This window comes from Marmota monax, unplaced genomic scaffold, assembly GCF_021218885.2.
Source record: "Marmota monax isolate L192 unplaced genomic scaffold, Marmota_monax_Labrador192_F-V1.1 WCK01_AAM20220418_F8-fsc00168, whole genome shotgun sequence".
In the NCBI taxonomy this organism is placed as follows: Eukaryota; Metazoa; Chordata; class Mammalia; order Rodentia; family Sciuridae; genus Marmota; species Marmota monax.
In genome coordinates, this window is record NW_026692492.1 from 2,765,250 (window position 1) to 2,823,561 (window position 58,312).

General features: G+C 42.4%; 1 protein-coding gene across 5 annotated transcripts; it reads left to right on the forward strand.

The window, feature by feature from the left end:
- The first annotated feature begins 23,275 nt into the window (after window positions 1-23,275).
- Window positions 23,276-56,702, forward strand: LOC124092080 (zinc finger protein 709-like). 5 transcript variants are annotated; one of them, XM_058579053.1, is made up of 6 exons: window positions 23,338-23,868; window positions 39,043-39,169; window positions 39,350-39,410; window positions 39,979-41,810; window positions 42,648-42,721; window positions 53,312-56,702. In XM_058579053.1, exons 1-5 carry the CDS (start codon window positions 23,587-23,589, stop codon window positions 42,716-42,718), a joined length of 2,373 nt encoding a protein of 790 aa, XP_058435036.1. In that variant the 5' UTR covers window positions 23,338-23,586; the 3' UTR covers window positions 42,719-42,721; window positions 53,312-56,702. The 5 variants fall into 5 exon arrangements, with proteins under 5 accessions (XP_046299343.2, XP_058435036.1, XP_058435035.1 ...); XM_058579052.1 differs by having other exon boundaries at window positions 45,860-55,087; XM_046443387.2 differs by lacking the exon at window positions 39,979-41,810 and having other exon boundaries at window positions 23,276-23,868.
- The last annotated feature ends 1,610 nt before the right edge of the window (window positions 56,703-58,312 follow it).

Consider the following 58,312-nt stretch of genomic DNA (forward strand, 5'->3'; position numbering starts at 1 on the left):
TCTCAGGAATTAAAGGCATACACCACCACTTCCAACTGAGTAACTCTTTAAATGTATAAAATTTTCACAAATCATTCCATTTTTCCCTATTGCCTTCAAAGCCATTTCATTCCAATTGAAAAACAAACCCTCTGAATGTAAGCAGTGTGGCAACACCTTTGCTACATCCCATCAGCTTCATAAACATGGAAGAATACATACCAGAGAAAAGCCCTGGAGGGCTGGGGATGTGGCTCAAACGGTAGCACGCTCACCTGGCATGTGTGCGGCCCAGGTTCGATCCTCAGCACCACATACAAACAAAGATGTTGTGTCCGCCGAAAACTAAAAAAAATAGAAAGAAAGAAAGAAAAAAAGAAAAGCCCTGGAATACATACCAGAATACATACCAGAGAAAAGCTACATCCTGCCAGCTTCCCATCCAGCCCTGTTTTCCTTCTCATATATGAAAACACAGAGAGAAGCCCTGTGAGTGTGAGAAATGTGGGGAATCTAGTTTTCACAGTATTTTTCTAAGGACTGGGAAGATTCTTTTGGAATAAAAAGAATAAATCCTATGCAAGTAAGAAATATAAAGGGTTCAGCTCTTCTAGTTTTGTTCCATTGTATGAAAGGACTCACACTGTAGAAAATGGTGACTAGAAGCCATGTGAGCTAGTATTCAGCTTTCAGAGATTTCTTCAAACCCGTAAAGAACTCACATCTGGAAAGATCTTTTTTGTCTCTTTAAAAATTGTAGTAAGACTTTCAACTTTCCAGGTCCCTTTGAACAACATTTAAGAAATCACACTAGAGAAAAGCCCTGTATATAGAAATGTGGTAGGACCTTTGCTTGTTTCAGATCCATTTGAACTTGTTCAGACTTGAGGAAATTTTTATTTTATTTCATTTTATTTATTTATTTTGAGAAATCCACTGTAGGTGTGAGAAAAAGTGTGTGCCTTCATTTCTTTTTTTACCTATTCAGACGTAACAAAAATGCACCCTGGGTTGGAGTGGAGCATTGCATCAGCATGAAGATTTGAAAGCAATATGTTTTTCTGGGTTAAATCTCTCTTATTGTCAGATTCCATTTTCTTGTATTTTAAGTCTTTTGTGTCTAATGTTTCATTACATATTGTGTATGTTAGTTTAAGCCTCTCCACTCCAGCCTTTGGTTCAGATTGGTGAAATGTCTCTTCTGAACTACCTTCTTCTCTTTCTTTGTTCAGATTTCACCCAGGAGTGCTCTACCACTGAGTTTCTCCACAGTCTTTTTAATTGTTATTTGTTGAGATGGGGTGAGGCTGGGAGCTGGGACCATAGAGATGTGTCTGTGTACCCTGCAGCTGGCCTCTTTTCCCTGATTGCTTATTGATCTGTTGATGACTCTGGGACCCCACTCTTGTCACTTATGCTTGTTCTAAGTCTCATGTGTTGTATTGTATATAGGCCCATTAAAAACCATTATAATAGCATGTCATTTGTGTATATTATTTGGAGAGGCACTTTCTCTAAATATATTTTGCCCTATGCTTGGGTTGCTTTCTCTTTTCTTTTCCAAGTTCTGGAGACCCAATCCTGCCTCGTGCATGCTAGGCAGGCATTCTAGCACCTAGCACTCCCATAGCTCAGGTGGTGAGTTTGCTGATGCTGTGTGTGTGGACCCCACTAATGACCACATCAGCAGATGCAGCTCTGCAGGTGTTTCCTCCACAATTGCAGATGATCTCTTCCTTCTTAAAGGTCTTTTATACCAGTGAATTTTTTTTATTGGTTGTTCAAAACATTACAAAGCTCTTGACATATCATGTTTCATACATTAGATTCAAGTGGGTTATGAACTCCAATTTTTCCCTAAATATAGATTGCAGAATCACATCAGCTACACACCCTCAGTTTTACATAATGCCCTATTATTAACTGTTGTATTCTGCTACCTTTCCTATCCTCTACTATCCCCCCTCCCCTCCCCTCCCCTCCCATCTTCTCTCTCTACCCCATCTACTGTAATTCATTTCTCTCCTTCTTTATTTTCCCATTCCCCTCACAACCTCTTATATGTAATTTTGTATAGCAATGAGGGTCTCCCTCCATTTCCATGCAATTTCCCTTTTCTCTCCCTTTCCCTCCCATCTCATGTCTCTGTTTAATGTTAATCTTTTCTTCCTGCTCTTCCTCCCTGCTCTGTTCTTAGTTGCTCTCATTATATCAAAGAAGACATTTGGTATTTGTTTTTTAGGGATTGGCTAGCTTCACTAAGCATAATCTGCTCTAGTGCCATCCATTTCCCTGCAAATTCCATGAATTTGTCATTTTTAAGTGCTGCGTAATACTCCATGGTGTATAAATGCCACATTTTTTTATACATTTATCTATTGAAGGGCATCTGGGTTGGTTCCACAGTCTAGCTATTCTGAATTGTGCTGCTATGAACATCGATGTGGCAGTATCCCTGTAGTATGCTCTTTTAAGGTCTTCAGGGAATAGTCCGAGAAGGGCAATAGCAGGGTCAAATGGTGGTTCCATTCCCAGCTTTCCCAGGAATCTCCATACTGCTTTCCTAATTGGCCTCACCAATTTGCAGTCCCACCAGCAATGTACAAGAGTACCCTTTTCCCCACATCCTCGCCAGCACTTGTTGTTTGACTTCATAATGCCTGCCAATCTTAGTGGAGTGAGATGGTATCTTAGGGTGGTTTTGATTTGCATTTCTCTGACTGCTAGAGATGGTGAGCATTTTTTCATGTACTTGTTGATTGATTGTATGTCCTCCTCTGAGAAGTGTCTGTTCAGGTCCTTGGCCCATTTGTTGATTGGGTTATTTGTTATCTTATTGTCTAATTTTTTGAGTTCTTTGTATACTCTGGATATTAGGGCTCTATCTGAAGTGTGAGGAGTAAAAATTTGTTCCCATGATGTAGGCTCCCTATTTACCTCTCTTATTGTTTCTCTTGCTGAGAAAAAAACTTTTTAGTTTAAGTAAGTCCCATTTGTTAATTCTTGTTATTAACTCTTGTGCTATGGGTGTCCTATTAAGGAATTTGGAGCCTGACCCCACAATATGTAGATCAGAGCCAACTTTTTCTTCTATCAGACGCAGAGTCTCTGATTTGATATCAAGCTCCTTGATCCATTTTGAGTTAACTTTTGTGCATGGCGAGAGGAGGGGATTCAGTTTCATTTTGTTGCATATGGATTTCCAGTTTTCCCAACACCATTTGTTGAAGATGCTATCCTTCCTCCATTGCATGATTTTAGCCCCTTTATCAAATATAAGATAGTTGTAACTTTGTGGATTAGTCTCTGTGTCCTCTATTCTGTACCATTGGTCCACCCGCCTGTTTTGGTACCAGTACCATGCTGTTTTTGTTACTATTGCTCTGTAATATAGTTTGACATCTGGTATCGCTATACTGCCTGATTCACACTTCCTGCTTAGAATTGCTTTTGCTATTCTGGGTCTTTTATTTTTCCATATGAATTTCATGATTGCTTTATGTATTTCTACAAGAAATGCCGTTGGTATTTTGATTGGCATTGCATTTCTATAGAGAACCTTTGGTAATATCGCCATTTTGATGATGTTAGTTCTGCCTATCCATGAACAGGGTATATTTTTCCATCTTCTAAGATCTTCTTCTACTTCTCTCTTTAGGGTTCTGTAGTTTTCATTGTATAAATCTTTCACATCTTTTGTTAGTTTGATTCCCAAGTATTTTATTTTATTTTTTTTTTGAGGATATTGTGAATGGAGTGTTTTTCCTCATTTCCGTTTCACAAGTTTTGTCGCTGATATACAGAAATGCCTTTGATTTATGCATGTTGATTTTATATCCTGCCACTTTGCTGAATTCATTTATTAGTTCTAGTAGTTTTTTTGTAGACCCTTTTGGGTCTTCTATGTATAGAATCATGTCATATGCAAATAGTGATAAGTTAAGTTCTTCTTTTCCTATTTTTATGCCTTTAATTTCTTTCATCTGTCTAATTGCTCTGGCCAGTGTTTCGAGAACTATATTGAATAGAAGTGGTGATAGAGGGCATCCCTGTCTTGTTCCAGATTTTAGAGGGAATGCCTTCAATTTTTCTCCATTCAGAATGATGCTAGCCTGAGGCTTAGCATAGATAGCTTTTACAATGTCGAGGTAAGTTCCTGTTATCCCTAGTTTTTCTAATGTTTTGAACATAAAGGGATGCTGTACTTTGTCCAATGCTTTTTCTGCATCTATCGAGATGATCATATGGTTCTTATCTTTAAGTCTATTGATGTGGTGAATAACATTTATTGATTTCCGTATATTGAACCATCCTTGCATCCCAGGGATGAATCCCACTTGATCATGGTGCACAATTTTTTTGATGTGCCTTTGTATCCGATTCACCAGAATTTTATTGAGGATTTTTGCATCTAGGTTCATCAGAGATATTGGTCTGTAGTTTTCTTTCTTTGAGGTGTCTTTGTCTGGTTTCGGAATCAGGGTGATGTTGGCCTCATAGAATGAATTTGGAAGAGCTCCCTCTTTTTCAATTTCCTGAAATAACTTGAAAAGTATTGGTTAATTCTTCTTTAAAGGTTTTGTAAAACTCCGCTGTATACCCATCCGGTCCTGGGCTTTTCTTGGTTGGTAGTCTTTTGATTGCTTCTTCTATTTCATCCATTGATATTGGTCTGTTCAAATTGTGTGTATCCTCCTGACTCAGTCTGGGCAAATCATATGACTTAAGAAATTTATCGATGCCTTCACTATCTTCTATTTTATTGGAATATAGGTTTTCAAAATAATTTCTAATTGTCTTCTGTATTTCTGTAGCATCTGTTGTGATATTGCCTTTTTCATCCCGTATGTTAGTAATTTGAGTTCTCTCTCTTCTTCTCTTCGTTAGCATGGCTAAGTGTCTGTCGATCTTATTTATTTTTTTGAAGAACCAACTTTTAGTTTTGTTAATTTTTTCAGTAGTTTCTTTTGTTTCAATTTCGTTGATTTCTGCTCTGATTTTAATTATTTCTTACCTTGTGCTACATTTGCTGTTGTTTTGCTCTTCCTTTTTTAGGGCTTTGAGATGAAGTGTGAGCTCATTTATTTGTTGGTTTTTCCTTTTTTTGAAGAATGACCTCCAGGCGATGAATTTTCCTCTTAAAACTGCTTTCATTGTGTCCCATAGATTCCGATATGTTGTGTCTGTATTTTCATTTATCTCTAAGATTTTTTTGATTTCCTCCTTTATGTCTTCTGTAACCCATTGATCATTCAGTAACATATTGTTCATTTTCCATGTGATGTAGGATTTTTCCTTTCTTCTTTTATCATTGATTTCCAGTTTCATTCCATTATGATCAGATAAAATGCATGGTATTATCTCCACACCTTTATATTTACTGAGGGTTGCCCTATGGCATAATATATGGTCTATTTTTGAGAAGGATCCATGTGCTTCTGACAAAAAAGTATATCCACTTGATGATGGTTGATATATTCTATATATGTCAGTTAAGTCTAGGTTATTGATTGTGATATTGAGTTCTATAGTTTCTTTATTCAACTTTTGTTTGGAGGATCTGTCCAATGGTGAGAGAGGTGTGTTGAAGTCACCCATAATTATTGTGTTGTGGTCTATTTGATTCTTAAACTTGAGGAGAATTTGTTTTATGAATGTCGCAGCACCATTATTTGGTGCATAAATATTGATAATTGTTATGTCTTGTTGGTGAATGGTTCCTTTTAACAGTATATAATGTCCTTCCTATCCCTTTTGATTAACTTAGTCTTGAAGTCGATTTTATTCGATATGAGGATGGCCACCCCTGCTTGCTTACGAGGACCGTGTGCATGGTATATTTTTTCCCAACCTTTCACCTTCAGCCTGTGTATGTCTTTTCCAATCAGATGTGTCTCCTGGAGGCAGCATATTGTTGGATTTGTTTTTTTAATCCATGTTACCAGCCTATGTCGCTTTATTGGAGAGTTTAAGCCATTAACGTTTAGAGTTACTATTGATATATGGTTTGTACTTCCTGCCATGTTTGATTATTTATCTTTTTTTTTTCTAATTTAGTTTGTTTCTCCATGATTAGCTTTCCCCCCACCCTCTGTCTTTACTGAGGCACGTCCCACTTATGGTTTTGGTTATTGTTTTTCATTTCTTCCTCGTGTAGTGTTTTGCTCAAGACGCTTTGCAATGCTGGTTTTCTGGCTGCAAATTCTTTTAGCTTTTGTTTATCATGAAAGATTTTTATTTTGTTGTCATACCTGAAGCTTAATTTTGCTGGATACAGAATTCTTGGTTGACATCCATTGTCTTTCAGTGTTTGAAATACGTTGTTCCAGGATCTTCTCGCTTTCAGCGTCTGTGATGAAAAATCCATTGTTAACCTTATTGGCTTACCCCTGAATGTAATCTGCCTCCTTTCTCTTGTGGCTTTTAATATTTTCTCTTTGTTTTGTATATTGGATATCTTCATAACAATGTGTCTTGGCGTTGGTCTACTGTGATTTTGTGTGCTCGGTGTCCTGTATGCATCTACAATTTGTACATCCATTTCCTTTTTTATTTCTGGAAAGTTTTCATTCAGCAGGTTACTCATTCCCTTGGTTTGAATCTCTATACCTTCCTCTATCCTGATGACTCTTAAATTTGTTTTTTTTATGTTATCCCATATCTCTTGGATGCTTTTTCTTGTGATTTTTTACCAGCCTTTCTGAGTTGGCTAGGCTCTTTTCAAGATGATATATTTTGTCTTCATAATCTGACGTTCTGGCTTCTACTTGCTCCACTCTGTTAGTGATACTCTCATTTGAGTTTTCAATTTGGTTTATGGTTTCTTTCATTTCTAGAATTATTGTTTGATTTTTTTATAATCTCTATCTCCTGATAAAGATGCTTAATTTCTTCTTTTATCTGTTTATGTAATTCATTTTCAATGTATTTTTTCACTGTTTGAATTTGGTGTCTCGTATCCTCTTTAAGGTTCCATTCCATCTGTCTAAGGTGTTCCTTGAGTTCTTTATATGACCATTTTTCTGCTGACTCTAGGTCCTCCTGAATATTTAGGCTGTCCTGCATTGTTTGTACTCCTTTTCTTCCTTGCTTTTTCATGCTGCTCATGTTACTTCTTGTTCTGTTTGACTGCTGAGTTACTGTTTACTCCTATAAATTTATTTGATGCTTGGGAGGAAAGGTATTAGAAGGGAAGGGAAGAAGTCACTAAAGAGAATGAGAGTAAGCAGGTAGAATTCAAGGAAGGGGGAATAAGAGAATTGAAAATAAATGGAAAGACAAAGGGGAAAAAATAGAAAAGAAAAAAAGAAAAAAATTTTTTTTAAATAATAATAATAAAAAAATGAAAATTAAAATTTAAAAAGCAACAACAAAAAATGAAAATGAAAACAACAACAAAAAAAACACCCAAATTAAGAAAAAAAATTAATAAATGCAGTCTTAGAGTTTGATTAACTTCTCTTCCAGTAGGCGGAGCTGTGCCCACTGGGCCAAGCTTCTCCTCTCAATAGGCGGGAACCAATCACTGTGCAGCAGCTCTTCCTCCCAGACTGGGCGAGTCTCCAATCCTGAGTGCCTGGGCCTTCTCTTGAGTCTAGTCTCTTCCCCACTTTTCCTCAAGCCAGGCCCCGCTCACCGGTGACGCTCACCACAATACTGGCTACACGCCTGGTCTGCTGCTCCTGGGAGCTCTGTTTTCATGAACGCCTGGGCACACTCTCTCTGTTTGCCTCCCTCAGACCCTAAGTTTGTAGAGATTCAGCTGAGAACCCCCAGTGAATTTGCTTGCCCTCCGGTAGCCACGCCCCCGGTAGCTGGTGCAAGGGACCTCAGTTGTCAGCGGTGCAGTGTGTAAAGGCCACTTCTTTGTCCAGTGCCTGCTAGAAATATCTGCCTTATCTGCTCCCAAGCCAAGCACAGCTCTGAAATCTTTATGTTGATTTTCAGGCCCAGTAGAGGGCGCTCCTGGCTAAGCAACTGAGCCCCATGCGCCCCTTCTGGGGCCCGGCAAGTTGGGATTGCACCCTGGCTGTCCATGGAGTGACAAGGCAAGAATATTGACTGTGCTACACATCTCCTGGGGACAGCTGAACAGCGCAATGTGTTTGAACTGTAATCTTCGTCTCTCCTTCAAATTTGGATCAACAGCCCCTGGCAGCACTTGAATTGCTCTCTGAGTTCAATGGCTTGTCCCAACACTAGATCTATGGTATTTGGCAGCAGCTGGCTGCGCCATGAACCCAGGAGGGACAAGCTGTGGCCCATTTCAGGAGTTCAAATTAGTCCCATGGCTCCTCGGAGTCCCAAGCTCCAGGATGCTGGGTCACCTCTCCAATGGTGGCACGTGAACCAGGCGTGTCCTGGCTGGCTGCACAGTGGCCCGCAGTCCCTAGCCACAGTTTCACCACAGTCAAACCCTGCCTCTGTCCCTCCCTCCCCGTCGGCCACCTGCTGTCTTTCCAGCCCATCCAAGTTGCTCAGAATTTTCTAAGTGTGCTTAATCAAAGTCCACCCTCCAAATGCACAGGGAGTGCCCCCCAAAGAATAACATTATTTGGGTGCCAATCTGCTGCCTCCGCCCAGCGTGGGCAACTGAACTAAAGTCACTTGTGTGAATTTGGGGTGATGCAAAATACCTGCAGACATGGAATATCTTTTCGTAAGCTTCAGGACGGCTTTGCCAGACTGGGGGCCTCAGGCTCCCACAAAAGGGGGGAAGAGAAAGTCACAAAGGCTGATAAGAGAGAGAGAGGGAGGGATCACAGGCTTTGAAGTGGCCTTTTATTGGGGGATGCTGTTTCTTACAACATTCTATCCAAAAAAGGGCAAAGGAGGTAGGATTACAAAGAAACCAGTGAGTGTAACTCAATCCCACGGGTGTCACCTACTCCTGGAGCCACGCCTTATTATCTGAGTAGAGGTAAAGCCAAGTTACTGGGGAGCCCAATAATCATTCAGAACCTCCTGCTTCAGGACTTAAGTGTGTTCATTCAGGGTGGCTCCCCACACTGTGGTACATTCATTATTTATAGCTCACATGTACACATTAATCCTATTCATATTTAATTATTAAGTAATGTAATGTAAAACAAAAATCATGTTAATTGTTCAGAGTAAATAAATCACAGCAACATGAAAATGAGGGTGGTTTTTTTTTCCTAGATAATATATTTCTTCCTTTCCACTCCAGGCCTTCACTTGGGAATTTTATCTTCGCGTCTCTTACAGTCTCTTTTCTCTTTATGACAGCTCAGTTGGGCACTTGAATATTTTGCTTTCATGCATTCTCCAAAATACATATAAAATGTGATGGTGACATTTCTCCTGGGTCTGACTCCTTTCCATATCTAGTCTTGGCATGAGATTTTCTGCTTTATATGTTTGTATTTTTTTCATCTGAAAGGTAGTCCCTCTGAATTATTAAGTCAGAAAGAATAGCAATTAGAAGCTTGTTGCAAATTTTCACATTTAGTAACTTAAATTAGTGCCTCATATTTCATCGGTAAACATACTAAAATTGTGGAAGACAGCTTGTGATGAAAGGTGGGGTTTCATTTTGAGAGCTGCTTTATGGACCAGCACTGAGAGTGACAAGTGCCTGGTCAGGAACACACGGGAGCAGAGTCATTGCCCAGGAAGGAGATGCACGGCCACAGGCCCCTCTGCTTCCAACAGCTTGTAGAAACAGAGCTCATGTCCCCACAGAAAAGGGAAAACACAAGCCCTGTCATCAGGGTACGTTCACCCTGCAAATGTGCTGGCTATTCCTGTTTGATGGATAGCAGCTTGGTATTCACATGCTTTAGGCATTACAATATGCTCTTAAAACAACAAGTCGCTCTAGTTACTAATTAAAGAGGCTCAAATGTATGCTAGGAGGTTATGTAGGCCATAGTAGCAGAAAGGAATGAAAATAGAGCAGGGAGGAAGGACAGAGGGACCGCTGGGCAGAAGCACTGTGGAGGCCACTCCAAGGAGGTGCTACCGCAGCCCTGAGGCTCTGAAACATTCTGCACAGTCTGAGGAGCAGGGTCAGCCCTGGAGGGAGCCTGCCCGGGTCATCAGGGCAGCAGCAGAGACAAGAGGGCTCTGGAAGCTCAGGCCCCCTGGCAAGTGTGTAGGGAGGAGTGAGGACTCAGACTCTGTCTGGACCAGGGGAGAGGCCAGTGGGTGTGGCATGAGGCCAGGTCCCCTTCTGGAGCTCCCACAGTGGGCTCAGGTTGAGCAGAGAGCTGAGAGGAGGAGCCCAGGGTGGAGAGTGGACAATGAGTGGGGAGTGGGCAATGAGGACATCTGAGGCTACCATGTCTTTAGCAAAATAAGCCAAGCATGCTAGGGACCTTTCACGACCGGGCACATCAGCACAGCTGGGTGCTGTTTAGGGACAAGCTGGGACCTACTGAATCATCTGTCTTTGTAACGCCTGGCTCAGGGGCTGTGGCACAGTAGGCTCTCAGCAGATCTGCTGAGTAACTGGACCAAGCACTAGCCTCTGAAGGAAATGAGCACCATGGATGTTGGGGGCAGCAGGCACCATGACCCTAAGTGCTAGATCTGCCCTCTGTACCAGCACCCTCCCTGCCACCACCTCCCTAAACTCCTAAATCACTCGGAGACGGATTTCTAGGAAAAGCTGAATGTTGTGGCACACAACTAAACTAGTCACGGTCACTCCAGGTGAACTGGGCCCACATGAAATAATTGCACAGAGACAGAGAAATACCATTTTCTTTGGGTTCTGTGATGGCTTCTCTGAACCAGCTCCCAAGAAGGAGGCAAGGCAGGCAAGAGAGAGAGAGAGAGAGAGAGAGAGAGAGCAGGCCTGGGGCCTGGCTGTATGGAGGAGAAGCCATTCAAATGAGGCAGTGGAACGTGATGGCCCTCATTATAGGAAGTACATGTGTGAAGACTTGAATTGGGTGTCAACATCCCTTATACACAAACACAGATATGAAAACTTGTGGTATATATGTGTATTAAGAATTGTAATGCAAAAAAAAAAACTACATGTATAATGGCATAAATTGATGTGAACTACTTTATATACAGAGATATGAAAAATTGTGCTCTACATGTGTAATAAGGATTGTAATGCATTCCACTGTTGTCATGTATTTAAAAAAATAATAAAATCAATAAAATAAAATGAGGCAAGGGGTCACATTTCAGGGGATTGAGTCTAGCTTTCTGGATGTCTCCCTGTCAGCAGATTGATTGACATCTTGGAAGGCCACACCCATCTCATGTGCTGTGTGGGGACCGAGGGCAGAGCAAGGGAAAGGGACACACAAGGGGAGGTTCCATGGAACATTCTATCCCAAAAAGGGCAATGGGTAAAATGACAAACAAACAGGTGGTGTTCTTCAACCACACCATGTGACGCCTACTCCTGGAGCCACACCTCATTATCCAAGTGGGGGTGAGGCCCAATGTGTTCTGGGGCACAGCAGCTGTTCCATACTCCCCTACTCAGGACTTAAAGTGACTCCCGACAGCAGAATTCACAGCTCAGGGTGGACTCGGAGGCCAGCTGCCCAGCATGTGGTGGTCGGAGCACCACAGGAGTCTGTCTCCTGAGCAGTCAGCACAAATGCAATCGCTTCTCTTGGGTAAAGCTGTTGGATGAACACAAGGAAGTCAGTGTCCGGATCCAAAAGTGCTCACCGGGTCCCACTGTCCCATGGTCTACAGAAGCAAAAATTGCTTCTTCCCCCCTGTCCAAGCTCTGGGGTGGGCACATCACAGGCTTTAAGTGGGTGTTATTTGAAGTTGTCCCCCTCAGACTCAGAGTCTGAGCCATGACCTAATGGAGCACAGCTCCACGACCATGGTTTACATCATGAGTTGGAAATTGTGACGTTTTGGCAAAAATAATGGTGAATGTGTTGTCACAGAAATTGTCTCATTTCTGTGTTCTTTTTAGCTTGATTTCATGGGAGGTTTTTAGCATATTTCATCTGACAAGGGAGCAATCTGGATGCTGGGTGAAGAGGGTGAGGGGCTCCCTAGGGTTGAGGACCCAGGATGCTCCTCTGGGCACATCCCTGCATCCTCCAGGTGAAGTTTGATGCACAGGGTGCCTTTTGTCTGGGGTGTCTCTGGGTCACGTCCTCTCCACTGTGAGGAGAGGGTCCCGGGGTCAGGACTGTTGGGGGTCCCAGGAGCCTGGGTTTCCTATTGGGAGTCAGAAGCCTGAGCAGTAACCTCCACACAGGGGCCAGGGGCCTAGGATCCTGTCCCCATTGCTCAAGTGAGGAGAAGGACACGTTTCCCGCCACAGGGGTGCCTGAGGTCACGGCACAGCGCCAGGCTCCCCGAGTTCCTCTCCTGCAGGGACGCTGCTGCTGCAGGTTTGCTTTGCTTTTTATTTCTCTCCTTTGCAAGTGGCACCTTGTATGGTCTCTGTTTGTGGAAATGTTGAAATTTTTAACTTTTTATATAAGATTTGGGTATATTTTATAAGAGTAAATAATAAAATGTCACAATACAGGCATGGATGTCATGCATTCATGACATCCTATTTTTTGTTAAAGATTTTCATATTTAGTCACATGTTTTGTCTTTGAGTTTATCAAATTCTTGCAAATATCCAAACATGTTTCATTTACTGAACCAGATTTCTGTATGAGTTGCCCTTGTACTTCAACCCCGTGATGTTCAAGGATCAGCTGCATATGGAGTTTCCTAAATCCTATCAGGTGGTTGTTTGGGATGTTCTTTGTGCCTCTGAGGTTTTGACAGGAGCTCAGGAATTTCTGACCCTGGAAGAAGCAAAGATGGAGCTTGGCAGGTGTGTGCCTTGCCTCTCTGGAATGACAGAGCCACAGGGCTGGATAAGGATGAAGATGTCAGCTATGTTCCCTGGGTGCAGACCAGCTCTGCCCCTCTACATGGGACATTGACTTAACGCAAAAGTGTCTCAGTTTTTTTCTATAAATTGGTGATAATAATAATAATCCCAGCAGAGCCTGCACACCACTGTTTCCAGGTTAGGTGAGTGTATAAACAAGTCCTCACTGTGCTGCTTTAAGCCTGGCTAGGAGCCCATACTCCAGACAGCCCTTGCCGCTTCTGCCATTGACACCTCTCCTCAGGTGCCATAGAGATCGATGGGACCCATGACAGCACCCAGGGCCTTGTTATCCTCCTGGATTTCTCCAATTGCCCCAACATGAAGAGGGTCCTCTTTGTGGTCCTCCTGGTAGCCCACCTGCTGACCCTGCTGGGCCACACACCATCATCCTGGTGTTGCAGCTGGACCCCACCTCCACACGCCCGTGTACTTCTCACCCCCTTCATCCTTCCTGGACCTCAGCTTCACCCCCAGCTCCATCCCCAGCTGCTCGACAACCTGAGTGGCCATGACAAGACCATCAGCTCTGCAGGGGCACAGTCCAGCTCTTCCTGTTCCTGGGCCTGGGTGGAGTGGAGGGACTGCTGCTGGCTGTCACGGCCTACAACAGGTTAGTGGCTATCTGGAATCCCCTGCCCTACACACTGATCATGATTTCTGGGCTGTAGGATAGACAATTCCTTGTTCATGTGCCAGTGACCCTATGATCACACTGCTGTGAGCACAGGAAGGAACACTTTCTATGTGAGGTGCCAGCCCTGATCTGTGTGGCCTGTGTCAGCATGGTGGCCCTTGAAGGCACTGCCTGCCTGTGGGCATTATGCTGTTTCCCATGGTCTTATTCTTGGTCTCCTATGGCCACATCATCTGGGCTGTGTTCAAAATGCAGTCATACTCAGGAAGATACAGAATCAGAATCATCAACACCTTGATAAACCCAGCCTAATTTCCCCTTAAGATTGGGAGCCACCTCATCACAAAGGTATGAAAAGCTAATTTCAGCTTTACTATAAATTACTGTGATTTCTAAACCTGCTTGGAAATGTCTGCCCATGCCTTGAACTAACCCATGCCTGGCTTTCCCTGGCCAGACAATGTCCCTCTCTGAAACTCTAGTGGCACCTCATAAATTCTGATGTTGGGATCTAAATTTACTCCCTAAGTGATGGACCATTAACCTACTACCTGCCTTTGTGTTATGCTTGTCAAATCCTGTTATCTGTAAGATCTCAAGACATGCCCCCCCCCCTTTGAAACATTCTGTGCTATAAAGCTGCACTCCTAGAAAGCTGCGGGGCTGTCTTCTGTTCCTACGGGTTTTGGGAGAGGCAGCCCTGGCTGGTGGGTATTACCAGCTTGCTTTAATTTGATTTAAATAAGAGTCAGTGGTCTTTTCTTTGCATCATGATTTAACACACCTGTGGCCCACCTCACCCTGGGCTCCCTGTCCTACGGGAACATCATCTTCAAGTACATGCAGCCAGGAGCCGCTCCTCCCGGGTCCAGGGCAAGGTCCTCATGCTCTTCTACAACCCCGTCACCCCCTCCTGAACCCCTCATCTACACCCCCAGAAACAAGGAGGTGAGAAGGCTGATGCTGGGGAACAGAAAAGGGGACAAGGAGTGAGGGCCCAGGGAGTGACCGGCACACAGCCTCAGGGTCAGCTCCATAAGGGCCACTGCTGTCCTCTGAGCCATGGGGCAGATGAGGTGTCCGCCTGCAGCTCTCAGCACCCTTGCAGGGTTGGTCTTCTGGGTGCCTGACTAAGGCCAGTGCTGTGGGTTTTATAGCAGCACAGGGCCTGTCCCCCACACCCGGATGTGCAGACCTGACCCTGCAGGCTGGTACCAGGGCCACACTGGCAGCAGCCCCCGGGTCCTGCTTCTGTAATTTGCTGAGTTCACAGTGGTGCTCTCGGCGTTTTAGCTGGAACCTCCCAGCTCTCTCAGGGCTCTTGGTGTGAACCACTGTGTCTTCCTGGGTGGCGTCAAAGCTGAGTTCAGCATGGCTGGGCATTTCCCTCCCGTAGGCTTGCAAGGAAGCATGTTGTCTTTTTCTGCCCTTTGTTGGGAGACAGATAAATGATGATAGTAGGAAAACTAGGTTAAGTGAATACTTATATAATAGTGGCCCACTGTGCTGACCCCACATGCTTCATTTGCCCAAAAGCAATTTCGCTTCAGCCCTGCCTGGAGGAAGTGGACAGGGTCTGTTATTCCCCAGCAAGCCACCTGTTATCTGCATGGAAATGCAGGTAGGGATTAGCATGGATGACAGGAACCCAAGAGAGTTTAAAGAGACTAACTTTTTGAGCCTTGTCCAAGACCAGATTCTGAAACATATGGTAATTCCTAACCGTAAAACCTGGAAGAATGCACAGTTAAGAATCCAATTAGCACTGGTCAGCAAGCACCAAGTTAACATAGTGCTGCCATGTCAGTGGGGACTTGAAAATCTGATGTCACCCTTTTCTCAGTCAAAAGCAAAGAGGTGGGCTGGGGATGTGGCTCAAGTGGTAGCGCGCTCGCCTGGCATGTGTGTGGCCCGGGGTTCGATCCTCAGCACCACATACAAACAAAGATGTTGTGTCCGCCGAAAACTAAGAAATATATATTAAAAAAAAAAAGCCAAGAGATGGACATGGATGGTTCTAACTGGAAACTTCTATAGACCCCAATAAACCTAGAGTGCAGGAAAGGAACACTGTGCCTCTTTTCACCAAGTAAAACCACTCTCTCCCTTGAGAGTGTCCCCTTTCCCTTTTTTCTATCACCTGAGTAAACTCATCCCTATTACTCTGAGTGATGTGTCTGAAACCTCTCTGATGTGATCACAGAATCAGGATGTAGAGGGGTCTTTGCTGGGCCTCAGTTTCCATGAAGGATCCACACACGTCACACCCTCATTATTCCTGATGTCTGGTTTAAGATTCTGGTTCATCAACATTTTCACATATGACATTGATTTGGGGGGTCATTTAGCCTTGAAGCATGCTGACTCTGCAGTTGTGTTTTAATTTTGTTGGTGAGAAACACCTGGTGTTTGACAGGTTTCCACCTGGCGCTTCCAGTTTATGTCACCTGCGTGCTTGTGAGAGGCCAGTGTGCCTGGCACCCTTCCCACTGTGTCTGCTTGGTGCCTGAGAACTTATGGTTACATCCTTCGCTCAGGAGAAGAGAACCAGGAGTTAGCCAGGGCACCTCTGACTCCAATTCCTGAGGTTTCCATATGAAAAAGTCCCCCAGCCTTTGACAGGCAGAGACTGCCCAGGGCTCCTCCACCTCCTGTGCACACAGATGCCCTGAGAGCTGGGAGGCACACTCTGATCCAGGGGTCCTGGGAGGGCCCAGGGTCTGCATTCCCTCCTCCCCCAGGTATGGCCACCCCTGGGACTCAGGTCACATTTGGAGGACCTGGGGGCTGTCCCCTTTGTCCTGAGGGCAGACACCTTTGGGGAAAAGCCAAGAAAGCCTCACAGACCAGGGAAAGGAGGAGTGGGAAGGTGGCACAGGCTGCTCTGCCACCACAGCCCTTCCCAGCCCTGTGCTGTCCCCACCTCTCATTTCCTCCTCTCCACACCTCAGGTCCCAAGGCACCAGGCCCAGGACGGGGTTAAGTGGAAGCAAACCAGAGCAAGTCCCCTGTGTAAAGGATAAGGGTGTGGCCAGGCTGGGGGGGGGGAATGAGGGACAGAGGCTCCCTCTGAGGCTCCCCAGAGTGAAACCCAGGAGACCTGGTGGAGCTGAGCCTGCCCAGGGAGAGGTTCCTGGGAGTGGGCAGAGCTCCTGGACCCCTGGGACCCTCGTCTTGTTGGAAGAAGCTCACTGGTGCTCTGAGTGGACCCCATGCCCCCTTGTCCCCAAGCTGCTTGGAAGGTGCCGAACTTCCAGCCACTGGAAAATGTCCCAGAGAGAACAAAGTGTTGCCAATTTTGGACCCAAAGGCTGGGTCCTCTTTTCGTCTCTGAATTGTAGAAGCAGCAACAGCGCAACAGAGGGCCACTGCGCCTTTAGAAAGAGCTCTGAGGCTTATGTTGAAAGGGCACACGGTTTGCTTTTCCTCTTCTCCCTCTCTCCCTCCCTATCTTTGCAGCAGGGGACAGGATGACCTTGAGTTATCTGTGTCTCACAAAAGGAAGAAGTCTGCCAGCAGATCTAGGAAGTGAATAGCTCCCAAATTAAGAAGTGAATCCCCACACAGCCACAGGGTGCCCAGGGACCCCAGTCAGGGTCTCCTGGAATCAGCCTTTGAGTAGCTCCTTTAAAACCTCCCTGTTGCACCTCCTGATGAGCAGAATCCCAGCCTCTGGGACAGGAGTTCCTTGTGTTTCTCCTTTGCTAGCAAAGCAAGAAAACTTTCCCCCCCTTTTCTGCTCTCTGGATGTCACACTGTCAGGTCTCATTGAGGTGAATGTGTCTGGGGGATCTAATTGGAGGCCGCCTTCTCTCTGCTCTGGAGAGGACAGAACAGCTTATGCCCACCCACACACGGGCCGCCACCCCTGGTGACGTTCACCTCCTGATGACATGTGGCTGTGTCCTGCTGTTGTCCTCAGTCATCTCTCCATGATCCTTGTCCCTCCACAGAGGCAACTCTGTGGAATGGGCACTTCCTGACCCTGATCTTCCAGCCAGAGGGGGCCTGAGCCTGCCAAGGGGGAGGGGTCTTCCGTGCTTTGGGGACAAGTGATCCAGCTTGACCCGCCTTTGCTCCTTGACCTTTGTAGAGACCCCTGGGAGACCCCTGTCCTTACAACCAACTCAGAGCCCTGATTCCACGAGGTGGTGGGCAGAGTCCAGCAGTCCATGGAGGAGCATCAGCGGTCCCTGAGCCCTTTCCCCAGCAGCTGGGCACCCTGCACAACCTGTGGAGGCTGTGGCTGCAGCCCTGCTGTGGCCCCTTTCCCCTGTGCTGGTGAGACACAGATGAACAAGGGCAGTGACCTTCTGTGTGGGTGTTATGCCAGATTCCTGGGACCCCAATAGACCTCCAGGAGCCGAATCTGATGCAATCACAAAAGAGTCTTTATTGCAAGCTCGAGCCTGGGCTCACAACTGTTTCCAAGGCTGCGGTCCCAGGGAGTGAGTCCCAGTCCTTTGTTCAGTGAGATTTTATAGGTTTTGGGGAGATACTCTATGCGTCACAACATCACACAGCAAATCATTCCATACCACGGGAAAATCAAACAACAACTCTTAACATTGATTAGCACATTCACTGGCGGGAACAAGTTGGGTAGGGGTGATTGGTTAGTGCAAGAGGGGGATGCATTTGAACGGATTGGTTTAGGCCCTGAGGGGTGTACATGCTAAACTTCATGGTTTCCCAACTTGTTATCAACCACCATAAACTACTTGGGGGTCATCTGGCATCCCAGGTATTTTCCCTGTCTCATTGGAGGTTGCTAGGGGGATTGCTATGGGTCCTCACCTGGCCTAACTGAGTCAGGGACCCCTGGCGCCTCAGACCTCTCCTGTTATTTACAGACAAACAACTCAGCAGAGTGGTATATGCTTAGGAGTGCTCTGTGGGTTTTTCCAAGGATGCCCCCTTCCTTGGACAGGCTTTGCTCTGAGGTAGAGATTGGTTTCTCAAAAATGAAGTCACATTAGTTTCTCATGGGAAGAGCTAGAGCCCAGTCCAAACAGCTCCAGCTCCTCACTGTGACCTCAGGCATCCATTCCGTGGTCACAATTTCCCACATCAACACATGAAGTCACAATGCACAATCCAACTGAATGAAATGCACCCTCAGGGGCCACTCTGGGCACCCAGCAAAGAGCCCAGGACCTCCTGCAATTAGAAGCTGAGACAGAGGACCCAATCTAGCCCAGAGGTGCTTCCAAATTGCCCAGATTTGCAGGTGCAGAGGGGGGAAGCCTGATGGGACAAACCTGACTCAATAAGACATGTCATGTGCCAAGGGATCAAGTCTCAGCTTGTGGCTTTCACTAGCAATGAAGGCCCCACCCTCAGGACCCCCTCTCCTCCCCAAAGCCCTTACATCCTAACACCATCACCTTGGGGGGTAAAGATTTCTATATAAGACTTTTGGAGACATCCACACTCAGGTCATTGCACTGGTCAGAGGGCTGGTGGTCACTGTATTAGTCTCCCTGGGCTTTTGTTACAAAACATCCCAGCCCGGGGGGCTTACAGACCACAGACCCTGAGTACTCATTGATGACCTCAGGCTACCACCTGAAGCCAACTCCACCTCTGCCTGATGGCCAAAGCCATCTCCAGCCCAGTGGATCTTGGGATAAGGAAAGAGATGGCAGCTGGTCAACCCTAGGAGCCCTACTTCCTCCCTATCTCCCATGCTGTGTAGAACAGAAACCCAGCACATTGAAACAGCTGTGTCCCTTGTCCTCTGAGACCTTCAGCATCCTCTAGGCTGGGTCATCCCCTCCAGGTCCAACCACATCCTAGACTCTGTTGTCTTTGTAGCCCAGGTTCCCACAGAGACTCCAAGTTCTTAACCCATAAGTGTCAAGCATTCAATTCTGTAAATGTATCAACAAAATTACATTTACTATTATTATTATTATTCTACTACCACCAGGGATTGAACCTGGGGTGCTTTAGCACTGAGCTGCATACCCAGCCTTTTTTTTTTTACATTTTATTTTGAGACAGACTCTAAGTTGTTTAGGGCCTTGCTAAATTGCTGAGGGTGGTGCCCAAGTTGCAATCCTCAGCCTCCCGAGTCACTAGAATTATCAGTGTGCACCACTACACCTGACTTCAACATGATTTTTGACATTGTGCATTAAATAGGCTGGAAATCATAATGTAGATCTTATGTTTTATTACATTATGATTTTATTATATATAAACTTATTATACAACAATAATCTCTGTTTGCTGTATTGAACTTTCTCACCTTCTCCTATCTGAGCAACCTCCTTAAAATACCTCTCCAGCTCCCTCTGGCCCTAGAGCACTGTAACCCAAGATTATGCTCAGTACATTTGATATCTGTCTAACAGCACCCAACATACTTACTTTCTGTGGTTCTTAGAGATCTCTGCTCTCAGAACCCAAGGTCTCCTCAATGAACATAGTCTTTTCTGCCCTGGTGGTGCACACCTGTAATCCCAGCTGCTTGGGAGGCTGAGGAAGGAGGGTTGCAATTTGGAGGCCAGTCTCAGAAACTTAGTGAGGCCCTGAGCAACTCAGCAAGATCTTTGTCTCTCTGTGAAATATAAAAAAGGGCTGGGGATGGGCTCAGTGGTTAAGTACACTAGGTTTAATCTCCAGTACCAAAAAACAAAAATAAAAATTAAGAGGAAAGAATCCATACAACCTTCTGGGCTGCTAATCTAGGATGTTCACAGGTGAGATTTGGCAAATGCATTCCTAATGTACTGTATTTGGGGTTTCTGGATGTAACCCAATCTGTAAGTCTGGGTGCACATGGAAATGCAAATAATTCAAATTTGCAAATTAAAAACAAAGACCTTGGGCTGGGGTTGTGGCTCAGTGGTAGAGCACTCTCCTCATCACCACATAAACATAAAATAAAGATACTGTGTCCGACTACAACTAAAACAAATAAATTAAAAAAGAAAAAAAAAAGACCTTTTCTCCACCTCCAGCACCCTCTGGGGATTTCATTTCTGAATTGAGGGTGGGGGGGTGAGCCTCCTGCCTCATTTTCAACAAACATCCCACGCACCCCAAGGATTTGGGGCAGCCCAGATCTTTCAGAGGCTCTGATTTGGTCTGGTAAAAATACAGAACCGATTTGGAAAAGTGAAAAAAGATCATCTGTCGGAGCGGAAGAAGCAGGGTCCGGCCAAGAGCACCATCAAGGAGGTACCCAGTAAGAAGACCCCTTGGTCAAGGTCCTGAGTGCAACCATGGAGCAGGGAGTCCGCACCCTACAGATCCCAAACGCCAAACCTGGTGGAGCTGAACTCGCACGGATCGTGTGAGGGGGGTGGGGCTGTCCCAAGACGCTTGCTGAGAATAAGAAATGGGGTCCCTGCGCCGCCCTGGCTGCCTGGGGGCTCACCGCGCTCAGGCCCCAACCGGATTAAACAGCTCCAGAAGCCCCAGCTTCCCCGGGCGGCGGGGACCCAGGAGAACGAATTTCCCGTCCCCACCTCCCAGGCCCAGAGTTCGGAAATTAATGGGATTAAGACCCGGGGCCCAGGCGCGCGCCCAGGAGCCCGGGGGTGGGGTGGGGGCGGAGACGCCAGCGCGGCCGGGTCTGCGTCACGGTCCCGCCCCGGCGCAGGCGCGCAGGCTCGGGATCCACCACGCAGAAAGGCGCTGCCGGCCCCTAGGGACGTGCCTCCGCCTCCGCTACCGCCAGGTGCGGGACTCCGTGGTGTGGAGCCACTCAGGTCCGGGGAGGGGACGAGACCCTGGGCAGGAGGAGGCGGTGCCGGGAGACGGCGAGTCGCCGAAACCCAGCCCCCGGCTCAGAGAGCAGCGCTGGGGTGGGGCGCAGAGGGAGGTGGGGGGCCGAGCAGGAGGAGGGGCGCAGGCCGAGCAGGAGGGGGGCCCGGGTCGAGCCGCGGAAACTGCGCCCGTGACGCCTGCGGGGGCCGCTCCCGGATCGAGTGGGGTGACACGCCCCACCCCAGGGCCTCGGAGACTCGCCTCCCCACGCTGAGACCCTCGGGCCTCCGACCCACTCCAAGACCCGCTCCCTGCCCCCTCACGGCCTGTGTCCCCCCCACACCAGGTCGACACAAATGCGCTGGAGTGTCCCCCCACTAAGACCCGCTCTGCCCCTCCCATTCTGAGCCGGGACCCTTCCCCATGGCCAAGTCCCACAATCTCTATAAGGAAAGCCACCCTAACACGGCCGTGACCCCCCACACGCACATTTTTTAACACATGCAGCCCAATGCCCCTGTCTGCCCTATGCAATTGAACCCCTCAGTGTCTCCCCAACCATGGGCTTGAGTCCCCTCCCTAAACTATGGCCTGTCACACTCAGTAATGTCACACACAACACTGCCCCTCCCCCAACATGGCCCTAACCCCCCCCCCCCCCCCAGCCAGACTACTGTCTTGTCCCCTCTGCAGACAGCCTTCATGCCCACTCACTCCCTGAAAACCACCCTGTCCCCACCAGGGCCCTGCTTAAGCGCCCCAGGCATGCCCTGTGCCCCCTCTCTGATGTTGCTGGTGAGTCCCCAGGAACAGTCTAAGCCACTGCTGTCTGACTGCAGGGCCCTCCCCCCCCTCCCCCCCTCCCCCCCCACACTCTCTGTTCCTCCAACATTAGGGCCTTGGCGCCGCCCCTTAGCTGCCTAAGTCAAGCCACAGTCCATTGCTGGGCCCATCTATCTAACCGGTGCCAGCTCCGTGGTGCCCAATACTGTTACCTTCCTGTGGGTAATTTAGGTTTACCTAGCTCTTCTTTCTCTGTTTTTTTTTTTTTTTTTGAAGCAGCAGTTTCAATGATTGCTTTTAGCTCCTTTTCAGAAATGTGCATTGGATGACTTAGATACCAATACTGCACCACTTCTAGTGTTCTCTATGAATTTCCCATGATGCTTCCTAGGCAGGATGCAGATGGGCTTGTGGCTTTTCTTGAAAATGTTGGTGCATCTGAAACCTTGACATGGAAAGAATACACTGGAGGGAGACTTCCTCCTGAGAGACAAAATGAGGTCAGTCTGTGCAGTAGAGGGACATGTGTCAATGAGGCAAGTGAGTGTGAGCTCACAGTCATTAGACCCACAGGTGTCTGAAGCCTAAGTCCTACAGATAATACTGAATCCTACATACACTTTTCCCTTTATTTACATACCTATGATTATCCTTCTATAAAACCTGAAAGTGCTTGTCAGCACCTGAAGACAGCATAAGGGCAGGGTTTCCTTGTCTTCCTGGTGTAGCTGCACTGGTCAAAGTTTCTTTCCTGTTTTGCATCATGACCTTTTCTGTTTGATATTGGGGCATACACCTGACCAGACCTGGATCCCCAGAGTCAGGTCTCTACATAAGACTTCCTAACAGTCAAAGTAGAACATCTACACTAAGCACAAGGCACCCATTTTATTTCCACCACACATTGCTGCCCTAGAGGATTGCCTTCCTTCCTCCCTGAGGACCCTCTCTGCTGGGGATGGAACCCTGAGCATCAGAGCCAACCCCAATTGCTTCCTTTCATAGCTCAGGCTGCCTCCTCAAAGCAACAGAGGCCAGGAGGTGATGAGAATTACTAAAATAGTTTTCAAATTGTTCTCATTTTTAGATATTATGTATGGGTCATACATATGATATCTTTAAATAGTGTTTCAAAAATTTGGAGACTGTGTCTTTCTAAGTTGCTTGAGGTCGCATCAGCTGAAAAAAACTATATATATATATATATATATATATATATATATATATATATATATATATATAATCACATAGTTTTTACTTTTTCTTTGAGGTACTGGGGAATAAACCCAGTGGGGCTTGACCTGGACCTCTGAGCTACATCCCCATCCTTTTCATTTTATTTTAAGAGAGGGTCTCACTGACCTTGGGCTCCTCCAGCCTCAGCCTCCCCAAGTAGCTATGGTTTGTTTTTGTGTTGAGGTTAAACCCAGGGCCTCGCAATGCTTGGAAAGCACTCTATGACTGTTGCACACATATAGCAGAGCCACATGGCACCTCTGTACCAGAGGCTAAGCCAAGGCTTCCCACCTGGATTAGTTCCCAGCACAGCCGGAAAGCTCCTCCTGAAAAGGGCTGGGGCCAAGAATCTGTCACTAACCCAATTTCAGCCAGTGATTGGATGATGTTAGCTGTCAGTCACGATGCAGAGGCGGGCCTGGAGGCCATCCATCAGGGTCGCTGGGGGGAACTGTCCAATCAGTGCGCAGAGGATGGGGAAGGCCGGGCTTCCGCAATCTCGCGGGCTTTTCTTCCTCAGCTACTGGGCTACTCCTTCTCCAGGCCCCGAGTTCTCTGCTCCAGGGATCCAGGCCAGCGACTCTGCGCAGCCTGTGTCCTCGGAGATCTCGGGTGCCCGGAGGTTCCTCGAGAGGACGCCGGGTCACCACAGAAGACAAAAATGGTGAGTTTGCGACCAGGGCTGAAGGTGCAGCGGTCAGCACCTGCCTTGGGGCCCTGTGCGCGGGTGAGCTGCTGAGGCAGTGGAGTCCCCGCTGGGGGGTGGCCCTGGGCTCTGTCCCCTGATATCGCGGGGTGAGCTGGGTTTTGGGTTTTTGAGGTCAGCTGCTGAGCGCCGAGGAATCCCCGCTGTCAGGTGGCCCTGGGCCCTGACCCCTGGTTTCCTGAGTTTGGAAGGGTGACTCAGGTCCCTGGTGTCCCCTACACTCTACTGGTGGCCCGACCCACTCTTCCCAACGTGTAGGAAACAGGGCCACAAATGCACCCTCCTTCTCCCAGGGGAGCTCCTCCGGAGGCTGCTGTAGGTCCCCCAAATTGCAGGCGCCTCCTGCCTTCTAAACCCCACCTTCCCTCCACCTCACAGCTCGGCCAGATGTTCGTTCTTCCCACTCGGTTCAAATGGACACCGTCCGCTAATTGTCACTTTTCATCTAGTGAAATATTGGAGAGAACATTTCTTTTCTTTTTAATTGGGGATCCAAACTCAGGGAGCTTTATCAGCCACATCCCCAGCCTCCCCTTTTATTTAATTTTGAGGTGTCCTCCCAGTTGTTGTGGAAGCTGGCATCCACCTTGTGATCCTCCTTCTTCAACTTCCCAAGACCCCTTCCCACTGCCCCTGGCAAGAATACCTCTTTTGAAAGAAGTGGATTAAAAAAATCTAGTTACATTTCCGTTGTTAAAAATCCTAATTTACAGTCAGGTGCAGTGGTGCACACCTGTGATCCTCGCAGCTCCAGAGGATGAGACAGGAAGATTGCAAATTTCAGGACAGCATTAGCAACTTAGCTGGGCCTTATGCAACTTGATGAGACTGTGTCTCAAAATGCAATATAAAAATGGCTGGAAAGTGGCTCAGTGATAAAATGACTCTGGGTTTATCCCCTGGTACCATAACAGCAACAACAACAACGAAAAAACTAATTTACCTTTTGCTACCCCTGTAGTTTTCCTTAAGTTCAACTTTGTGAGATTCAATTTTGTCTGAAATCCAGGTCCTAGATTCCATAATGCCACTTAGGATAGAGAGAAACTCTGTTTTGCATTATTGCTGCAGAATATGAACCGATTTCTACAAAAAATAGTGGTGGATAAATTTATGAATGTTATTTCTTGAAAACATTAGTTTCTGTCCTTTACAAGGTGGAGAATTTGACAGGGGATGACAGTTTGTTGCTCTTGTTGTCTGGACTTGACAAGTTCCTGTTAACTGTGTGTTTTTTTGGTATCAGGAATGCAATCCAGAGGTGCTTAACCACTGAGCCACATTCCCAGCCCCTTTCAGATTATTTGTTTTAAGCCAGGGTCTTACTACATTGCCTAGGGCCTCTGGCCCCTGCACATCTGTGGTTACAGGTGTACACCATTGCACCCATCTTCATTGTAAATTTTAAGGATGATTTTGGCAATACCTAAAATACCCAACTGTGATCATTTAACCACTGGATAATTTATCAGTGAAATAATAAATGACACCCATTTTCTGGGTAGGAGAGATACATGTGTCTAAATAAGGGTGCTGATCCCCTTCATGAGCACTCTCACCTGATTCCTGTTCACTGCCAACTGCCTCCTCCTAGGGCCACCCCTTTGGAAATTGGCCTTTTAGCTTATGAAACTGGAAGTAAGATAAATGCTCTCTCTACTCACTCTGTTCTGTACAACATTTTGGCTGTTCTTAGATGCAGTCTACTATTCCCATTTTTAGATGCAGTTTTTCTTAAGTTCACCCAAAAAACACAGGAAACCATGCCCTAAAGTTCATAGAATTTACTGAAATGTTCAGTGTTTTTTTCAGAGAGTGTAGATCATGGGAACATTCAGTCTCCTTTGTGAGAAAGTGTGTTGTCTTTCTATTGATTTTGTTGTATTTTATGCCTCTCATTGTATACCTTTTTTATTGTAATCATTTTTTATCACTCATTACATGTATTTTAATTAGTTAGTTAGTTTGTTTTGTTTTGTTTGTTTTGTGTGTGAACTGCTGGGGATTGAACTGAGGGCCACATGCATGCTTGGCAAATTCTCTACTACCAACCAAGCTACTCTCCAGACCAAGAAAATTAATATTATGGACTGTTTTTTATTTATTTGCTTACTTACTGAGTACTGGGGATTGAAGCCATGAACTTGCTCATGCTTAGTTATCCTCCAAAAAAGAATTTCAACTTTGTGAACAGTATTTTGGAGGTGGGCAGGTGATTTCCTGGGGAATAAACCACTGAGCATATCCTCAGCCCTTCTTCTTATTTATTTATTTTTATTTTTTATTTTATTTTATTTTTATTTTGTATAGTTGTAGATGGACAGAATATCTTTATTTTGTTTATTTTTCTGTGGTGCTGAGGATCATACCCAGTGCCTCACACATGCTAGAAAATGCTCTGCCACTGGGCTACAGTCCCAGTCCCTTCTTTTTATTTTTGACGAAGACCAGTCTCACTAAATTTCTGAGTGTCTTGCTAAGTTGTTGAGACTGGCAACAAACTTGCCATTTTTATGCCTTAACCTCCCTAGTTGCTGAAATTGCAGGTGCACATTGTTGTGGGGCAGGTCCCTCAGAAAACATCAAGTCCCAATTCTGTCCAAATTGAAGAGTCTTTATTTAGCTGGCCAGCCGGCGATGGCTCCCCACAGGACCCATAACTTTCTCTGCAAGGAACAGCTCCAAGCCTGAGCATTTTAAGATATTTAAAGGTAAAAACTCCATCTGGGTTGACACAACTATAAGTAAGCAGGTGCAGAAGCTGAATTGGGCATTTAGCGAGACCATGCAATGGGTACATTGGTATTTCCCGCAGGACTTTCCAGGTTGGCGGAGCAGCAAGCCTGCAGAAGGGAAGTGGGTCAAAATGACCCTAGTTCAGTACAAGTTATACAATGGTTATTAACATCTAGACAATCAATCTCTGACAAGGTATGTTGGAATAACTTTCCGTTTGTAGCTAGCAGCTATGAGCAGCTCAGAGTGCTTGAAGAATCTCCACTCGTTCAGGCCTGATAGGAAGGGCTGCAGGATGGGATGCTCTGCTCTAGTGAGCCGTAGTGAAACCACATCCTTAGCTTTGTGGTTAGCATTGCCAAGCTGCCAGGCCAGGAAACTGATAGCCAGGAGCTTCGACATGGAACTTCTTAGAAACCCCCTTCCCTAGGGACAAAGACCCTTCCTGATGATAGCCATATTTAGAGCACCCTCATAGTGTGGTTACATTAGGCATAAGATGATTGGCTTATGGATACTATCTTGCTTGTGTACGATTGATGGGCACGCCCACTCCCCCCCTCCACGACTAAGGTAGCCGAGAAACTAATTGACCACATCAGTAACCAGAATGACAGCAAAGGTACATTGCCCAAGAAAAATGGAAACCAAAGGGAACAATTTCGCATTATATAAGAATTGCTACTTTCAAGTATGTTATGCTAGGTAACTATTAGGGGGTACAGAGGAGGGGCTTTTCCACGGGAGAAGCATTTCTTACATGATATGGAGTCTCAGGGTAAAATGGTGTCTGTTTGGTCATTGTCCATACAGCCTCACCCATAACAACACCACCACACCAGCACTTAGAATGCCTTTTAAAGACTTATCATCCCATTTCTCTCCAGTATTGAAAATCATTTTCCTTGCTTTTCTCTCCAGTTTTGAAATTTGTAACTATGACTCTTCCTCTTTCCTTTATTTTTTGCATTATTATGAAAAAGGTTTTCAGTATGTAATATTGTTTCTTGGGTATATATTTGTGAGACTTGATGGCAAGATATTTATCCACTTTTTTTTATTAAATAAACTTTGTTTTTATGAGCAATTTCAGGCTTACATAGTTTATTAGTCGGTGTTCTCTAGAGGAACAGCATCAAGAGGAAGTGTGATTATAAAAGGGGACTTATTAGATTGGCCTACTTGACCCAAAGCTGGTGTCCACAGTGGCCATCTGCAGAGTGGAGAGCTTGAGAAGTAGTAGCTGCAGAGTCCAAGAGGCTGAAGCCTCAGATCAAGAGGGATCAATGGTGCTGCCCTAGTCAGACCAAAGGTTCTGGAAACTCCCTGGAGAATCACAGGCAGAGTCCACTTTGGGAGTGTGAAGAAGGCAGAGTCTGATATCCTCAGACCAATGCAGCAGCCATTGGAGAAGAAAGGGGCTTGCTCTGCTGCTGCTTCCTTCTTTTGTTCCACCCAAGACACTGTCCTATTGGATGATGCTGCCTAGCTTAAGGAGGTTTCCCCACCTCAGTTCGCTATCTCACATGCCAATCATTCCTAGACACACCCAGAAGCCCCTTTGTATCAGTATCTCTTAATCCAATCAAGTTGACAATTCAAATGAGCCATTCATTACACATAGTATCAAACATCCCTATCTCCAATTTATAGTCTCCACTGTTTTCAACATCTTGCATTGGTGTAGGATACCAGTTACTGAACCAGTGTTGGACATTTGATGAAGAGAGTGGATGGAGGAACACATTAGGATAAGCCAAAATTTATCCTTTACCTTAGGGTTCCTTGTTTGTGTGATGTGATTGTGTGTCATTTAATTTACACGATAATGTCATACAGAAGAGTTTCACTGCTCTGGGAATCCTGGGTTCCCCCTGTTCATCACTCCTCCTCATTCCTTCCTCCCTCTCTGCTCCCTGAGTCCCTGGCACCCATCAGTTCTGCTAGTGCATCTATAATGTTGTCTTTTCCAGAATGTTCTAGACTTGGAATCTTACTGCACTTGGCCATTTCAAACTGGCTTCTCTCACTTACCAGTCTGCTTTTAAGGGTGCTGTATCTTTCCAGGCTACAGAGCTCATTTACTGCATGACATTCTTTGGTGTGATTAAACCACAGTTTGTCCATTCAGTATTGAAAGTGACAACTTCCTTGTATCTAGCTTTGGGCAGTTCTGGATATGACTGCTATAGTCACAGCTGTGAGGTTTTCTGTGCACATAATTTTCATCTCATTTGGGTAGACACCTGGGAGTGTGGTCACTTAATTCTGGAGTGCACCATGTTTATTTGGTAAGAGTGTGACTGTCTTCCAGAGAGGCTGTTATCCTTTCTGTTCACATGAGCAAGGGAAGAGTTCTTGCCAATTCTTGTTTTCTCTGTCTTTCAGTGCTTTCAATGTTTGCATTTGGCCACTCCAGTGGGTATCTGGTGGCACCTTATTGTTTAATTTAAAGTTTCCTAATTAAGTGCTGGTGAATATCTTCTCACACCTGGGTTAACAGTCTCTATTTCTTGGATAAGTGTCTTTCCAGGTTTTTTTGCCCACTTCCAACTTAGTTGCTTGCTTTCTTACTGAGTGTTCTTCCTGCATGTTGAATACCAACCCAGTGTCACTATGTGTCGTGACAACATTTTGTCCAGTTCTCCAGCATGTCTTCTCATTCTCTCAAGTGCATCTTTTGAAAAACACAAACTTCATTTTGATCAAGTTCGATTTACAAGTTTTTCACTCACAGATCATGTGTGTGATGTTGCATATGAAGTCATGCCAGCCCAGATTTCTCTGTAAGTACTTCTGTGTCATTTTAGTGAAGTTCTGAAGTTTGCATTTTGTACTATGATGTATAGGCAATTTTTTTGGTGCTAACAAGTGAACCCAGGGCCTGCTAAGTGCCAGGCAGGTGCTGCACTAGAGCTGCAGCCCCAGCTCTGTGTCCTACCTTGAGTCTGAGCCTCCACTGGGAGTTGATTCTGTGACATTTGTGAAGTGAATATGTTTTCTTTTTCTGCATGTTAATGTCCAGGTGCTTTGGCAACTTTTTCCAGGAGAGTATATTTTCCATTGATTTTGTTCTTTGCTCCTTTTTAAAAATCAGTGGAATATATTTATACAGTGCCAAATACCACAGTCTTTTTTTTTAAAGAGAGAGAGAGAATTTTTTAATATTTATTTTTTAGTTCTCGGTGGACACAACATCTTTGTTTGTATGTGGTGCTGAGGATCGAACCCAGGCTGCACGCATGCCAGGTGAGCGCGCTACCTCTTGAGCCACATCCCCAGCCCACCCAGTCTTGATGATTGTAGATTTCTAGTAGTTCCTAACCTCAGGTGGTGTCCATCCTGAGAATTTAGTGTTCATTACTGTGTTGGTTGTTCTTGATCTTTTACTGAAAACATAACTTAAAGTAATTTTTATTGGGATCATATTGAATCCATAACTGAAATTGGTAAGAATTAATAATAACCCTGAGGCTTCTCATCTGTGAACATGAAATATCTGCATGTATTTGCCCTGTCTTTTTACACTCTCATTAGAAGTATGCAGTTTTTTTTATAGATTCTTATCAGATTTATATATGAGTATTTCTCTTTCATTGGTGCTGTATAAGAGGTGTTTGTTTTTGTTTTTGGTGCTGGGTGTTGAACTCAGGGCTGCTCTACCATCGAGCTAGATTCCCAATTCTTTTAATAATAATAATAATAATAATAATAATTATTATTATTATTATTATTATTATTATTTTAAACACAGACTTGCTAAATTGCACAGGCTGGACTCAAAGTGGTGACCATCCTGGTCAGCCCCCTGAGTGTTAGAGACCATGTACATTGCATCCATGTCCAGCTTGCTGATGTCAATCATATAATAATTGTCCTATTATTTAGCATGACAACACTAATATCATCTCGTTTCTTTTCATGATTCTTCATGATTCCACATAGAGAAGAGGATCATGCTGTCTCTCTATAAAGACATTGATGTTTTTCTGAGATTGAGTGTGTTTTTCCATTATTCTTAAGTTTTTTCTTTAACTATTGATGTAATCATGATATTTATTATTTAGCTTTGTGTTGTGATGGATAATGTTAACTGATTTTTCAGTTTTGAATCAGCCTTGCAGAGTTGTAATAATTCCCTCTTGGCTGTGGTATATAATTTTATTTTTGGCTTCAATTCGGTAATGTTTGATGAAGAATTTTGCATTGATGATCATGAGAGTCATTCATAATATCCTTTTTAATTTAATACTTTTCTTTATCTATTTAATTTTGATAATATGTTAACTTAAGTCTCAAAAGAATTAGGAGGTTTAACTTGCCTAGTGTGTTGTAGGAAAAAAAGTAGAAAATTGGTGGCAGTTCTTAAGTGTCTCACGGAAGCCTGTTTGAGATGTCAGAGCCTTGCCTTGCCTTTTTGGGTAGTAATTAGTTATTGAGTCTGTTTTTTCAGTAACCATGGGCTCATCTGTTTTGTGTATTCCCCTTGTGTGTAAGTTGTAGGAGATTGTCCCTCTCAGAGAAATGGTCCAATATCTCTAAGTTGTCTAATTTGTGTCAAGCACATATTCATGAAAATCTTTAATCTCAATGCATTTGTCATGATGATACTTTTAATTCTCTTAGTTTTATCAGTTCTGTTGCTCTTTGCTTTAAAATTATTGTATATTTTATTCCTTTATTTTATTTATTTTGTATGCATGGTGGTGAGGATTGAACCCATTCTTATGTCAGTTTATCAGTGATGCTGATGTTCATGAAGGGCTTGATTTTGCAGACTGCGGATTTCCTGATTGTGGTTTCATCGACACCCACTCTGTTACCTTCCTGTGGTTAATTTAGGTTTACCTGGTCTTCTTTCTCTGGTCTCCTGAAGTGGAAGTTTCAATGATTGCTTTAGCTCTTCTTTTCTGAAATGTGCTTTTGATGATTTAGGTACCAATGAAGCATCCCCTGTGCTGTTTTCTACACATATCCTATGGTGGACTTTTACATTTTATTTCCTTTAAAATGGTCTCGTTTTCTCTTGAGTCACCTCTTTCTCTTGATCTGTGCCGCAGTCTTGCTGGGCACAAAATCACGAGCCACCACACAGCTTGTAGATTCAAACAGCAACTCTTTATTCCTGAACTTACACAAGCCGTCTACAATCACGTTCTGGGGAAATCCACGTTCTCTGCCCAAATCCACACCCACTGGGCTTCTGTCTCCCAAAAAATACTGTCTGAATCCTGTGAGAACTCAAGGGGAACTCAGGCAGCAGGATACGCCCTATTCCCAGCAGGAATAACCTTAAACCTGGATTGTCCTAAACCGGGAATGCCCTAAACCTGGATTATCCTAAACCAGGAACACCCTAAACCCGGATCCGCCCTGGTCCTTGAGCAAGGTCACCTACATGCAATGTCACTGCAAAATGTTCTATTTCCATGAGTCCTTCCACTAAGCAACATGGGGTATGCTGGCAAGGAAATTGTCATACCTACTTGGCTAGTGGCTCCCAGCATCTCCCCCCTTCTGATTAATTAAACAACAAGCAATGTGGCTTAAGGACCGTGACTGGTAGGTTGTCCAATTCAACATATGGTTCTTACCCGTCATCGGAAAACTGACCTTTAGGCGTCAGCCTCCTGTCTTAGGTTGATACCACTGCAATTGGATCATACCCATCACTGACTACCGGTCCAGCATACAGCCATACTTGTGGATAGGTCTATGCACCAGTGTGTGTGTGGGGGGTGGGTGAGGTTCTTTGCCTCACCTCTGTTGGCCCCCAAATTTGGCCTTGGTGCCAGTGGGGGAGTGAGGCTAATGTGGCTTAAGGACCATGCCTGGTAGGTTGTCCAGTTCAACATATGGTTCTTACCCGTCATCAGAAAACTGACCTTTAGGCGTCAGCCTCCTGTCTTAGGTTGATACCACTGCAATTGGATCATACCCATCACTGACTACCGGTCCAGCATATAGCCATTGGCCCCCAAATTTTAGACCATCACTAGCAGAAGGGAGGAGGATACAGAAATGCCATGACACCAAGGCAATTGACGGCTCCTTGGGAAAAATTGCATCACTGGTGACACCATCAGCAAAGATATGCCAGCACTACCACAATTTGCTGCACCAAATGATAGTTCACAATGTATACAAGTGATACATAGTCCAGGCAAGTTCTGCAAGCAGTTCAAAGAGGAGGAGTCTATCAATATGTCCATTTCCTCCCAAAGTAAATCGAATCCTTGATTGAGCATTACTTGTTGAGTTATATTCATTGATGCATCAGTTTATACAGTTTACTGTGATACCTATCATAGAAGCTGTAGTCTGGTTTTATCTTTGTCTTCACTGGCACTGGGATGGAGATAGGAATTCTGGCAATGATGCTAAAGAGACATTATCCTGAAAAGAATTATTAAATATAATGAAAAGGAAAGGTGAAAGTAAACAAACAGATCTGTTAACCTACTTTAAAAACAATCCTTAACAGCTGTTTACCTAATTTAAATTAAACCATTTAAATCACGTGAATAAAAAAAATATATTAATAATTCAGATCCATTTTTTCATGAGCGCTCCTCATATAAGATCTATGGATATACGCACACACAGACATACAACACAAAACACAAGAGTGCACACAAACGTACAACACATAAGAAAATAGTAAAAGCCTTGTAGCTTTACCTAGGTGAAATCTCCATTGCAATGTTTAAAAACTCCACAGTCAAAAAATAAAACTGATCAGAAAAACATTAACCTAGGTTTGTATGAGCTCAAAAAATAAAAATAGAACCTTATGATGTGGAAAAATGCAATGATAAAATAGCTATTGAAAAAAGCATCCTGGTTAATCACTGTCGCCGATATAAGAATGGCCAAGCTGGAGTTCTGGATATCAGCTGTAATGGATTTGAGTCAAATCATCTTCTTTTTGATCTGTAGAAATTGTTTTAGTTAATCTCTCTGGAATCCAAATCGGCTGCTGTTCTCCCTGTGGAAACACACAAAGAAAACCCCGACTCCAGACAATCACTGGGTCAGGACCTTTCCATTGTCCTGATAGAATATCTTTCCAAAGTACTTTAGGCTTATGTACCTTTTTTGGATACATATGCCTTTCTGCAGCACTAAGTACTGATGAATCTAAATTTTAAAAAGTTTAGGGTAAAAGGGGTTATTTTAAGTTTATCTTTGGGGGATATATACCCCTTTCCAATTCCCTCTTTTTGCTTTAATAAGTATATGTCTGTATCTAATAGTTGTCTTAGCTTTTTGTATTTTTTATCTAAAATACCTTTATTTGACATTTTTAACCATTTTCTATCTTATTTCTATCTTCTAGTTTTCCTTTAAGGTTAGTACATTCACCCTTAGTTGCTTTTTTTCCTCCTGTTTTTTATTTATTTTTTTTTATTTTGTGGGTTTAAAATTTTTGTCTTCCTACATTTTTTTTCTACATATTCTTTTTTTCTTTTTAAGTTTCTATACTTCTGTCTTTAAAGTTTTTCACTTCAAATTTTTAATCTTCTTTATCTAAATATCTTTTATCCTATTATCTTCCCATTTTCATGGGTTTTATTTTTTTTTTAAGTAATGTTTTTAAGATTAACTAGGCTTCGAATGATGCAATCTTTCCTCCATCATGAAGGCATTTTAACCACCTTCAATTTAACCTTTTAAAGCCTTCCAATTATCATCTATACTGTACTTTTAAATGTACTTTTTCACCACCTACAGCTTCACTCTTTTAAACGAGGCTTAGATTTTGTTTAAATCGCTTCAATGTTAGTTTAAATGGCTGCCCTTCAACCAAAGGCTTTTTTTTTAAACTCCATTGAGAAGCTTTGTCTCAATCTGCCATGTACAAATACCTTTTTTCTTCTTTTTTCCTTTCTCAAGCTTTTAAAGTAAGTCTAGTTTCCTCAAAATCTTTTTAAATGGCATTTTACAACTTTTTACTTTACCACACATAGATTATCTCATCTAGAAACATTTCTTTTTCCTTTAACCTTATATATTTCCACATCTTGAATCTTTTTCTATCTCTTTTTTAACCATTAACCCTTTTTATAAATTCACATTTTGAAACAACTCTTATAAAATTTCTGATTTAGACAAATTACTCCACTTTAATAAGATGAAAGACTTTCATGTTTTTTATAATACTATAATACTATAATTGAAACCCAACTGAAAATTTTTCTACTCTTTGTATATAAATTACACATGATAGAATCTTAACTCTTAGTAACCTTGTTTTAGCAAAGACACAGACACAAAGCAATATTAAACATTTTTCCATTTATCAATTTATGAAAACACACATAATGTTTAAATATATTACCTTATGGAACTTAATAAGTAAAGAGTACTTGATTTCATATATAGTGGTTGATATTTTAACACTTTAGCTTTGTAAATTAATCAGATGTTTGTAAAAACCAAGATCTTAGACAAATGTAGTAAAGAGAACTAGCCCTGTCTTTCTTGTTGAAGAAAAATCTTTCTACAGGATACCGTGATGGTCCCATTAATATACTTAATAACTCGTCTTTAAAAAGCCATGGGCTACATTTTTGTATTGTATCAACATATGTCCTAACTGTTCTTGGTCTTACTGGGGTGCCTCTTTCCTCTAACAATTTTTCTTCCTCGGAGGCGAACAACTTCAAACCTTGAGTCAACCATTTTCCCCAGTTTGCCTGAGAAAGTTCTAGGAACAGGCAACTTGAAATAAAAACAAAATAAATCAAAACAATAACACATTGTTTTTTGAAATGTTCACCCATTCTCTCGCCTTCCCTCAGGGGCGAGCAATTTCACTTACCTCCAAGTTTTAGACGTTCCCCATACGGACCATCAAATGCCGCAGTCTTGCTGGGCACAAAATCACGAGCCACCACACAGCTTGTAGATTCAAACAGCAACTCTTTATTCCCGAACTCACACCAGCCGTCTACAATCACGTTCTGGGGAAATCCACGTTCTCTGCCCAAATCCACACCCACTGGGCTTCTGTCTCCCAAAAAATACTGTCTGAATCCTGTGAGAACTCAAGGGGAACTCAGGCAGCAGGATACGCCCTATTCCCAGCAGGAATAACCTTAAACCTGGATTGTCCTAAACCGGGAATGCCCTAAACCCAGATTATCCTAAACTGGGAATGCCCTAAACCGGGATCCGCCCTGGTCCTTGAGCAAGGTCACCTACATGCAATGTCACTGCAAAATGTCCTATTTCCACAAGTCCTTCCACTAAGCAACATGGGGTACACTGGCAAGGAAATTGTCATACCTACTTGCCTAATGGCTCCGAGCAGATCTGTTTAGAGCCCTGTGCATCACCTCCATTTGTCTAAAGGCTTTCTGGATGCTTCTTATCTGATTTCTGCTTCACCCTCCATGGTCTTTGAGCATACATGGGATTTCTTTGGGGTTGCACGCTTGTAGAGGTGTGGTTTATGGCTCAGGATATGCTTTGTCCTGGGGGTGTTGCTGTGACCCTGAGAACTCTATGTGCTTCCCCTTTGGCTGAAGGCCAGTGGAGCCCTCCTGTCTGCCTTTCTGATCCAACAGAGTTAGGCTGATGTCTCCAGTGTAAGTGTGCATTCTTCATTGTCCTGGACAGTTCTCTATGGCTCTACCTGGTGTATTTTTCACTTTGTTTCAGTTGCATGCATATTAAAATTTAAGAGCGTTATTTTACAGTTTAGTCTAGAGACAGCACAGGCCTGTAATCCCATGTTATGGGCAGAAGGATTCCAAGTACAAAGACAGCCTCAGTATATGTTAGAGACACCCTGAACAAATTAGATCCTATCTCAAAACAAAAATAAATAAATAAAATTTAAAAGGCTGGGGATGTGGCTTAGTGGTTAAGCACCTCTGTGTTCCATTCCTGGTATAAAAAAAAAGAAATGAAAAGAAAAAGGAAGGAAAGAAAGAAAAACGGAAAGAAGAAAGGAAGAAAATTTAACCTAGGGATTCTGAAGTCTGATCTTGCTCAGGGTTGGTCAATCTCAAGTCATGTATTTTCCTTTGCTGAGCCACGGCTTCCTGTCTTTCAGTATTCTTTGTACATTTTGTTGTTGAAAAGTGGATGGAAATGTGTTCTCCCCTTTCTCCTATGGTGCTCTTCCTTTTTCTTGAAGGCTTCATGCATTTGCTTAGAAACTGCTTTGTCTGTGGTGTGTGTGGTGAATTGGCTTGTGTTCAGTCCATTTCTAGACTCCCCTGAGTGCCAGTGTGGTGGGACAGAAGGGAAGCAACAGACAAGACTCTGTCTTAAAACATCAAATGTGAGGGCTGGGGATATAGCTCAGTTGTTAGGGTGCTTGCCCTGCATGCACAAGGCCCTGGGTTCGATCCCCAGCACCAGAAAAAGAAAGAAAGAAAGAAAAAAAAATGTGAGAGGGATGTGGCTGCATGATTTTTATCCCCTGGACTGGATTTGATTTCTGCTAAGTTTTTAATCTGCCCCACCATAAATAAATAAATAAATAAATAAAACCATGTTTCCTTTAACTTTCTGAAAAGTGTTTTAGTCTTTCACATTTCAACGTGTAATACATGGACTTTTGTCTGCAGAAGAGAGGGATGGAGTACCTTTTGCCACGTACATTCCAGTTTGCCTGCACCATCACTGTGATCTGTCTTTAGGCACCTTCTCTCACTCATAATCTTTCCATGCATGGAGGCCAGCTCACTCCAGGCTTTCTCTTGGACTCTTATTAACCTCTTCTGATACTGTGCTGCTCAGAATGTCATATGTCTTAAGTCCTTGAGTTGGTGCTGTGTCAGTGGCAGGGGCACTGTCTAGCAGGTGAGCTCTTTGGCTGTTCCACACTGTTCAGAGATCATAGCGTGCTTAGAGACATGCGTGGAGTGGCCTGTTTCACTCACAGTCAGCGTGGGATACTTCAGGATTCTGGGCTGCAAACCTGCTGCTTTACCCCCCCCTGGAAGTGCTTGTGCCTGAGGTCTCTTTGCACCAGCTGTATTACAGGCACAAGGAATCTCTTTCACAACAGACAACCATTGCACATGTGGCCCATTCTTGATCAAATTGTCCTTGAGCAGAACATTGGTGTGTGTCTCATAGTTGTACATCATCTGAGTGAGACATCTGCTGTTCAGAGGAATTTGACAATCATTGGATATTCATTGTTGACATGAGGTTTGGAAAAGTACTTTCTGCTGTCTGTTAAGAAGGCTGTTTTTCAGACTTATATAGCTTTGTAAGGCTGTTGTTTTTGACAAGGTGACATCTTGGGCACATTGAGTTATTTCTGAGAAACATGCCATCTTTCCACACACTCCATTCTGCTTTGACATTAACCACCAGAAATTGTCAAATTGTCATGTTTATTAATCATGGTGCTTGGGACTGGGGTTGTGGCTCACTGGTAGATTGCTTGCCTGGCATTTGTGAGGTACTGAGTTTGGTTCACAGCATTATATTAAAATAAAATAAATAAAGGTGTTAATCATTGTGTTTGATTACTAGTTGGCTTAATTGTCTTCTGGAGTAAATCACCTGCAAACTTCTATTTGTTCTTGTTATGATCAACCAAATTGAGCTCAATCCCCAGTGAACACATTGTGACCAATTGTGTGTAATGTTGTCTAAATATTGTCTATGAGGGAAGATCCTTAGTGACCCATGCCCAGAGGTTGTGGGTGGGCCCTAATTCTAGGCATTTTTTTTAAAGAGAGAGCAAGAGAGATGTAGATATAGAGACAATTTTTTTAATATTTATTTTTTAGTTTTCGGCGGACACAACATCTTTATTTGTATGTGGTGCTGAGGATCGAACCTGGGCCGCATGCATGCCAGGCGAGTGCACTACCGCTTGAGCCACATCCCCAGCCCTCTAGGCATTTATTTAAAGAGGGAACAGTATACTTTCAGAAGGAAACAGGAGATCAGAATTTCCATGTTGTTGACATTTTCTGTGGAGGCCCAGTGAGCCACTGTGGTTGGCAGAATCTGTCAGAAATGCTGTTTTGTGATTCCAGCAATTTTCTACTCAGTCAGCTTTCTTTTCTAAGTTTAAGTAGTATTGGGAGTGTTAATATAAGCTTTCTACTGCACAGGACAATGTTAGGACCTGTAATAGTTAAAACCAACAAAGAATTTAGGAGTGACCTGGAAGGCTTTCTTACTTCCTATGAACACACCAAAGGAAGGGTGTCCAACATTCTACTGTTTGCCTTTTGAGTGGCCCAATTCTACTGCTAGAATGGCCAAGAACAATCAAATGCAGTAAGGATTTCATGGACCAAATCGTGGAATGAATTGGAGGCCAGGGAATCATGTGAACATCATGCATGTTGAGTGTAGATTTCTTATGCTGTCAATTTTTCTTGACCTCCACTATACATTTGTGGGATATTTTAGATCTCAGTGACCTTTGAGGATGTGGCTGTGAACTTCAACCAGGAGGAGTGGGCTTTGCTGGATTTTTCCCAGAAGAACCTTTACAGAGATGTGATGCTGGAAGTCCTCAGATACCTGACTTCTATAGGTAATAATGATGTTTCTTTAATTAATGAGATAGAGAACTCGTATTTATTTTGGTCACTTATGTAGAAGGTGAAAAGAGAATCAGTTGTTGAACTATTGTAGCATAAATGGCACCTAGGATTTGGAAAAGCATTTCTAGCTCCTAAAAATTTATAAAGATCATTCTGGTTTTGCATTTTAGGAAACAAATGGGAAGACAAGACCATTGAAGATCAGATCGAACATTCTGGGAGCATTCTAAGGTAATTGTACTCACAAGAGGAATCCTGGAGGGAATCTGAGAATGCCATATAATATTTAAAACAAACCAAACGGAGAAATATGCACAATTTGAAATGTATTTATTCTTACAAGATTTTTTTTACAGGAAATATATACTTAACTGTAACAGATATTCAGTGTTTTCAAAGTGCTTGACATGCAAAAAGTACTATGAAATTGCATATGTGAATATCACTATTTGCATGATAGCCATAGGGAAGCTGTGTTGCAAACGATTGTTTCCTCTCAATCTCTTGATTTTCAGGCAATTTGAACAAGTCAGAAATCCTATCCTTTACCTGTTGTTCATAGTAACGTAAGCTTATGACCTTTAAATAAATAGAACAATGTGAATGAATCCAGCATTGATAATGTGCTGGCTATTCTTCAAAGAAGCCATGGGGTAAACTTCAGAAGCCAAGAAGATAGTGTGGGGAAACTTTCAATGAGATTCCAGTTCTTAACTGGACAAAGACAAATTTTAATACAGTAAATACATGTAAGTGTGTTATGTGTGCAAAAGACTATATGTCCTTCATTTTGTCATAGGCACATCGCATGTCACTCTGGACATGAACCCTGCAAGCATGAGGAATGTGAAGAGAAGCCATGTGAATTGAAGCATTACAGGAAATCTGTGGTAACTCCCAAAAGCGTTCACACACAAATTTTAACAGAAACTGGAGATGGACCTTATGAAAATAGAGTATGTGAGAAAGTCTTCAGCTGTCTCAGTACCATTCAAAGGCATGAAGTTACTCATACTGGGTGGCAACCCTTTGAATATCAACAATGTGGTGAAGCCTCATCTTCTCCCACAGATGTTCAAAGACACATGAGAACACAGAGTGGAGGTAAAGCTGTTCAATGTGAGGTATGTGGGAAAGCCTTTCATTTCTCCTCTTTATTTAGAAGGCATGAAAGAACTCATTCTGGAGAGAAACTCTGTGAATGTAAAGAAGGTGGTCGGACCTGTACTTCACTCACAAGTCTTCAATGTCACAGGATCACCCACACTGAAAATGCACCTTTTAAATGTAAGGTATGTGGGAAAGACTTTGCTTATCCCAGTTTATTTAGAATACATCAGAGAACACATGCTGGGGAGAAGCCCTATGAATGTAAGCAGTGTGGCAAAGCTTTCGCTAAGCCCTCTGCCCTTCTGTCACATGAACGAACTCATACTGGAGAGAAACCTTATGAATGTCAACAATGTGAAAAGGCCTTTTCTACATCCTCTTACGTTCAGATACATAAACAAATTCATACTGGAGGAAAGCCCTATGAATGTAAACAGTGTGGAAAAGCCTTTGTTACATCCTCTCAGCTCCATGTACATAAAAGAACACATACTGGAGAGAAGCCGTATGAATGTCAACAATGTGGAAAGGCCTTTGCTAGGTCCTGTCACCTTCAGATTCATGGAAGAACGCATACTGGAGAGAAGCCCTATGAATGTAAGCAGTGTGGGAAAGCCTTTGCTACATCCAGTCACCTTCAAAGACATGGAAGAACACATACTGGAGAGAAGCCCTATGAATGTCAACAATGTGGAAAAGCCTTTGCTACATTCTCTTCCGTTCAGGTACATGAACGTTTTCATACTGGAGAGAAGCCCTATGAGTGTAAGCAGTGTGGCAAAGCCTTTGCTACATCTGGTTACCTTCAAATTCATAGAAGAACACATACTGGAGAGAAGCCCTATGAGTGTAAGCAGTGTGGCAAAGCCTTTGCTAGATCCTGTTACCTTCAGATTCATAGAAGAACACATACTGGAGAGAAGCCCTATGAATGTCAACAATGTGGGAAAGCCTTTGCTACATCCACTGAGCTTCACATACATGGGAGAACACATACTGGAGAGAAGCCCTATGAGTGTAAGCACTGCGGCAAAGCCTTTCCTACATCCAGTTACCTTCAGATTCATAGAAGAACACATACTGGAGAGAAGCCCTATGAGTGTAAGCAGTGCAACAAAGCCTTTGCTACATCCAGTAACCTTAAGATTCATGGAAGAACACATACTGGAGAGAAGCCCTATGAATGTCAACAATGTGGAAAAGCCTTTGCTACATTCTCTTCCGTTCAGGTACATGAACGTTTTCATACTGGAGAGAAGCCATATGAGTGCAAACAGTGTAGAAAAGCTTTTGCTACATCTGGTTACCTTCAAATTCATAGAAGAACACATACTGGAGAGAAGCCCTATGAGTGTAAGCAGTGTGGCAAAGCCTTTGCTAGATCCTGTTACCTTCAGATTCATAGAAGAACACATACTGGAGAGAAGCCCTATGAATGTCAACAATGTGGGAAAGCCTTTGCTACATCCACTGAGCTTCACATACATGGGAGAACACATACTGGAGAGAAGCCCTATGAATGTAAGCAGTGTGGGAAAGCCTTTGCTAGATCCACTTACCTTCGGAGACATGAACAAACTCACACTGCAGAGAAATCGCACTCATGAACGCAACTGGCTTAGTCTTCTGTTGTTACTATTTCACTCATAAACATGTAGGAAGCTTACTGGAGAAATATCCTTTGAATGTGAAATGTGGTAAATGTGAAATGTGGTAAAATTCTTTCTCACTTTCACAGAAGAAAAGGCTCATATATATACATATTGTAAGGGTAAAAGAAATTGAAGTTAAAGTGTAAAAGTGAAAGGGTAAAAGACCGGGCATTATAAAGTTTCTAAGCTGCAAGGCCTGAGTTAAAATGTAAAGGATTAGGTATTGTTAGGTTTCTGTGTTACCTGCAAAACCTGAAATTCCTGTAGCTATTAAGACAATGCTTGGAACCACCCAGTAAGTATTTCCCCTGACTGCTTGGTTGTTTAATAACTGAAGGGCTCTGTGTGGTCTCTCACGTAGGCATCGCAGGGCCTAAACCAATCAGTTTGAATGTGTATCCTGCTTTAGAACTGACCTATCACCCCCGCCTGACCTGTTCCCGCCAATGAATGAACTAATCATGTTTAGGAGTTGTTTGATTTTCCCACGGTGTATGATGATTTGTTAAAGGAGACTGTGATGTATGTAAAATCCCCGCCCTCCCCAAAAAAGTGTACTTAAGCAGTACTCAGCCCCTGCTTGGGGCTCTGGGCTGTTCTCCCTTCTTGAGTGGGCATGGAGCCCTAGCATGCTAGATCAATAAATCCCCTTCTGCCAATTGCATAAGTGGTCACTTGGTGGTCTCTTTCTCCGACGCTTCGCCAGACCCTTACATTTGGTGCATTGGCCGGGAACTGCGCATCGCCAGACAAGGAGACCCCAACGGACTTCTTTAGGGGGTAAGTAAGGTGATGCTTCTTCTTCTTCTGCTGTTGCTGCTGCTGCTGCTGCTGCTGCTGCTTCTTCTTCTTCTTCTTCTTCCTCTTCCTCTTCCTCTTCTTCCTCTTCTTCTTCCTCCTCTTCTGCCTCCTCTTCTTCCTCTTCTTCTCCTCCTTCTCCTTCTTTTCCTTCTTGTTTTTCCTTTGCAATCGCTTAGAGCTTTTTGGTTTTTGGCTTGGTGGAGAGCGTAAGCTCTCAGAGCTTTTTGGTAAGGTTTGGTTTTTGGCTCAGTGGAGAGCATGAGCTCTCAGAGCTTTTTTGTTCAGGTTCGGTTTCTCAGTTTGGGTTGGCAGAGTGGCTGCCAGTGGAGAGCGTGAGCTCCCCCTGGTGGTGGTGGACAGACGTGTCCTGAAGCCACAGGCCACGTCCTTGCAAGGGACGCCTTGGAGGACTCGGGGAGGGGCGGATGGACCCTCATTCGGTGAGAAGGGATTCTGCTGCCAGCCCGTCAGGTCTTGCCGGCTACTTTTATTCTCAGGTTGAGTTCACTGTCTGCCTTTAATCTTTGCGTCTGAATTTGTGTTAAACGTTTACTGTGTGTCCATGTTTGTGTCACGTTTGTATTGTCCCTGTCTCTGCCTGAGTAACTCCCAGTATGGGACAAAGCCATTCCACGCCTCTGTCCCTGAAGCCTTTCCTGGTCCCTGCCTCCACTCTGACCCCTTCCCCCAAGATCCTATCACTCAATCCTTCTGCTCATCCCCCTTTTCCCTCCATTCTCCCTGAGTCACAAGATTGTAGATCTTGGGGTGTGAACAAACGGGAGCTGCATGATGATCTTTGTGTGTCTTTTTGTCTGTGTCTCTGTTAAGTGTGATGGCATTGTTTTACTTTGGATTGATGCAGAGTCCCAAATTCCAAACTGCCTTAGATGTGTGGAAGTAACATTAGCTAAATTTTAACCTAATGCTTCTCCTATGAGGGACCAAAAGTCAATAGAACTGCCAGCTTTTCTGTTCTCACCTTTTACACCTCTCTTAGATGTGTTTTAAAGAACTTTGATAAACTTTACCCCCCTTTGTTAAGCGAGATTAGGGAAGCAGTGTTTTCTTTTCTTCCCGTAGTTGGCTTGAGCATGCCCACTGCAGAGGGAAATGCCTGGGGTCTAAAAACTTTGATATCTCACTTACACTTTTCTCAAACTTGAAACAACTGCAAGCAGAGGATGAACTTTTTTGGGGAAGCTGACTACTGAAAAGTTAGGAGATGTGAAAAATACCTGGTGCCTGGGGTCAAACCAAACCCGCAAAACTAATCCTGGATGTAAAAGGTGGGGCTGAGAGGCTCCCAGCAGCTGCCAGAGCCATTTTGCTCTGGGGAACTCCCTCATTCCTTACCTGCACTTTAAGGATTACTCCACCTCTGTTTACTTAACTAAAGGGACAATGAATGCAGTAATGTGTTGATATTATAGATTGTTTCTTGGGGATGATCTTGACTGAATGTGTATCTAAAAGATGATTTTTTTTTATTGTAACAATCTGGTATCTGAATGGGTTTCTAAAGCATTGCACTATCTTGCAGTTAAAAGTTGGGTTTAAGCAATTGTTTAGTTTGATTTCAGATAGTTCATGCTGGAAAACTTAAATACTTAGGATAAAAAAAAAATAAAAAGTTTCAATTTTGAACTGGGTAGCCCGAGAAAATTTCACTAGGTATTCCAGTGCATTAACCTGGGCAAGGATAATAAATTATGATATGATATCTGTTCCCCTCAGTGTGTAAGATTCAGGAAAAAAAAAGGGGGGGGGTGGGGGTGCTAAATTAAAACATTGGTCTGGCTTATTGAAATGACATTAATTAGCAACAGTCTTGGGAATTTTTAAAGCTTAATTTTGGATATACATGGTAGAACTTAGTACTACTTTACGACCTTCAGAACAAAGGAAGCAGCTTAATGATCCTGAGGGAATTTCCTCTGATGGTGGCCTTTATATTATCAGAAAAAGATCCTATTTTCAGTTTTGTGTGAGTGAGTTTTACTAGTGTAGAAAGATGTAAAGGTATGAAATTTTGAGAATTGTATCTTAAACTTGCATCATAATTTTCAAGCTCCAAATGTGGAAATTGTGACTTATGGCTAAAATGCCTTAGGCATGAGGTTTCTGCTCAGAATTCCAGTCTTCCCAGTTCCTTCCAGACCTCAGCCAGGACTTAAGCTGATATGCAAATAGAAGAAGCCTGGGGCTCAATAGAGGACAGATCTGAGATTCAAGGAAAAAAAAAAGAGTAGAAGTGTCTTTTTACCTGAACTCAGATTAGACCCCAACCAAAAAGTAAATTATATGATATTTACTAATTACTGGCCAGTCATCTTTTTTTTTAGGACTCTTGCTTTTTCTTAGATTCTGTATTTTTTTGAGCTCATGATTTTGGTCCTACAGACCTAGGTTAATGTTTTTCTGATAAGTGGAGTTTTTGAAACATTGCAATGGAGATTTCACCTGAAAAAGCTACAAGGGTGTTACACTTGTGTTATGTGTTGTATGTCGGTATGTCTGTATGTGTGTATGTCCATATATCCTGCAGTGATATGACAATTGACAGATGAGGAGCGCTCATGAAAAATTTAAAAATAGATCCAAATATCTTTGATTCACATGATTCAAATGATTCAATTTAAATTGGGTAAACAGATAAAAGTAAATATGTCTTTAAAATTAAGCTCATAAGTTTTTCTACGTGTTCAAAAAGACCCTAATAAAATGTTGATGTCTATGTAATAATCTGCCTAAATTCAGAAATTTACAGATATTGTTTCAAAATGTGAACAGAAGGAGGTTAACAGATGGAAAAGAGAAACTAAAAGGTTCTAGGTATGGATTTAATAGAGGGAAAATGTGTTTCTGGATAAGAGAGTCTATGTGATTAAGTAATTAAGAGGGTTTAAGTAAGTGATAAAGAAGGTCTGTGTAAATTGGTTATGTGTGTTAGTTTTTGAGCAAGTAATCTTAAAAGAAATTAAAAATTATACAACTATGGTTAAACAACAGCTGTTATTTTTCAATATTGTAATGTTGTTTATTTAGAAAGCTAACCTTGGTTAATAAAAATCATCAATGTAATTATGGTGCTGTTAATGTGTTCATATCTTCCAGGTATACAAGTCTGTAAGGTAGAAGTTTCAAAAGAACATTGTATCAAGCTGGTGTTCTAAAGTTGTATGGTAATTTTAGGCTCAAAAGAAAAAACATGTTGGAGATTTATTTATATCATTTGTGTTCTACAACTGGACTTGTTATCAATAAGATATGTAAAGTTCTATGTTACTTTCTACACTGAGATACAATTTAAATGTATTTTTAAGTTAATGAGAGCCTAATCTGTGTGAAGGTTTTATTGCAAAACACAAAAGTACATTACTACTTTTCTACAAGAGGTTAAAATCTTTCAGCCTTTCTTTAATTCATGTTTTAGGTGTGATATTATGTTGTGTTAGCTAATATTTATGTAAACTTTGTAAAATGATCAGCTTCAGAACTATAGTACTTGAGATTTATAAAGAGCCCTGCCTTACTTGAGATAAGGCTCTGTCCCATCTCACTACATGTAAAAGTGACTATGGAAGAAGTAAGCCAGATTTCAGTACAGTTAAAGTTGTGTCCAAAAGTAGGTTTTTGCCAAGATTACTAGGATCTCAAACAGGGAATTATGATATATAACCCTGCCAGAATTCAAGGTAGCTATTATGTAAGCTAAATATGTTTTTACCCTAGTTAGTTTTGTTTTGTAGTTTGCTTATAGATGGTTTAAGGGTTGCCTGTTAATGTTTTAAAGAGGTACTGCTTTAAGAACTCACAACCTGGGTCAACTTAAGATAAGGAGTTATCACCTACAGGATAGAGAGACATTAAAGCCCAGTGCTCTCAATATAAGGCTGTTAACTTATTTGCTGGATGTTTAAGATCAAGTTTTTAAAATTAGTTAAATTAAAAGGGCCAAGAAAACCAATATTTGGCTCTTGCCCTCAGAGTCAGTCTGAATCAGGGAATAGGGGACTTCTCCAAAGGGCTCTGCAACTCTAGGCCACTCCTGATCAGGGAGATTAATGAGACCAGTGGAGGACAGAAGGCCAATCGGTGCATTTGCTGTGAAGAGGAGGGTCATCAGAAAGGGGAAACATCCCTGATGCTTCCAAGGGAAGCCACATGGTCAAGCAAGGCCTGGACCTATCCTAGCGCAAATGGCACTAGCAGAACTGAGAAGCTGCTGTAAATTCCCTGAGGACTCCCAGGGAAACTCAGCTGACTGTTAACAAAAGTCAGTTTGACTTGCTTCATCTTAAACACTTAGCAAAGACAGTTAAAGCCAAAACACAGCTGTTCCTGGGCTGCCAGGGACTAGAAGGGAGTTCTTCTTCAAAGAATAGCCTGACACTTACAAGAAACAGCCCCCTGGGAGACATCCTGCCTGGGAGACACCCTGCAGCCATCTATCTCCCTGAGACATCCTGCGGCCACCTATCTTCCTGAAACATCCTGCGGTTATCTCACCTTGTGCAGACATCCAGCAACTGCAGATAAGAGAGCTTCCCCATCCCCAGCGTACAAATACCCCTGTGTGAACAATAAAAGTTTGCAGCTTGATCAGAACTCCTGTCTTGCTGTCATCCTTCTGTGTCTCTTGTCCCTTCATTCCTCCCCACCTAGGTTCAAGGCCCACATTGATGTGTCCTTCTGGTCGGGACATTTGGCGCCCAGTGTGGGGCTCGAGCCTTTGACTGAGGGTGAACACGGTCTTCCGGGAAGACTTGGCCAAGCGGGAGCTCGCGATCGCATCGGCAGACACGACCGAGAGACAGATCCAGGAGGTGAGTGACCCACCATGGGACAAGCAGTTTCGTCACATGAGTTGTTTTTGTCAGGCCTCAAGGAAGCCCTCAAGACACGGGGGGCACGTGTTAAGAAAAAGGACTTAAGATTATTCTTTTCATACATAGGAGAATTGTGTCCATGGTTTCCCCTTGAAGGGATCATTGATGGTAAAAGATGGCTTAGAGTTGGAGACTGTTTAAAAGATTATTATGAATCCTTTGGCCCAGAAAAGGTGCCTGTTCCCACCTTTTCTTACTGGAAACTAATTAATTAAAAAAAAAAAGCTTTAAAAAAAAGAGATATTTTTTGGCCTTTATGTTCTAGAAGTTTGCACTAGGAGAGTGAGAAAAAGGGAGAGAAAATGTGATGTTTACCTAGAGAGAAATAAGTTTCAATTTTCTATTGTTTTTGTCAATACTCAGAAAGTATGTACGGACCTTTTTACTACATGGTTGTCCTATGAATCAGAATGGCTATAACTCAGCAGCTGGGGACAAGAGATTTTAGCCGCTGCTGCTCGCTATGGGGTCCTAGCCCCTGCGGCCAACAGTACTTTTAATCCTTGAATTACTTGACCTAAATGCCAAACACAGACTAACTTAAGATCTGATGGTAATGCCAGCGTTTGCTACTAAAAAACCTTTGGAGCACCCACGTGTCACAGAAAAAAGTGCAGGATGTACACAAGCTGCAACCGCAGGTTGCAGAGACAGAACAAGCTGCTACCGCGGTAAGATCTTGGCCAGGCGGGGGAAAATGCAGACAAAATCAAACAAAATGCAATTGGCTAGGAAAACTTGGGGAACTTTTGCCCCGAAAATGGGCAGCGGACTCCATGTTGTTTGCATCACCATGGTAACCATGGGGTGACTGGCCGGAAGAGCAGGCTTCCTGGTCCCACCTTCCACACTTTCGTGGGCTTCCGATTTGTTCTTCCACAGTCACTCAGACAGGACTTCTAGTCCCGCCTTCCAGCCACTAATCTGTACTACTGTGTTTCAGATTTCTACCGGAGCTGTTCAGAGCCTATATTTTTAGAATGCCTACCTGTAAATGCTAACGAAAGATATCTTTTTCAGACAAAATTTAATTCCACAGCTTTCTATGTTGCAGCCCTAAATTTAAGTTAGTTCTGAGTTAAATAACCTGACTTTTCTCTATAGTTGTGTTACTAAATAATGTTCTATTGATGAGAGATATCAAACATGCTTCTTTATATTTTACTCTTAATTTTGGAGGTTATAAGGATGCATTTGCTCGCCACAGGAACAAAGCCGGCAATGTTCCTGTGATGATCAAAAAATCCTTATTCTCATTCCTAACTATAAAAAATAAATATGTATACTCAACAAGGATTTTATTTCAGTTACATCAAGTGATGTCACATAGAAGAGTGCACTCCTAGTTAAAAATAAATTAAAATAGATCCAAATATTTTAAGACCATGTGGTTACATAAAATTAATACAATTTAAGTTATGTTCTTATTCTTAATATATATATTTTAAGATATTTAGATAACCTATATTTGTTAATCTATAAAATAATTAGCACATGCCTAATTAATTAGTTAATATATATTTGCCTAATTGTTTTTCTTCAACAGAAAACCCATAAATTATGTTTTATATTTACATTTATCAGATACTCTGCCTTTTCAGTTACAGATATTTGAGATAAATGTGCTTTTAAGTGAAAATACAATCTTCAAGTAGTTTCTAATTGTCAAAGTTATTGTTCAAACTCATAAGATGATAAATAATTATAATTATGTCTACAAAATATCTAAGGATTTTAACTATATTTTCATTGATATTTCTTATCAAAGTACAATAATTTGTTTATAGATTCTAAGGTTTTCAGAAATTGTTCCAAGTATAACCAAAAAAAAAAAAAAAATTTTTCTAAAAGAAAAAGATGCTTCAACAAAGAAAAAGCACACATGGATCCTAAAAAGAAAAAAGAAATCATCTTTGGGTAAAACAAGGTCTTTATATTCATATTTCAATGATAAAAGTATTTTCCTAAGTTTTACTTAGGGTTTTTTTTATATTGTTATCTAAACAACAGATTTTTATATTGTTATCTAAACAAATGATGTAAAAAGTTAGAACGATTAAAAAAAAAGAGATTTATATATACTAAACTGACTATAATTAATTTAAGGGTATTTCAGGCTATTTTTCCTAGTTTAACTATACTAATGTGAGCTAAGATTTTGTCCATATTTTGACATGATAAGCACCTATTAAAATGTAAGTTTATTTCTTTAAAGAAAGATCCTTATTGCCTAATAATTCTTACTGTTTAAGACAAAGATTAATTTTGGTAAATAAATTCACATTGTTGATTAAACATTTAAGTATATTGAACTACTAACTTAAATCCGATTTTAACAATTGTCCTTAGAGACTAAAATCAATTGATTCTAAGACACTGAGATACTAATTTTTACATATTTTGTTTGTTAGATAATCATAAAATTTAAAAAAAAAACACAACATTTTATTAAGACTAAGGTTCTCCAAATTAAAGTTATATATTAATTTTAAACAATAAAGCTTACAGACTTTAAAAATTCATTGTTATTATGTAAGTTCTCTGACTAGATCTATTGTCCATAAAAAATGCAGTAAGATTTATATACTGCTCCCTACACAGGAAATAACCTTAATCATATTTTTTTAAAGGCAATTAAGAGATACCTATTTAAAGGATAATATTCTAAAATATAAAGATTTTGGGATCGCCTTAACCATGCATTATTTGCCCTTAATTTTCTTACCCTAGACAGTGAAGGCCATTTGGCCGCAGACAGACAATGGCATCTGTTCACCCACCTGTTATGTGGCGCGATCCCCTTACAAATAAATGGAAAGGCCCAGATCCTGTCCTCATCTGGGAACGAGGCTCAGCTTCTGTTTTGGACCAAGAGCAAGCAGCCCCAAGATGGTTACCAGAACACCTGGTTAAACAGGTTAATGACTTACCTCAACCCAGGGATGGAGGCCCTCCCCCTGAGGACAAATTTTCCTCTTTTGCAGATGCAGCCAACAATCTGTGTGAGGATCCTGCTTAAGGCACTTCTGCTGAACAGGTTTGTACACGGAGGCCTTGGCCCTCCACCTTCCAACATCATGGAGTACCTTTTTGGCCCCCCCTGCAAATGCAAGGGAGGATCTTGGACTCAGGCTCCCACTAGTTGGACCCAGACTGCTGACTGCTTGACTAAGGTGGCTTACCTCCGTGCCGAGGTTGACCATCAGCCTAAATGGGTATGTGTTAACAAGCCAAAGATTATTTCCCCCAGTACAAGTAAAGCTCTCCAAAATTGTTCTGCAACTTGCACGCATACCCAGGCGATGCATGTCTCTTGTTATGTGTCAGCCTCAATTTGTGTTAACAAGCAGGGAGAACAATTTTTTGAAGCCACTCTAACTAAAACTCATGCAGCAGAGGGGACCACTATTCACTATACTCCCGTTCTCTTTGACCAGGGAGGAGAAGGCATATACACCAAGTTACAGTCAGCTGGATGCCAAGGCACTGTCGGTAAACCCTCCTGCTGGCCCATTAAGGCCCCTACAGGGGTCTCTGATGGTGGAGGACCCACTGATGCTGTCAAGCATCTTCAGATAATCAAACTTTTGAAACCCCAAATCCCTGAGCTCACATATCATCCCTTAATGCTGCCTAAATCCCAGCTCCCAGATTTAGATACCAATACATTAGATATTTTGGAAACTACCTTCTCCTTGCTTAATAATTCCAACCCCACCCTTGCTGGTGATTGCTGGCTCTGCATGAAAACAGGGGCAATCATGCCTATGGCAGTTCCTATTAATTCTATTATAGACAATGATAATACATGCCAATCCGGATTTCCTTTTAAAGTACAGCCTATAGGCATTTTTACATCATGTCTTTTAGGCGCGATGCAGAATAATACCTATGGTATTGATGTTGGAGTTACTTCCTTTGGAAATTGCTCAACAGTAAACAATTATTCCTCACCCACCCCATCTCTTTGTCCCCCCAATGGCACAGTTTTTATGTGTGGAGGAAACTCAGCCTTCCCCAGGCTTCCAACGTATTGGACCGGTGGCTCTGTTCTTGCCTTATTACTCCCTGATATAACTATTGTCCCAGGAGATGAACCTCTACCCATTCCTAGCCTAGACACTTTAGTCAAAAGACACAGGCAGGCAATACAGGCCTTACCACTCCTTGCCAGCCTTGGAATAACAGCTGCTGTGGGCACAGGTACCGCTGGCTTAGGCACGGCTATACACTCTTACCATCGCCTATCTCAAAAACTTATAGAGGATGTACAAACTCTATCAGGAACCATTAAAGATTTACAGGACCAAATAGACTCCCTGGCAGAAGTGGTCCTTCAAAACAGACGAGGCTTAGATTTGCTGACAGCTAACCAGGGAGGTATTTGCTTGGCCTTAGGGGAAAGATGCTGCTTTTATGCCAATAAATCAGGCATAGTACGCACAAAAATTAAGCAGCTTCAAGAAGATTTAGAAAAGAGATGAAGGGAACTATTTGAAAATCCCCTCTGGACTGGGCTTAATGGATTTCTACCCTACCTTCTTCCACTATTAGGCCCTTTGTTGGATTTACTTTTAATGGTGTCCATAGGACCCTGCATTATAAACAGGCTGGTACAATTTATTAAAGAACAGATTAATATTTTGGCCTCTAAGCCCATACAGGTTCACTATCATCATCTGGAGATGGAAGACCGTGCTGCCAACATTTAAAAGGATGTTCTACCCTTCTCACAGGCTTATTTCTTAAGTTTACATCCCCACAGATGCCCCTTTCTTAAAAGTGTCTTTTTACCTGAACTCAAACAAGACCAAACCAAAAAGTAAATTGTATGGTATATATACTTATATACTAATTACTGGCCAGTCATCTTTTTAGGACTCTTGCTTTTCTTAGATTCTGTATTTTTTTTATCCTATAGGCAAGTTAATGTTTTCTGATCAGTTTTATTTTTGATCAACTGTGGAGTTTTTAAACATTGCAATGGAGATTTCACCTGAAAAAAAAAAAAACAGCTACAAGGCCTTGTGTATGTGTTACATTTGTGTTATGTGTTGTATGTCAGTATGTCTATATGTGTATATGTCCATATATCATGCAGTTATATGACAATTGGCAGATATACGAGGAGCGCTCAGAAAAAAAAAAAAAAAAAACAGATCCAAATATCTTTGATTCACGTGATTCAAATGGTTCAATTTAAATTGGGTAAACAGATAAAAGTAAAGATGTCTTTAAAATTAAGCTTATAAGTTTTTCTAGGTGTTCAAAAATAAAACGTAATAAAATGTTGATGTCTATGAAATAATTGCTTAAATTCAGAAATTTACAAGTATTGTTTCAAAATGTGAATAAAAAAGAAGGTTAACAGATGGAAAAGAAAAACTAAAAAGTTCTAGATATGGATTTAATAGAGGGAAAATGTGTTTCTGGATAAAAAAGTCTATATGATCAAGTTAACAAAAGGGTTTAAGTAAGTGATAAAAAAGGTCTGTGTAAATTGGTTATATGTGTAAGTTTTTGAACAAGTAATCTTAAAGAAATTAAAAATTATACAACTATGGTTATACAACAACTGTTATTTTTCAATATTGTAATGATTATTTCTTTAAGAGTTAAACTTGGTTAATATAAAATCATCAATGTAATTATGGTGCTATTAATTCATATCTTCCAGGTATACAAGTCTGTAAGGTAGAAGCTTCAAAAGAGCATTATATCAAGCTGGTGTTCTGAAGTTGTATGGTAATTTTAGGCTTAAAAGAAAAACATGTTGGAGATTTATTTATATCATTTGTGTTCTATAACTGGACTTGTTATCAATAAGATATGTAAAGTTCCATGTTACTTCTACACTGAGATACAATTTAAATGTATTTTTAAGTTAATGAGAGCCTAATCTGTGTGAAGGTTTTATTGTAAAACACAAAAGTACTTTGCTACTTTTCTATAAAAGTTTAAAAGTTTTCAGCCTTTAATTCATGTTTCAGATGTGATATTATGTTGTGTTAGCTAATATTCATGTAAACTTGAACAACAATTTATGTAAGCTTTGTAAAATGATGTCTAAAAAGCAAAGATCAGCTTCAGAACTATAGTACTTAAGATTTACAAAGAGCCTGAGACTATGAAAGAAGTAGGCCAGATTTCAGTACATTTAAAGTTATGTCCAAAAGTTGGTTTTTGCCAAGATTACTAGGATCTCAAACAGGGGATTATAATGTATAACCCTGCCAAAATTCGAGGTAGCTATTATATAAACTAAATATGTTTTTACCCTAGTTAATTTTAGTTTGTAGTTTGCTTATAGGTGGTCTAAGGATTGCTTGTTAATGTTTTGCAGAGGTACTGATTTAAGAACACACAACCTGGGTTAATTTAAGATAAGGGGTTATCATCTTCAGGATAGAGAGATAGACATTAAAGCCCAGTACTTTTTATATAAGGCTATTAAAACTTATTTGCTGAATGTTTAAGATTAAGTTCTAAAATTAAAGTTAAATTAAAAGGGCCAAGAAAACCAATATTTGGCTCTTGCCCTCAGAGTCAGTCTGAGTCAGGGAATAGGGGACTTCTCCAAAGAACTCTGCAACTCTAGGCCACATAACCTCCTGAACAGGGAGATTAATGAGACCAATGGAGGACAGAAAGCCAATCAGTGCATTTGCTGTGAAGAGGAGGGTCATCAGAAAAGGGAGACATCCCTGATGCTTCCGAGGGAAGCCATATGGTCAAGCAATGCCTGGACCCATCCTAGCGCAAATGGCACTAGCAGAACTGAAAAGCTGCTGTAAGTTCCCCGAGGACTCCCAGGGAAACTCAGCTGACTGTTAACAATAGATAGAAACAAAAGTCAGTTTGACTTGCTTCATCTTAAACACTTAGCAAAGACAGTCAAAGCCAAAACACTACTATTCCTGGGCATTTTAAATGATAATAATAGTTAAATGTAACTTCCAAGAATAAGTAAACTGGAGGCTGCAAAAGAGATTCTCAGACAGGAATGCCTGATAACCATCAAAAGGGACTGCCAGAATAGTTTTTAGTTTAAGGCCTTTATTTCTAACCTACACAGGTAGGCCTAATGTTTGCTAGTATGGTTATCCAGCCCTAAGTAACAGAATTAAAGATTTCTCTATTAGACACAGGCTGATAAGGTATGGTCAAATATTTTATATAAGTAAGGGGGAGATGCCAGGGACTAGAAGGGAGTTCTCCTTCAAATAATAGCCTGACACTTACAAGAAACAGCCCCCTGGGAGACATCCTGCCTGGGAGACACCCTGCAGCCATCTATCTCCCTGAGACATCCTGCAGCCACCTATCTTCCTGAAACATCCTGCGGTTATCTCACCTTGTGCAGACATCCAGCAACTGCAGATAAGAGAGCTTCCCCATCCCCAGCGTACAAATACCCCTGTGTGAACAATAAAAGTTTGCAGCTTGATCAGAACTCCTGTCTTGCTGTCATCCTTCTGTGTCTCTTGTCCCTTCATTCCTCCCCACCTAGGTTCAAGGCCCACGTTGATGTGTCCTGCTGGTCGGGACACTGGGCATTTTAAATGATAATAATAATTAAATGTAACTTCCAAAAATAAGTAAACTGGAGGCTACAAAAGAGATTCTCAGACAGGAATGCCTGATAACTATTAAAAGGAACTGCCAGAGTAGTTTTTAGTTTAAGGCCCACAGATATTCCTAACCTACACAGGTAGGCTTGGTGTTTGCTAGTATGGTCATCCAGCCCTAAGTAACAGAATTAAAGGTTTCTCTATTAGACACAGAGGTCATACTAGTAAAAGGGTTTTACAAGATCAGATGACATTAAATTATTAGACTATATCTTAAGGGAAAGGACATCTGTAAACCTAAATGTTAATTGTTGTGTTTACATCCCTGACATTTCTGGCAAGGTGACAAATATCCTTAAAGATTTACATGCTCAGATAGAAGCCATGTCCTCAGCAACTTTGTTGTGGAAACAGTATCTTAGCTCCTGGTTCTTGGTACTTCCTGGTGGAAAACATTGTTAGTCTCTGTCTTGGCCATTATACTCATTGGCATATTCCTGTGCTGTGACATTTATTGCTGCATCAGTCTGGTTCCAGTACTAATGAATTCTTGTTTCTCTTATAGACCACCTATCCCTCGAATGGCCCTCCAGCCTAATACTTCTCAATTGGACTTTTATCGTGGACCACTCGATAGACCCGATATTTTTAAAGGGGGACTCCAAACTGCTTGCCCCACACCAACCCTTTTCAGCCTGAAGGAGCCAGAAAGATCCTCTTCGCCCCCCTTCCTCACAGCAGTGAGGAGTTCCCAAATTAGAGGGGGGAATGAAGCCAGATTTAAAGTTAGGTAGTCAGTGTAGTTAGACAAATCGGGGTCTAATACCAAGTGAAATCTAAAATGGAGGCCATGCTGAAAATGATTCCAGGGAACACAAAACAACTCATGAAATGTATAACCCTTCAATAATCTTGATGCATTACATTTAAGATTAAAAGTTGTCAGAAAAAAGGAGTGGGGAATGTAAGGGTAAAAGAAATTGAAGTTAAAGGGTAAAAGACCGGGCATTGTAAAGTTTCTAAGCTGCAAGACCTGAGTTAAAATGTAAAGGATTAGGTATTGTTAGGTTTCTGTGCTACCTGCAAAACCTGAAATTCCTGTAGCTGTTGAGATAATGCTTGGAACCACCCAGTAAATATTTCCCCTGACTTCTTGGTTGTTTAATAACTGAAGGGCTCTGTGTGGTCTCGCACGTAGGCATCGCAGGGCCTAAACCAATCAGTTTGTGTACCCCACTTTAGAACTGACCTATCACCCCCGCCTGACCTGTTCCCGCCAATGAATGAACTAATCATGTTTAGGAATTGTTTGATTTTCCCACGGTGTATGATGATTTGTTAAAGGAGACTGTGATGTATGCAAAATCCCTGCCCTCCCCAAAAAAGTGTACTTAAGCAGTGCTCAGCCCCTGCTTGGGGCTCTGGGCTGTTCTCCCTTCTTGAGTGGGCATGGAGCCCTAGCATGCTAGATCAATAAATCCCCTTCTGCCAATTGCATGAGTGGTCACTTGGTGGTCTCTTTCTTCGACGCTTTGCCGGACCCTTACAATATATTGTACTGGGGATTTAGTCTGGTGGCGCTCACCACTGAGCCACATTCCCAATTCTTTTTATTTTGTATTTAGAGACAGTGAATTGCTGGGACCCCAGAATCATCTTAACATACACTTGTTTGCTCATATGTATGCAGTAACAGTGGGGTGACACATGGCAATAGAGTAGTCATAGGCTATGGAGGCCAGGAGTAAGCCATCAGAACTTGCCATGGTCATAAAGAAGAAGACTTGCTCACCATAGTTCAGTCCGGAGATGCTTTTTTTGGCCAGAGAGAAAGTTGAGGGCCACCTTGAGAACAGTGAAAGAGATGTTCATCGGGTCCCTAAGGGAGAGCGCTGAGGAGAATGTACATGGGGTGAGGAGCTGGGGATCCAAGCAGATGAGGCCAGTCATTCCCGAGTTCCCCAAATGGGCAGGGACAGACACGAAGACTAGCAGGAGCAGCAGAAGTAGGCCTTTCTAGTTTTGTGGAAACAACCCCAAGCAAATGAAGTCATTTGAAGTTTGGTTTCATTCCTCTGTGAAAACCTACTCCTTCAAATTCCTTTTAAGAAAAATAGAAAAAATTGAGCATTCAACCTGAAATGAAACGCTAAAGGAAAACAAGAAGAAATTGCCTTTATTAGTACTTGTTCAGAATTGGTTTTGCCTCAGCCTGTACCTTTTCTTGAGTTGACATCAAGAGATCAGTTGAATGTTCCTGCCCCAGTTCTTTCTGGTGACTATCTCAGCACATCACACACACACACACACACACACACACACACACACACGATCTTGGAATACAGAGTCAAGCACAACACCCAGCAAATATGATGCTGCCACTGGAGGCTCCCTTCCTGGAGACTCCTGGCAGGAGCATGTCTGAGAACTCTGCACCAGTCTCAGCACCTCAGGAAGCCAGGGTTCTGTTTTCCCAGACCCATTCAGCACTCATGTTCACCACAGTCATATGCCTGGGTGGCTCCGAAGTTCCTTGGGTGCCTGAATCTGCATTAGTGACCTTGCCTTCTCCCCATCACTAGTTCCTGCTGTTCTCTCCCCACTAGCACAACTGTAGCTGATGAGGCCAGGGTCTTCTCCCAGGGGCTGTGCTGCTCACCTTCTAAACACAAGCTTCTCTGCAGTTCCTATAACTGGGTCACCCTGCAAACATGGTTCTTGTTCTGTGAAGGTATAGTGTGTCCTATGAAATCCACCCTAATTATAATATATATATATATATATATATATATATATATATATATATATATATATATATATATATATATAGGATATTGTCTCCTCCCTAAAAAAATTTAGGTTCTAGAATCTCAAATACATAATTTTTTATACCAATTTGTCTTTCTTTGTGTAAGCAAATAACACATGAGAAAAATGACATTAAAATAATGTGCAAGACTTTTTCTATTTTCCACAGTAGCAAGCATAACTCATGTGATGATGGGATTACAATATGGGTTTTGATGATGGAAACACACACTCAGGTGCTTTTTCTGATTATATTGGAATCTTTGAGATGCCATCAGAGTAGGTATTGAGCCTGTGTG

What these genes read in the sequence shown, in the direction of transcription:
- LOC124092080 (XM_046443385.2), top strand. Translation starts at nt 23,587, where the DNA reads ATGATGTTAGCTGTCAGTCACGATGCAGAGGCGGGCCTGGAGGCCATC. An exon ending in CACCACAGAAGACAAAAATG is followed by an intron (nt 23,869 to 39,042) that starts GTGAGTTTGCGA and finishes GGGATATTTTAG; the next exon opens with ATCTCAGTGACCTTTGAGGA. An exon ending in CAGATACCTGACTTCTATAG is followed by an intron (nt 39,170 to 39,349) that starts GTAATAATGATG and finishes TTTGCATTTTAG; the next exon opens with GAAACAAATGGGAAGACAAG.